The sequence below is a fragment of the Mandrillus leucophaeus genome, unplaced genomic scaffold (genome assembly GCF_000951045.1).
Source record: "Mandrillus leucophaeus isolate KB7577 unplaced genomic scaffold, Mleu.le_1.0 Scaffold133, whole genome shotgun sequence".
Taxonomy (NCBI): Eukaryota; Metazoa; Chordata; class Mammalia; order Primates; family Cercopithecidae; genus Mandrillus; species Mandrillus leucophaeus.
The window spans coordinates 5,771,255-5,839,226 of NW_012101288.1; the positions used below are offsets into that span (position 1 = coordinate 5,771,255).

At 44.6% G+C, this 67,972-nt stretch overlaps 1 protein-coding gene across 2 annotated transcripts; it reads right to left on the reverse strand.

Annotated features, from left to right (window-relative positions):
- Window positions 1-16,265: 16,265 nt before the first annotated feature.
- Window positions 16,266-59,426, reverse strand: FBXO32 (F-box protein 32). 2 transcript variants are annotated; one of them, XM_011973017.1, is made up of 9 exons: window positions 59,041-59,426; window positions 52,822-52,934; window positions 51,290-51,339; window positions 49,983-50,075; window positions 32,579-32,672; window positions 31,538-31,722; window positions 24,807-24,989; window positions 23,011-23,154; window positions 16,266-21,857 (listed from the first exon to the last, which is right to left on the reverse strand). In XM_011973017.1, the coding sequence occupies exons 1-9, from the start codon at window positions 59,154-59,156 to the stop codon at window positions 21,768-21,770; spliced, it is 1,068 nt and encodes a 355-aa protein (XP_011828407.1). In that variant the 5' UTR covers window positions 59,157-59,426; the 3' UTR covers window positions 16,266-21,767. The 2 variants fall into 2 exon arrangements, with proteins under 2 accessions (XP_011828407.1, XP_011828409.1); XM_011973019.1 differs by lacking the exons at window positions 31,538-31,722; window positions 32,579-32,672 and having other exon boundaries at window positions 59,041-59,411.
- Window positions 59,427-67,972: the final 8,546 nt, after the last annotated feature.

A 67,972-nucleotide genomic window follows, 5' to 3' on the forward strand; every position in this document is an offset into this window, starting at 1 on the left:
TTTTCTCAAATAGAAGAAAATAGCTTATTTATTTATTTATGACAGAGCCTTGCTCTGTCACCCACGCTAGAGTGCAATGGTGTGAACTCGGCTCACTGCAACCTCTGCCTCCCGGGTTCAGGCGATTCTCCTGCCTTAGCCTCCCAAGTATCTGGGATTACAGGCATGCACCACCATGCCCAGCTAATTTTTGTATTTTTAGTAGAGATGGGATTTCACCATGTTGGCCAGGATGGTCTTGATCTCTTGATCTCACGATCTGCCCGCCTCGGCCTCCCAAAGTGCTAGGATTACAGGTGTGAGCCATGGTTTTTTTTTTTTTTTAACAATTATTTTTTAACATATCATTCATTTATAACATATCAAGATCTAAAATTACAAAAGGGGCCGGGTGCAGTGGCTCACACCTGTAATCCCAGCACTTTGGGAGACTGAGGTGGGTGGATCACCTGAGGTCAGGAGTTTGAGACCAGCCTGACCAACACGGTGAAACCCCATCTCTACTAAAAATGCAAAAATTAGCTGGGCATGGTGGTGGGTGCCTGTAATCCCAGCTACTCAGGAGGCTGAGGCAGGAGAATTGGTTGAACCCGGAAGGCAGAGGTTGCAGTGAGGTGACATCATGCCATTGCACTGCAGCCTGGGTGACAGAGCGAGGCTCCATCTCAAAAATAAAATAAATAAATAAATAAATAAAATAAAATTGCAAAAGGGTATGCAGTGACTCCTTCCTACTTCTGTGCCCATCAACCAGTAACCCTCCTGTATGCAACACAAGGTGTGTGGGACCTTGGAAGCTGGTGGAAGAGGGCATCTTGGGGAAGAAGGAGTGGTACAGGTGGTCAAGTATTTCCAGGAGGGAAAATTAACGTACATACTTAGAGAAGCTATGATCATGAAAGGCCGCCATAAATTCAAGAATAAATTCATACCAAAGGAACCTCATTGCTTTTTAAATTTATTGTGTTACTGTGTAAGACTACTTAGAAAGGAGAGTGCCCATCGCTTCTCGGCCTTTTGGCTAAGATCAAGTGTAGAAAGAATGCCCTGAATTAAGTGTGTCTTGATTTCATTACAGCAGCTGGCACAGGCCCTCATGATTAGATGTGGACACAGTGGAGAAATGTGGCCACTAAACTCACAGCCTGATGGTTTGAAGGCTGGTGGAGCCATGGCACACTGATGGGCCGAGTCACAGGTTCAGAAACTTGTGGGTGGAGTTTATCCCTTTGTCTCATCCTCTTCAATATATTCTGTTGCCAACTTGAATAAAGGTACAGAAAGTATGAGATAAAAGACAGGTGACAGAAGTGTGACCTCTAAAAATCTTTGTAGACTTGAGATAGAAATCAGGATATCACGTAATAGTAATGAAAATGAGAAGTCTTATAGGTAGGTTGAAAAAGAAAGGTTCACCATGATGGACAGCCAGAAGTCCCAGGCCTTTTAGTTCACAGAAAACATAATGTGGGTCAACAGTAGGTCATTGTCGCTTCCCACAATTAATTCCAACTTAATATATATGTTAAAATATGATATACTAACATACATGGGGTATACAGAGTGGGGAGGGATGAGTTACACTGTTTGGGTCTGGGTCCCATGTCTTGAAGTTCTGGATTGCTTTCAGAGGCAGGGAACTGGATGGTGAAGAGCTTAGAAATAATTGCAGAAGTCTCAGAGTTCCACCCTGACTGAGTGTGGTTTGTGTGAAAAGACAGGGCAGATGACACAAGGGCTGTCTTCCATATCTGAAGGGCTGAAGTGCGGACATGAATTAGACTTACATTGGTGGTGTCTGGGGTCAGAAGTGGACCAATGAGCAAATGACAGGGAGGTTTGTGCACAGCCCAGAGAAGAGCTTCCTTCCAGAGCTGTTGTAGTGTTGTCGTAGCCACCTCCTTGCCACTGGAAATCAGTGTTGCTGGAATCAAAGTGGAGCCTGGATGACCAACTATTAGACACGGTGGGGACCAAAGAACTTTCCCTCAGTGAGGAAGGAGGCATTTCCACCATACCCTGGTGCCAAGTGTACATATCATGTACACTCTGTTCAGGTGGTCTCACACTGTCCTCTAACACAACTCTTGCACCCTGCGTCATAACTGCACATACAATAGCGTCACCTGGATGTGACCTGAGGCTTCCCTTCCCCGTAGAGATCTCACTACGCTTGACCTGAATCCCCAGTTGCGTGATAGCCTTGAGCCCTCCCATGGTTCCTGTGATTCTGGGGCTTCCTGTCTTGGTGTCTGTGTCCCTCCTCCTTCCTGGTTAATCTGGATATGAAACCCATGAGAAAGGCCTGTGGTTGTTCAGAGGAGAATTACAACCTCAGAGGGTTTGTGTGGGACCAAAGGACAGCTGAGGCTGGCAATGCAGAATAGAGTCCTATCTTGGATGGTTCCATTGTCAGAGTCCTGGCAAGAAACAGAAGTAATACTTCATCTGGATCATTTGGAGTATAACATCTCCCTTAACATATAAATGGAGTGTTTACAAAGCCATGGGCAGGGTTAGGAGAAGCAACCAAGGACGATGCAGTGGCCAAGGTAATGAATAATAGGGAGCTGTGGGCCGGGCCTGTTGGCTCATGGTTGTAATCACAGCATGTTGGGAGGTTGAGGCAGGAGAGGATTGTGTGAACCCAGGAGTTTGGGACCAGCCTCTGCAACATAGTGAGACCTCGACCTCATCTTTATAAAAAATAAACAAAATTAGCCATGCATGATGGCGTGTGCCTGTAGTCCCAGCTACTTGGGAGGCTGAGGTGAGAGGATCATTTGAGTCCAGGAGGTCGAGGCTGCAGTGAGCTGTGATTGCACCACTGCAGTCCAGCCTGGGCAACAAAGGGAGACTGTCTCAAATAAGATAAAACAAAAATAATGATGGAGAGCCATGGCAGGTAATGCAATGGGCTCCCAGAGTCCCCAGGTTCAAATCGCCTGTTCTTGTGAATATGCTAATTTACATGATAAAAGAGACTTTGCAGATGTGGTTAAGTTAGGGATCTTCATGGAAGGAGATTATCCTGGATTATCCAGGTGGCTCAATGCAATCACAGGTCCTTGTAACTGGGAGGCTGTAAGGTCAGAGATGGAAAAGGGATGTGACCATAGAAGCTGAGGCCAGAGTGATGCGAGGACACAAACCAAGGAATGAAAACAGCTTCTAGAAACTGAAAAAGACAAAAAATGAATTCTTCCCTAGAACCTCCAGAAGCAATGGAACCTTGCCAACCCATTTTAGACTTTTTTTTTTTTTTTGGAGACAGAATCTCTCTCTGTCTCCCAGGCTGGAGTGCAGTGGTGAGATATTGGCTCACTGCAACCTCCACCTCCCGGTGGGCACCACTAAGCCTGTCTAATTTTTGTATTTTTAGTAGAGATGGGGTTTCACCATGTTGGCCAGGCTGGTCTCGAACTCCTGACCTCAGGTGATCCGCCCGCCTTAGCCTCCCAAAGGGATTACAGGTGTGAGCCACTGCGCCCAACCCCATTTTAAACTTCTGACCGATAGAACTATAAAACAACACATTTGTCTTGTTTTAAGGCCACAGATATGAGGTAATTTTTTATAGCAGCAATAGGAAGTGGATGCAGGGGCTTCACACCCTTACGCATAAAGCAGCAGCAAGGGTGTGGGTGTGACCAGATCCCAGGGAGGCTGTACGGACAGTCAATCGACACCCAGCTCTCTTGCGGGCTGGCAAGGAGGCGTCATTTGGAATAAACACTCCACCCTCACCCTGCCTCATGCTCCAATCTTCCTGTCTTCCTTCTATAGGCCAGGCCTGGCCAGAAGCTACAGCCAAGGAACCCACAGATGCCGTTCAGCAGGTCCACCTCCCAGGCCACAAAGAAGACAAAGAAGGGTGGAAAATGAATGAGAAGTGAAGAAAGGGTTGACTTGGAGGGGGTGATGCTTAGAGAAGCCTTTAATTGAGCTAGGCTTTGGAGGGAGAGAGTTTACCAGGCAGACGAGTCAGGGAAGGGCATTCTAGACAATGAGACCAACACGTGCAACAGAGGCATGAAGTAGGCGATCCGTTCAGGGAGCTGCACCGATTTGGTGTGGCTGGAACAGAGGATGCATGTGGCTTTCGATGAGGCTTTGAGAGTACTGGCCTGTTGCCATGGCAGTGAGCTGGGGTGTTAGACCAGAGTTAATGGGAAGATTCAAAATGATTCTAACATTTATTACAAAAATGAAAAAAGTAACTCTTGGCAAACTTCCAAATTGCGCAGTTTTTTTTGTTTGTTGTTTTGGATGCCCTCTGTGTGTCCATCCGAATCCCTCCTCCCATCCAAAATGAGGTAGATAGATATAAGGGAGGAGACTACCCCTCATATTGTCTTATGCCCAATTTCTGCCTCCAAAGAAAGAAGAAGTAAAAACTGAATGGCTGAAATGAAATCCACAGGCAGACAGCCCGGCGCCGTACCCTGGGCCTGGTAGTTAAAGATCGACCCCTGACCTAATCAGTTATGTTATCTGTAGATTAAAGACATTGTATGGAACAACACTGTGAAAATCCCTGTCCTGTTCTGTTCCGTTCTAATTACCGGTGTATGCAGCCCCCAGTCACGTACCCCCTGCTGGCTCAATCGATCACGACCCTCTCACGCGGACCCCCTTAGAGTTGTAAGCCCTTAAGAGGGAAAGAAATTACTGACTCGGGGAGCTCGGTTTTTGAGACATGAGTCTTGCCGGTGCTCCTGGAGGAATGAAGCCCTTCCTTCTTTAACTTGGCGTCTGAGGGGTTTTGCTTGCAACTTTTCCTGCTACAGACATTGTTAATGGTCTGGTGCCATCTTCATTGACAAATTACCTGTTTTGTGATGTAACATTTCAAATCTATCAAATTTAGAGAAAATAGTAAAAGGAATTATTTGCCCATTACCCAGATTCAACAGTGATCTATTGAGTAATTATAAACAGGGGAGTGATACGATTAGGAATGTGTTCTAGAAAGACCTGTGGGAAAGCTAAGTGGGTGGATTGGAGGGCTTCAGCCTAGAGGAGGGGAGATAGGTTAAGCACTTCTTGCAAAATTCCAGGCAAGCAATGCTGAGGGCTTGTGTCAGAGGGCAGGCGGTGGAGGAGAGGAGGCGGCTGACCCGGGAAAGGTGTTTGGAATTGACGGGCTCTGTGTGTCTCAGTCACGAGTCTGTTTCACTGGATCTAAGACGCTATGCAGGATTTGGGCATCTGGAATCCTGCTCCACAGTATGGATTAATGAACATGTCTTATGCTTATGAAGTGGAACTCACTATTCTTGATTAAAGAATATGTTTTGGGGGATTTGTATGGTTGGGAACCTCAGAGGAGCCTCTCAGTTTCACAAAATGCTACCCAGATGCAATGATGTCATTTATGAGGCCACGGTCCTCTTCAGGTAGGGGGCAACTATATTCTATTTATTGAATAAAAATAGATGTTTTGAATGATTTCAGAGAGAGCTTGGATTCCACAGGCAGATGGAGCTATTATCCTTGTTTTATTTTCCTCCCCAGTAACAGGCTGCAAGCCTGTAATTACAGTGACTAGCAGCCCTTGTTTGGGAGCTGGGATGGTTCCACAAACACCACTTCAGTCCCCACCTCCTTTACTGGCTGCTGAGGACGCTGAACTAGGGGACATCCCTTAATGAGAAGCAGCAAAGATGGCTCAAACCCAGCTACCTTCTTGGTATCCTCTCAATTTACGGAAAGCTCTCATACCCTTGTATGCTGCTGGGAGCAATGAAAGCTGCCTCACCACCCCTCCAGCTCCCAGGCCTCTGTCCTGTCCAAGTCTCTCTTCCCCAGCCCCAAGCAATATATGCAAGTCTGTTGACCCAGCAGCCATGCATAGGAGAATGATTGACCGGCTTGCATGTTGCTGGCACTTCTGATACAGAATATTATTTCATAATGTCTATCTCGGATCCATCTGCAGTTCTCCTTTTCTCCCTGACGGTGCAGGGCAAAGCTCCCAATGGCCACTGGGACCCTTGTAGCTGTCTCTGTTTCTGGAGCTTATATGGGTGTTGGGGGATAAGAGTGTGGTGGGTTGGTAGTTAGGAGTAGGCAGAGTTGCCTCTTGACTTGGCCGTTCAAGAAGAGGTTTCTGTGCTCTCCCTGTGGGTTGTTGCTGCTGGGTCTCCCCGGGGTAGGCATTCCAAGCTCGCTATCCCGTGGGGCATGGGAGCAAGTCCTTTGGGACTATTTCCCCACACACTTGCCCAACTGGAGCTTCTGGTACAGGAGACAGAAAGAAATTATTAAGGCATGCCGGGTACGGTGGCTCACACCTGTAATCCCAGCACTCTGGAAGGCCGAGAAAGGCAGATCACTTGAGATCAGGAGTTCAGTCTGGCCAACATGGTTAAACCCTGTTTCTACTAAAAATACAAAAATCGGCCGGGCGTGGTGATGGGCGCCTGTAATCTCAGCTACTCAGGAGACTTAGGCAGGAGAATTGCTTGAACCCGGAAGGCGGAGGTTGCAGTGAGCCGAGATCGTGCCACTACTGAACTCCAGCCTGGGTGACAGAGTGAGACTCTGTCTCAAAAAAAAAAAAAAAAAAAAAAAAGAAAAAGAATTATTTAGGCAGACATTGAGGGTAAAAGAGTCCTCTGCAAGGCTTCCCTTTTAACAAAAATCAGCCTAAGAAATTCTTTTTTCTAATAAAGAGCAGACTGAAAAAATCAAGCTGCAAACAGATAAGCAAGCTGGAAGCTTGAACAGGTGAATGCCGGCCTCTGTGCCAATAGAAAGGGCTACCTGGGGGCCAGGTATGTTCAACATGGAGGCTCCATCTTCCCCTTTATTTGTTACCACATGTACAATACAGAAAGAAGCAGCCTGGTGCCAGCCAGGTAGAGAACATCTGCATAATAAAAGATTAAGGTGGAGTGTCCAGAAATTCACACCCTATGGAAATGGCACACCTGATCTGACCAATCTTTTGTCCCTATGTAAATCAGACACCGCCCCAAACTCATCTGAAAAAAACCCCTGCATTTCACCACGGCACCGAAACCCATTGGGTACCCCTCTCTCTGCAGCAGAGAGAGCTATTCTCTTGCTTTTGCCTATTAAACTTCTGCTCTTAAACTCACTCTTTGTGTGTCTGTGTCCTAGTTTTCTGTGGCCATGAGACAACGAATCTCAGGTATCACCCCAGATGAACGATGCTGTTCCACTTCGGGGCTTTGTGAATGATTCCCCTGGAGTCCCCATTATGACTTACAGGATAAGATAGTCTCTTTCCATGAATACTATTCTCCTTTCCAGGGTGTCCTTTCTCCTCACCCCTTCTTTTATATTGATGCTGGGAATGAGTAGGATCAATTCTGGCCTCTTGATAAACCTTGTAGGGAGGTGGCTGGCTCCAACTATTGAAATTGGAAACTAGAATATCAGGAGGATACTCAATGCCATTTGTCCTCTGAACTGGGTTTTAAAAGAAATTCATTTATTTATTTTAGATACAGGGTCTTCCTCTGTCACACAGGCTGGAGTGCAGTGGTGTGATCATAGTTTACTACAGCCTCAAACTCTTGGGCTCAAATGGTCCTGCATGCTGAGTAGCTAGGACCACAGGTGCACATCACCGTCCCAGACTAATTTTTTTTTTTTTTACATTTTGTAGAGATGGGCGTCTCACTATGTTGGCCAGGCTTGTCTGGAACTTTTGGCCTCAAGTGATCCTCCTGCCTCAGCCTCCCAAAGTGCTGGGATTATAGGCATGAACCACCATGGCCGGCCAGCATTAACTTTTAACCAAAGTTCTGGGAAAATAAAGTAAACTCCATTCAACATCTATTACAGTAATTAGTTAATTACAGAGTATGATGCCCTATTACAGTTTTTTGGGGGCAGGTCATTAACATTTCTAGGTCTTGGTTGTCTCATCTGTGAAATGGGGGTGGTAGGTGTGCCTGTAGGAAGGTGGCAGAAGCTGGACCACGTCACCTCTTCAGATCTCTGTCAGGTATCACTTTGAGTCTATAGAGTTCATGGTTTTAGACTTGCTTGGTTTCAAGGTTTTTCTCTTCTCACCTTTGTTGCAAAAACTATATTCATATCAAAGCACTTCATAGTTGTGAAGTGCCAGACATAGAAAGAGGGACAAATCCTAGCTGGGGAAGGAGAGAACATTGTGTTCATCCACATGAGGGAAATGGAAGCCGAACAGTGCTCTGTGTCTAGTGTATTCCCACTTATCAGAGGCAGGGTCTTAGCACAAGTTGAGATATTTCAGTTATTTGTCAGCAAGTCTTCCTCCAATAGAAAGCTCATTTGGTTGGCAAGGCTAATGAAGGTTTATCCTAGAGACCTTGGGTATCAGGTGCAGGAAACATATTTCACAGACTCTTCCCAAAGTTTTACACTAGGTGCTGTGTGGGAGAGACAATGGTGGTGTCATAAAAGAACACTGGGTAGGCCAGGCGCGGTGGCTCATGCCGGTAATTGCAGCACTTTGGGAGGCTGAGGTGGGCGGATCACCTGAGGTCAGGAGTTCGAGATCAGCCTGGCCAACATATAGTGAAACCCCATCTCTACTAAAAAAATAGAGAAATTAGCTGGGCATGGTGGCTCATGCCTGTAATCCTAGCTACTTTGGAAGCTGAGGCAGGAGAATCACTTGAACCTGGGAGGCAGAGGTTGCAGTGAGCCGAGATCATGTCACTGCATTCCAGCCTGGGCGAAAGAGCGATACTCCGTCTCTGAAAAAACAACAATAACAAAAAACCCCAACACTGGGTATAAGGCTAGGCAGATTTGAGCATATGAGACAGAGACAAAAAATGGAAAGTGGACTTAGTGAATATGAATAATAAATGTTTATGTAAAGCTTACTATGTGCCAAGCACTGCTCTAACCACATAACGTATCAAATCACGCAAAATGCACTAACTCAATGACTCCTCATGGCAAATCTATGATGCAGATGCTGTCATCGTGCCTATTTGACAGATGGAGGGACTGAGGTGTTTTTGTATTTTTTGTAGAGGCAAGTTTCACTTTGTTGGCCAGACAAGGTTTAACACACTGTCCAACACAGCTGGGAAGTGGTGGGCTGGCTTCAGATCCTGGGCCCCTCACCACTGTGCTATGCTCTGCCTCTCTGAAGGAAGTAGGGGCTTTTCGGGACACTTTTGACATTAAGAAAGGATTAAATCGTACAATGTAATGAAAACGTTTGAATAGGCGTTTTAAAAGTACAGAGAAGAGGGAGCCACACAGGCACTTTTATGTGGGTCAGGAGTGACTGTTTTGTTGCGCTCTTTGGCATCTGCCAAGCATGATTTCTCAGGATGTGGTGGTTGGCCGACTGCCCTTGCGGCCACTGGATTCCGTTCTCTCTCTGGTTTTTCTCCCTTTCCCCCTGCCTTCTGAAACCTTCCTCTAGACTTTCCTTGCCCTTTTTCTCTTTCTAGGAGCTTGTATTAGTCTTCAGAGAAACGGAACCAGTAGGAGGTGCATGTCTTTCTCTCTATTTATAAATGTGTGTGTATATATATATGATCTCTCTGTCTCTAAATCTCTTTCTGTCTAGTATCTCTAGCTGTCTATCTATCATCTATCTATATTTATCTCTCTACCGTCTATCATCTCCATATATGCTTATATAGGTAGTTTGTTTTTGTTTTTGTTTTTGACAGAGTTTTGCTCCATCGCCCAGGCTAGTGTGCAGCAGCATGATCTCGGCTCACTACAACCTCCGTCTCCCAGGTTCAAGTGATTCTTGTGCCTCAACCTCCTGAGTAGCTGGGGTTTCGGGTACGTGCCACAACCCCAGGCTAATTTTTGTATTTTTTGTAGAGGCAGGTTTCACTATGTTGGCCAGTCTGGTCTTGACTTCCTGGCCTCAAGTGATCTGCCCGCCTTGGCCTCCCAAAGCGATGACAGGTGTAAGCCGCTGCGCCTGGCTGATATATTTTATTCTTTTAACTACTTTATTAGGTAAAGTGAAATGTTTTATTCCTTAAAATTGGCCTATATTTGGCTAGGCACAATGGCTCATGCCTGTAATCCTAGCACTTTGGGAGGCCAAGGTAGGAGATTGCTTGAGGCTAGTAGTTTGAGACCAGCCTGGGCAACATAGCAAGACCCCATCTCTACAAAAAATAAGAATAGCCCAGTGTGTGGTGTGTGCCTGTAGTCCCAGATACACAGGAGGCTGAGGCAGGAAGATCACTTGAGGCCAGGAGTTCAAAGTTGCAGTGAGCTATGATTGCACTACTGCACTGCAGCCTGGACAACAGAGTGAGATCCTGTCTCAAAAAAAAATTTTTTTTTTTTAATCTCTCTCTGTACCTTTATCTCTATTTATCTCTATCATCTATGTATGTATGTGATATGGTTTGGCTGTGTCCCCACCCAAATCTCAACTTGCGTTGTATCTCCCAGAATTCCCATGTGTTGTGGGAGGGACTTAGGGAGAGGTAATTGAACAATGGGGGCTGGTCTTTCCTGTGCTATCCTTGTGTAGTAAGTCTCAAGAGATCTAATGGCTTTATTGGGGGTTTCTGCTTTTGCTTCTTCCTCATTTTTCTGTTGCTGCTGGGATGTAAGAAGTGCCTTTCACCTCCTGCCGTGATTCTGAGGCCTCCCCAGCCATGTGGAACTGTAAGTCCAATTAAACCTGTTTTTCTCCCAGTCTTGGGTATCTCTTTATCAGCAGCATGGTCTTCTCAGTCTCGATTATGTCTTTATCAGCAGCATGGAAACAGACTAACACAGTATGTATGTAGATTTATTTTAAGAAATTGGCTTGCTGGGTGCCATGGCTCACGCCTGTAATCCCAGCACTTTGGGAGGCCGAGGCGGGTGAATCACGAGGTCAGGAGATGGAGACCATCCTGGCTAACACCGTGAAACCTCGTCTCTACTAAAAAATACAAAAAATTAGCAGGGCATGGTTGCAGGCACCTGTAGTCCCAGCTATTTGGGAGGCTGAGGCAAGAGAATTGCTTGAATCTGGGAGGCGGAGGTTGCAGTGAGCCGAGATTGTGCCACTGCACTTCAGTCTGGGCGACAGAGTGAGACTCCACCTCAAAAAAAAAAAAAAAAAAAAAAAAAAAAAAGAAAAGAAATTGGCTTATGCAATTGTGAGAGTAGCAGGTCCAAAATCTCCAGGGTAGGCTGGCAGCCTGGAGAGCCAAGGAAGAGTTGATGTTGCCATCTTGAGTTCAAAGGCAGTCTAAAGGCAGAATTCCTTCTTCAGGAGATGTCACTCTGTTCTCTCAAGGCCTTCAGCTGATTGGATGAGGTGTACCCACATTATGGAAGGCCTTACCCATGGTCTGCTGATGTAAATGTTAATCACACCTAAAAAATACCTTCACAGCAACAACTAGACCGATGCTTGACCAAACAATGGGGTACCATGGCCTAGCCAAGTTGGCACATAAAATTAACCATCACAGAACCATTTGAAGGTTCATTTGATTCATTTGGTTCAGAACCAAATCAACCTCAGCTCATTTGAGCTTCTGTCAGTTTTCTAGATCACTGGGAAAGCTCTGGTACTGAGATCCCAGGGACACAGCTTTAATTCTCTCTAAAAGGGAACTCTGTCCAAACCTTAGAGTACTTTTTTTTTCCCCTCCCAAAAAATCTATCAATGCACAGAATGGACTTTGGTTGGGAAGTGTTAAGTATTGGTCTCTGGCCTTTGATCCCTAGTCCCATTTCTGGCTTCCAATGAAGGAGCTCATGTTTCATCCCACATTGTTCTCCTTCTCAAAAACGTGAACTCAGTTCTTCTTCCTATCTGAACTCCTCTAGTGCATCGTAACTGACTCTGGGCATTTACAACTTTGGCTCCTGTATTGTAATTGATACGCATTTTCCAGCCCCTCTGACTCCTGCACCAGCGGGGTAAGTTCCCTGAGGGCAAGGGCTAAGCTCACTCTTCTTCCTGGCTGCTCCAGTGCCCAGGACACTGCTGCTTCATAAACATTGCTCAGTGGAGATAATTTGCAACACCGATTCTCTGTGATGTTTCTTGGGCAGAAACGTGATTGGTGTCATCCTCAATTTAAGCCTATGTGAAACAGGAAGGAGAAAACTTCACACCTACCATGGACAGAGGCTGACACCCCCTGTCTAGCTTTTGCACTTCCACATATCTGGTGGTCAAAATAAGTCTTGCTGCTGAATTAGGCAGTGAAGATGGTTGTGCCTTTTATTTTCAGACAGATCCTTGCCCAGCTTGGGTTGAGGGCTATGCAGCAGTAGGGACAGTGGGAGTTTGTCTGGGGTGGGGGCAGAACTGGCAGGGAAAAGCTGTTGTAGGGGTGGGCTACTAGACATACTAGAGAAGCTGCCAGCTTAACTGTATTTGTTTCCTATTACTACTGCAACAAATCACACTTTCAATGGCTTAAAACAACACAAATTTGTTATTTTTATAGTTCAGCAGGTCAGATCTGACATAGGTTTTGGTAGACTGACGTCAAGATGTTGGTAGGGCTCTGTTCCCTTCTGGGAGCTCTAGGGGAGAATCCCTTTCCTTGCCTTTTCCGGATTATAGGTGCTGCTCTCATTCCTTGGCTGGTAGCCTCCCCCTCCACCTTCAAAGTCAGCAAGGGCCAGTGGAGTCCTTGTGTTGCATCAGTCTGACCTCTGCTGCATTCCTTTTGTACTTTTAAAGACCCTGCCAAAAATGTTACATTGGGACTGGGGGCGCTGGCTCATGCCTGTAATCCCAGCACTTTGGGAGGCCGAGGTGGGTGGATCACCTGAGGTCAGGAGTTCGACACCAGCCTGGCCAACATGACAAAACCCCGTTCTCTACTAAAAATACAAAAATTAGCCAGGTGTGGTGGCGGGCATCTGTAATCCCAGCTACTCGGGAGGCTGAGGCAGGGGAATTGCTTGAACCTGGGAGGTGGAGATTGTAGTGAGCTGCGATCGCACCACTGCACTCCAGCCTGAGCGACAAGAGTAAAACTCCATCTCAAAAAAAAAAAAAAAAAAAAGGCCGGGCGTGATGGCTCACTCCTGTAATCCCAACACTTTAGAAGGCCTAGGAGGGATCATGAGGTCAGGAGATCAAGACCATCTTGGCCAACATGGTGAAACTCCGTCTCCACTAAAAATACAAAAATTAGCTGGGCGTGGTGGCATGTGCTTGTAGTCCAGAGTGAGACTCGGTCTCAAAAAAAAAAAAGAAAAAAAGAAGTTACATTGGGCCCACCCAAGTGGTCCAGGATAACCCCGACATCTAAAGGTACTTAATTTAATCACATTTGCATTTTTCTCTTTACCACATAGCAACATAGTCATAGGTTCCAGGAATTATGATGTGGACATCCTTAGGGAGCTATTATTTTGCCTACCGTGGTAGCCTTATGATTTCCATTTAAAATAAGTAATTAGTGTAAGATATGATTTTAAATGGAAAGGTATGATAATTTTACTTACCAGTGTTAGAGTTTCTAAGAGAGTTTGAGATAAAATATATTCATGCTTAATTTGTTAAATTTGTAACTTACTTGAGAATGTTTTGCTTATTAAGGCTGTAAGCTTATCTGAGCAGGTATTTGCAGTGTTTTGTTTGTTTGTTTATTTGGGACAAGTCTCACTCTGTCCCCAGGTTGGAGTGCAGTGGTGCGATCTCAGCTCACTGCAACCTCTGCTTCCCAGGTTCAAGTGATTCTCCTGCCTCAGCTTCCTGAGTAGCTGGGACTACAGGCTTGTACCACCACACCCAGCTAATTTTTGTATTTTTAGTAGAGATGGGGTTTCATCATGTTGGCCAGGTTGGAGCTCGATCTCTTGACCTCGTGATCCACCCGCCTCGGCCTCCCAAAGTGCTGGGATTGTAAGCATGAGCCACTGCGCCCAGCCTGCAGTGCTTTTTAAAAAAGCAAATGCATTCAATTTATAATTGAAGTGCTTACAAATCAAAAGTAACAGATTTATAATTGCAGCTTTAAAATGTTTAAAGGATTTTTTTTTATTAAGTTTGTAAAAGAGAATTACTTTTTAGAGGGAATGTGATCTATTAAATTTGAGTTTATTAAGAGGAATAAAAGGTCCTACTATTTTGTATTAAAATTTACTAGGCTTGTAAATATCAAGATTTGTTAGTGGAATTTAAAGGAAACTTTAATGAAAACTGGGTCTCTGTATTTGTTACTTTATCAACAAACAGTAATTTTAAACCAAAAAGCTGTAAGTAATTCTATCTATGCACATAAACTCATGCCAATTTTTGTTCTAGTTAAGGGTAAGTATATGGTCCTAAGACTTTCAAAAGCATTTTTTGAGTGTATATATCAGTGGTCCCCAACATTTTTGGTACCAGAGACTGGATTCTGTGGACCAGGGGGTGCGGGGGGGATGGTTCTGGAATGGAACTGTTCTACATCAGATCATCAGGCGTTAGATTTTCATATGGAGCACACAGCCTAGATGCCTCGCATGCGCAGTTCACAACAGGGTTCATGTTCCTATGAGACTGTAATGCCACCGCTGATTGACAGGAGGTGGAGCTCAGGTGGTGACGCTCACTTGGCTGCTGCTCACCTCCTGCTGCATGGCCCAGTTCCTAACAGGCCATGGGCCAGTGCTGGTCCACGGTCTGGGGGTTGGGGACCCCTGGTATATATGGTCCTATTAATTCATTCAGTCCTGGCACAGTGCTAGGTACCATGCAATTGCCACAAGTAAGACTACAATGTAACAAAGTCCCTAGGCAAAGAAGTGTGATGGGAAATGAGATTTACTCAGCTGGGGGAGACTTTAGTGAGGAAGTGGCCCAAAGGTGCTAATCAGATAGATGGTAGAACATTCTAAGGAGGCACACTACCTGAGCAAAGAAGACTTGTCATATTTAGGGAATGGTGAGATTTTGTGATCCTGGTGGAGGTTTAAAAAAATGGTCTCTAATTACTCTCATGTACCTTTTGTCATTTTCTGATTGACAGTTAGTGGTCAGAGCGGAGGGTGTACCAGAGTGAAAGTATCAAGTAAGCCAATCTCCCGCAAGTCAGTCACCTGAATAAATCATACCCTCCTGGAAACACAGTGCAATTCTGAACCCAATTCTTAGACTCTTGTTGCTCAGGGAATAACAATAATCATTAACACTGGCTGTACTCATATTTTGTGCCTATCTCCAAGCACTTCATATGTGTTAGTTCACTTAACCCTCTGAGCCATAAGATATAGGTATTCTTAGCGTCGAGGAAATTGAGACACAGAGGGGTGAAGTGAGGTGACAAAGGCCACTCTGCAGGTAAGTGGCAGGACCATGATTTGAACCTTGTACAAGCTGTCTCTCTTTCCGGAATGCTCTTGCCCTCGTTCCTCTGGGGCTGGCTCCTTCAGCATCACTTCTTCAGAGAGGCCCCCGCTGCTTTGGTTCTCAGTGTCTTAACTGGGTCCCACTTGTCATTCTATATCTCAACCCTTTGTTTATTCCCTTCGTATTGGTTATTACAAATAATTTTTTTTTACTTGCTTTCTCCTCCACTCTCTCCCCCTGCCTTTTTTTTTTTTTTTTTTTGAGACAGAGTCTTCCTCTGTCACCCAGGCTGGAATGCATGGCGCTATCTCGGCTCATTGCAACCTCTGCCTCCCAGGTTCAAGAGATTCTCCTGCCTCAGCCTCCTGATTAGCTGAGCCTACAGGCATGTGCCACCATGCCCAGGTAATTTTTGTATTTTTAGTAGAGACGGTGCTTCATCATGTTGACCAGGCTTGTCTTGAGCTTCTGACCTCAAGTGAGCCACCCGCCTCGGCCTCCCAAAATGTTGGGATTACAGGCGTGAGCCACTGCACCCGGGCCCCCTTTCTTACTAAAATCTAAATTTCATTAAGGTAAGGACGATCCCATCCTTGTCACCACAAAACAAAACAAAACGAAACAAAACAAAACCACACACAAAAGGCAAAGACAATTTCTATCTTGTTCACCACCCTATTCCCAGTGCCTTGCACAGGTCTAGCATATAGCAACTGTTCCATAAATGCCTGTTGATGAATAAACTGATGTTGACTTCAAAATTCATTATTCCCTAATCATTCTGCTGTGCAAATAGTATATGAAAACCTTTAGTTTAAGCATAACGCTGTATTATGGACTCAGGTTGGTATTCAGCAACAAGCTTGTTTTTCTATGGATTCCTAGAAATTTTACAAAAATGGTGACAAGTTTCTGGGAGAAGGAATATAAGTCTCAATAGGCAAAAGATAAACATATTTAGTATGATAAAAAGCCAACTTGAATTGGGACATACTAAAAATGCACCAGTGTGTGTTGTTGGAAAAACATTTATTGCAATTCAGTGTCAAAAGTTTTTTACAAAAATATGCCACCGTCTGGTACAAACAACTATAAAAAAATCAGTTCATCATGCAAGAAAAGTGTGCAAATAATTTATACAGAAGGACTCAGCTCACACAATATTAAATAAACATCTCTGCATGTAATTGGTCTAGCTTTATGCTTTAGTTACAATGTTCAACCCCTTCTAATATTTTTCATTTAAAAAAGTACATTAAAGCGTCTAAGCTTAGGACACAGGCTGTAATATACACCCACTTTAGCCATGGTGATTGGCACTTGGTAAAATAAAGATGGCACCAAGGGTTCCCAAGTATAGAATACAGCTTGGAGCCTTCTGCTTAACAGATTTGTGCTTCGTTAATTAAACAAACACATCTATACTCAAAGACAGAAAAAGTCGTGTTTAAACTCCAGAAATAATGTAGCAGATGGAGTTTCAAGAAGTTCGGAGTTTTGGAGCAGCCATCGTTTTTGGCCAAATGGAGCAGGGCCTGTTTTGAGAGATTCTCCAGAAAGCTTTGTTTGCTGAGTGAATTCAAGGACACTTTGAAAAATGCCTAGCAGACAAAGTCATGAATATCATGGCCCCTTGCTCCTGGCTGCCTCATGGAATAATCCCCCTTTGCTTAGTAAAAGATGAAGTTTAGCGGAGAATGAACATCCGCTGGGACAGAAATGCACTGAATCTCATAGCTGGTCCTGAAGGAGGAAATGGAGAAGATGGATTAAATGTACCTCTGAGTCTAGCGGAGAGGAAACACCTGCTTTGGAATCTCTGTTTCTAGGAAGTAAGTCACTGCCCAGCCCTTTTTTTTTATAAGGGCCGTTTTTGTAATAAAAATGTAAGTACCCAAGGAAAAAATAAAGTTGTCAAAATATGCTGCTTTCCTTATAGCAAGCAGGTTGTACTCACTGGAATGCCACATTCACAACAGAATCAGAGGTCTGTAAAAACATTAAGTGGCTCCTTAACTTCTCTAGTAAGAATCAGGGACTTGAAATGGAAACGTTAACAGCCAGATGCCCAGTGCTGGGCAGTCTCCCATGCCTTCCACAGTGAAGGGCTTGAGAAAAATCACATCCAACGTCATGTGTCTCCAGCCACACCGAAAGGTGCTTGGGGTGGAGGGCTGGGGGCACACAAGGTCAGGCCTCAGGAGGCCTCAAGTTGGCATTCAGCTCTGCCACTGAGTACCAGGTGGGCTGACGCACGTCCCCTAAACATTCTGGATCTCTTCCTCATCGTGATCGTGAAAGGCAGAAGCTCTAAGTCTGAAGTCTGGGGTAGGAGTTTCCATTCTTTGGAAAACCAAAGATGGTTACTCTCCTTAATGAAACTGAGAAGAAAGTATCTACAGAAAACACTGAATTTAAACAAATTATGACCTTGTTTGTTGAAGCCATCAAGGACCCAAGATATATCAAATAACAACATCTCTGTATTGGCCTAGAGGATCAGAGTGTTTCGAGGTCTGTTTAAGCACTAATAGGATTTTAGGCCAGCATCCAGTCAGAAGAGACAGTTCACAGACTCAGAGTTGGAAACAGATTAAAAAAAAAAAAAAAGATGTCAACATAGAAAATGATGATAGAGTTTAGTTAAAAAAAATTCACACATAAAATTGCAGTTAAAAAATCCACACATAAAATAGTGTTTGCATAGCAAGACATTATTGCCTTTCAGCCTGGCAGAAAAACATAAACTCAGGTGTATATTTTATCATAAACATTGTATTGAATGCTAAGAATGATATACTGTTGAACATCTCTTGAATAGTTTGCTTCCTAGTAAATCATACCACTTGTTTAGACAATTGAAATTCCAAGGTCTTTCTCTTCTCCCGTATAAAAACAACAGAAGCAAGGAGCCTCTGTTAGTAGCAAGCTCTTCATGGGAAAGGGTATGTGAATCCACAAAGATGAGAACTGTGGCAACAGCATTATACACACACCCACTACCTTACTGCCCAAGTGCTAGTAGAACCTGCTCTAGTGTTCAGATTTGCAGTGCAAACCCAGTCCCTCTGAAATACATCTTCCAAGCCACTTCAATGTAAACCTGATCATCATTAAACAAAAATCATCTCACAACTGATACATTGGGGATGCTTTCACCTAACAGCTTTTGTTCATTTCTGCCATTTGCCCTCCCATTCAACTGATTTGTCTGCTCAAAGTAACAGCATTGAGTGATAATGCAATCTAGTTTAAAATGCCATTGGATTGTTTTTTTTCCGGATCTTGCTCTAGTGTGGGCACTCCTGAGCTTCACGTATTCTCCTTGTCCCAAATGCAAGGGCTTACTCTCAAGAGACTCTAGGCTCACTGCCCATAAACCTTTGAGTTGGACCAAATCTTAACATCCCTGTGGATTTGCTCATACTGCCCTGGGCAGAACTCCTTCCTTCTTTGGAAGTCTGAGTTACTTCATATTTGACATCTATTTTGAAATTCTGTTTTACAGGGTTTAGGATGGGGGTAGGTAGGCCCAGGAAAGAGAGTAGAGCATTCTCTCTTTTCTAGCAATTTCCATCATCGTGCCCCTTCTGGCTTTTAGACCAGCAGTTCTGAGACAGGGATTATTTGCTTTTGTTTGATAGGTCAGATTGTCTGGGACAGTTTGCCAATAGAAATTCTATAGACTATTATTGTTCAAAGAGCAAGAATTGTCTTAACTCTCTTCACTTATATGTGAGGCTCTGGCCATACTTAACAGATACCACGTGGCACTAGCACAGATACGCTGTGCCTGCTGTGCTCTTCCCATCATCCCCGCACAAGCCACAGCATCAAAGACACGCCATTTCTATTCCTTTCCCCCTCCCTCTCTACCTGCCATTTCCTTCTTTATTCTCCTCTTCCAATGAAAGAGAACCATAAAGGTTGATTTATTCTTCAGTTTCCTTAAAACATTTCCTTGACTCTGTCATACACCAACTCCAATAACACCAAAGGACATGGGGAGAGCCCACCAGCACCATCTTGGTAAACATTTAAGAAGACTGTAACCCTTCTCTTGGGGCAGGGGTCATCTTGCCAGATGCACGTGGTTGCCTGGGGTCTATCGTACAATCACGTGCACTGCTGACAGTCTAAATGAGACCAGTTCCCAGTTTTGTGCTGACAGTCCACAGCAGGCAATGTTTCTGGGATTGCAAACCTGAAGGCGACAAGGAGTTTCTATTTTCTTGATCAGCATGAAGGGGCAGAGATCGCAAGTTGGTGGCAACATGTGGAAGGCCACGAACCCCTAAATCTAAAAATGTCACCGAGAGTCAGAGGTTCCAGAGCTCTCTCAGTGGTGGCACACCCAACTCCACCCCACGTCTTTGAGGAGGCTGAGAAATTGGAGAGAACCTGATAATTATGGAAGAAGTAGCTTTTTATTCAACAGTCTAGGTTCCACATTCCCAATGTGAAATTGATTCAGGGGGAGAGGGACTGCAAAAAAAAAAAAAAAAAAAGAGAAAAAACACACCTTAGATAGTATAATGGTTTGTGACCTTCCAAAGCTCAATCTTACCCAACAAAATCCTACTCTTTTATATTTAATTTTCCTTATTAGGGAAAATCTAAATTCAATGTAATTTTTTTCTCCTTGGGGGGATGATAATGAAAAAAAATTGAAGAAATCCTGGCATAGCAGAAACATTGCAAAGTGAGGAGCACTGAATAGTAGGTTCCTTCTCTTCAGAAAGCTGATACATGGGTTGTGTACTATTGAGGGCAGGGGCTGAAGAGGTGTTGTATCATAGCTTGTCTCTTGCCTCATTTCTCTCCGTGCTTAGCCATCTTTCCCCCTTTCCAGGTCACCCCAAAGGTCAGTTCTTAAAGATAAACTGTTCCTCAACTTGCATGTGGATCATATTCCTATTTCTGCTTCACTTATTTGCCAAGGGCATGCAGGGTGACAACTTTATTTGGGGGAAAAAAAAAAAAGAAAAGCATATACAACTGCAAATATATGTACATTGTTGTAGGAAAGCAACAACAGTCTGTGGAAAGTAAAAAACTGGGAGTAGATCCCCCATCTACTCCCAAGAATATTTTACAATGAACTCATTAGGTCCTGAGATTTCCTTTCTTCCACAGTTACCTGCTGATATTTGCCTTGCAAAATCCCCTTGGGATCTTCCTGTTTTAACTATCCAGCCTGGAACCAAGTTTAAGATGAACTTGTGGTACCTCTCCTCCCTATTTGGCTGGAACTCCAGCCTTGATTTTTAATCACCTTTGCAAAAAGCCTTAGCTCAGATGGACTCATTTTGATGTTGGACCTAAAGAAAAGAAGCTCCTCAGCTCATCCCCCTGGCAAGGGGAACAGCAACTGGTAAGATGTTTAACTGGCTGATTGTAAAACCTGTCTTCCGAGCCTCAGCACTTGGGCCCCACTCTGTCCACAGACACAGGCTTCTTCATGAAGATATCCAAGGAAGAAAGTTAAGCAGGAATAAGAAAGTCTTCACAGCTATCAGTTGGGTGACTAATTCTATCATCTTTTCTGCAGCAGGACTTCCTCTGGGATGGCTTTTGTTTTGTTTTGTTTTGGAGACAGGCTGGAGTGCAGTGGCACGATCAGAGCTCACTGCAAACGTCGAACTCCTGGGCTCAAGCAATCCTCCCCTGGGACTGTTTTAAGTTGGCCTTCTCGGCCTTCTCTTCCCCCAAATGAGCTACAACATGACAGGAAAAAAGGAACGTGTGCTTTTGGGTTGTTCTGGTAAACAGATAACTCCAAGGAGGGCCCTGTTTGCCTGAAAAGGAAGTGTGGAACCAGATGAGGGTTGCCTCCAATATCCCTTTCCATTTTAAATCACTTTTTATAGTGATGAGAACACTTACAAGAAAAACAGACACTGCCTACTGGATCACATGCGTCGTCAGAGAGGGCACTCTACACTTTGAGAGGTAGACCATTGTGTGGTATCTCTGTAGGGTAAGGCTCTGTGCCCATGCAGGTTTAGGATGGGTGGCGCTTCCTTCGCCTTCTCAAAACAAACACCAGATCAAACCCCAAAGCCCAGGGATTTCTCCTATGTAGCTTTCCTTCTTCTTTTTTCTTTTCTAAACACATTTTCACATTGTAAACAAAGCGTCCTATTTTGTATTTGAGTTTTGCCTTTTTCTTCCTAGGGAACTCTAAGGGAGTTTCTGTGACCATTAAGAGGATTCCATTTTCACCGCTGAAACAGAATTATTGCCCTTATAGTCTCGCTGGCAAATTGTTAGAAAAAAAGTTTATTTACAGTATTTTGCTTTTCCATACCAATTCTAGTGAGAAGTTCACATTCTTAAATTCCCAGTCAGCAACTGCATTTCTCCCCTCCAAGTCCTCCTCCGTGACTTATCTCTGAAGTTCCAGGCCAATGTTTAAAATGTACACTATTTACAAATGAAGTGTCCAAATGCCATATTCCCAGCTCTCCAGTCAGCAGGGGGACCCTTCTGAAGTGTTGGCATGTGCTGGGATTCAGAACTTGAACAAGTTGATAAAGTCCTGGGGTGAAAGTGAAACGGAGCAGCTCTCTGGGTTATTGGCAGTGCACGGATGGTCAGTGCCCTGGAAAGGAACACACGGTTAGCTTCAAGTTCTCAGAGGCCTCTCATTGGCTTTTGGCACCAAAAGGCATTTTCCAAATTCAAAGCAACGATTCTCTGTCAATAATGCTGCCCCAGGCCTAAATGTTGCATGTTCTCACTTGTATGTGGGAGCTATAAAAGTAGATTTCATGAAGACAGAGAGTAGACTGGTGGTTACCAGTGCAGAGAAAGGGAAAAGGAAGGGGATGCAGAGAAGTGGATCAATGGGTACAAATACATGGTATGATAGAAGGAGTAAGACCTGCTGTTAGATCAGTAAGTGAACGTAATTTACAATAATCTATTGATTATTTCAGGCTGGGCGCGATGGCTCATGCCTGTAATCCCAGCACTTTGGGAGGCCTAGGCAGGTGGATCACTTGAGGTCAAAAGTTCAAGACCAGCCTGGCCAACATGGCGAAACCCCATCTCTACTAAAAATTACAAAAATTAGCCTGGGTGTGGTGGCGTGTGCCTGTAGTCCCAGACACTCAGGGAGGCTGATGCAAGAGAATCGCTTGAACCTGGGAGGTGGAGGTTGCAATGAGCCGAGATCCCACCACTGCACTCCAATCTGGGTGACAGAGTGAGTGAGACTCCGCCTCAAAAAAAAAAAAAAAAAATCTATTGAACATTTCAAAATAGCCAGAAGAGAAGAATTGGAATGGTTCTAGCATAAATAAGTGACAAATATTTAAGGCTATGAATGTGTCAAGTACATTGATTTAATTTTGACAAATTACATGAATTACATTATCACATGGATCCTGAAACTATGTATTACGCATCAATGAAAAAATTTTACAAGTCTGGAAAAACTCAAAGCCATGTGTTTCTGTGTGTAAGTGTGTGTACCGGTACACACACAGAGAGGAGGATTTAAGGGTGGGTGGGTGGGTGGAATGCAGAAAAATGTAAACATAAGAAAAGTGAAGAAAATGGAGGTCTATGAAAGTCTGTGAGACAAAGGGAACCCCCACCCTCCCAGGCACTGAATCAGTTTACCCTGACTTTCAGCTGGGGGCTATGATGGGGAAGAGGCGGAAAGGCGCTGGCCTCACCATGCTGGCTGGCACTCTTGGCTCTTAGGGACTGGGCTGGGGGTCTGTGGCAGCCACCTCTGAGACACATACCTTCCAGGAAAGGATGTGACAGTGTTTGCAGAGCTGAAGGGTATCTCCATACTGCTCTTTCCTTGGGTAACATCGGACAAGTTTGAAATACATCTTCTTCCAATCCAGCTGCCCTTTGTCCGACAGAATTAATCGTTTGCGGATCTAGAAAATCAAATGAATAAAAGAAATTCCAAGAGAGTTTGTCAAGAAGATGGCTTGTGGTTTTCTGGTTCTGAAAAGGTTGACTCTCACCCTTTCCCCCTCTTTTCAGCTCTACAATAGCGAGGGGAGAACTGTCACTATATAAACAAGTACCTTCTTAGCTCTCCTCAGTTAAACAGTAGCTTTTCACCAAGCTTAAAACAAAACAAAACAAAACAAAACAAAACAAAAACACAGGTGGCTGGTGACATGTTGCTAGTGACCTTTACTAAACTGCGGCTGGATGGTCCTTTAAAGTTTAGGGGATCTCAATAAACAACTTCAATCTTTTCTTTGCTATAGACTTGAGTGATCATTTCCAGGGAGATGCAATAACTGCTTGGCACCAGGGCTCTAGTTTATATCTAAATATTAGTGGCTTCATGAACAGAACTTGTTGAACTCACACATCCATATAAAGAAACTGGAAAAAGACCAACAAACTTGAGGCAGCATGATGAAGGGAAACAGGCTTGGAGTTGGTGTCTGAAGGTCCAAATTCAAGGTCAGGGCCAGTTTCCTCACCCAAAGAGCTACTTCATTAATTTGGATATGTCACTTAGCCATTTGTGGCTTTAGTCCCTTCATCTGTTTAAAGTAGGCACAACAATACCTATCCTTCCCTGGGCCATTAGAATAAAATGAAATAATATCTATGAAAGTACTTTAAGACTGGGCGTGGTGGCTCACGCCTGTAATCCCAGTACTTTGGGAGGCTGAGGCAAACGGATCACCTGAGGTCAGGAGTTCGAGACCAGCCTGGCCAACATGGTGAAACCCTGTCTCTACTAAAAATACAAAAATTAGCCGGGCATGGTGGGAGGCTGAGGCAGGAGAATCATTTGAACCAGGGAGGCAGAGGTTGCAGTGAGCCGAGACTGCACCATTTTACTCCAGCCTGGGTGACAGAGTGAGATTCCGTCTCAAAAAAAAAAAAAAAAAAGAAAGAAACAACAAAAAAAGTACTTTAAAGCACTCAGAAAATGTAAGTTATGGGGTTATAGAAAAAAAGGATGGGTGCCAATTTATGATTTTTTTGAGTGAGCTGTAAAATAAGAATAGGTTAAGAATGTAAGTTCAATTTTTTTCATAAAAACTACCTGAAAAAAAAATACAGACAACATCTCTATTTAAAAACTCAAGACTGGGTGGGCACGGGGGCTCATGCCTGTAATCCCAGTGCTTTGGGGAGGCCGAGGCAGGAGGACTGCTTGAGGCCAGGAGTTTGAGGCCAGCCTGGGCAACATAGAGAGACCCTATTTCTACAAAAACAATAATAAAAAAATTATCCGGGTGCTGTGGCATGAGCCTGTAGTCCCAGCTACTCGGGAGGCTGAGCTGGGAGGGTCGCTTGAGCCCACGTGGCTGAGGTTGCAGTGAGCTATGATTGCATCACTGCACTCCAGCCTGGGCCACAGAGCAAGACCCTGTCTCAAAAAACAAAAAACAAAATCACAAAACTCCTTCAACTGTCATTTTTCAGTCAAAGCAGGGAAGGTTCAGTCAAACCTGGAGTAGGGCGAACCCAGACCTCAGGCTTGAGCAGGGCACCAAGGAAGCTTGGGGTGGGGGCCAGAGGAGGGTGGGAGGAAAGCCCGCTGGGCCTTGCCGACCTGCCGCTCGGAGAAGTGGTACTGGCAGAGTTTCTTCCACAGCAGCCGGTCTTCGCTGAGCACGTGCAGGTCGGGGGCCGCCTGGCCCAGGCTGACCAGGTCCCGCCCGTCGCTCAGCCTCTGCATGATGTTCAGTTGTAGGCACAAAGGCAGGTCCGTGAAGGTGAGGCCTTTGAAGGCAGGCTGCAGAGAGAAGGGTGACAATAGGTGGGGTGCCAGAGAGCAGCAGTTCACCAGGCCTTCTAGGCATGCAGCTGTCCCCCGTCCTCCACCCTCGAGGCAGTTTATTGATAAGAGCTCGAAAGCAGAGTAAATCTCCCCATCCTAAATGCAGACACGAGGCCATGGCCATGAGCCACAAAGAACTGTGTGGAGTGGGCTGAGCTGAGTGGTGCCAGAGGGATCTCCCTACATTTCCAAAGCTTGAAACTTTCACTCTTAAAGACTCTCCAAATGGTGCATGTGCTTTACTCAGTTCACAGAGTTACAAGATTTGCTGCTTTCCTGAAGGCCTCACTGCCCTGGATGGAGTGGCCCAGCCAGCCACCCCAGGACCCATTTCTCTGGCCGCCCTCCAGACCTCAGGTCCCTCCAAGTAGGTTTACTCACTGGCATCTAAACACACCTGACTCAGCCTGACCTCAATGCCCTTGCCTCCCCAGTCCTCTCTGCTTGGCCACGTGGTCGTCCTGCTCAGATCCAGTTCAAACCTACTTCCTCTGAAAGGCCTTTTCTGTTTTTGTGACTCCCTTACCCACTGTACCTTCCTAGAATTCCTAGGATCTCTTTGAGACACTTCTTGCAATAGCCTTCTTTTTGTCATGCAACATGAGCTTTCTTTCTAAAAGAAGCTTTGAAAGGAACATTCTTGCTGGAACTTAAGCTCTATGAAGGCAGGAATTTTAATCTTTTTTCACTACTGTGTCCTGGGTGTCTACAGGAGTGCCCAGCACATAGAAGGCACTCAACAAATACCTGTGGAATGAATGAAGCCCAAATAATTAAATAGGTAGAAAACAACACAAAGACTCTGTGCTGAGGTGTGTGTGTGTGCGCGTGCATGCACGCACATTGGGAATGGCAGGTCCAGAAGCCCTTGGCCCAAGCTCCACCATCCCTTGAGACATCTCTATTCTAACCGAGGCCTCCGTGGAACATTGTGAAAACTGTTGGTCTGTGGATAATACCTTGGCAATTAATTGTGAGCTTCTCCAAGAGCTTCTGGTACATCCCTGAACTTACTAATATATTTAAGCCTTTATTGTTTTAAATTTTGATGAGCTTATGATACCCTGCCCAGATCTACATCCTTGAAGGCAGGGTCTAATTTTATGTCCCTTGTAGACCAGTCCAGCACAAGCCACCTCTCCTGAATGTCTACTATGGCCTGGTGCTGAAGTTGTTGCAATGAGCTCTTTAGGCTGGTGAGAGACCCAGAGGCAGAAACAAATAATCATAAAATAATATAAAATAAGACAGTAAATGCTGTCATGGAGGGAAGCACAAAGCTCCGTGGGAAGAATCTGCACCTGGGAATCCGCGCATGTATTTGCTGATGTGTCTTGAACGGCAACAGGATGCTGCCATCCAGATAGGTCAATAGACCACCTGGGACTGCGGCTCCTTGTCCTGCCCCTGCTGGTTCTGGGTGAGCTCTTGATTTTGGACTACTCAGATTTTTAGATCAATGTTCTGTGACCTCTGAGAGGTCACAGGTGAAAAACAATACAGGATGAAGAAACCCTCCCTTAGCTCGGGGGAAAATATCCTGAGAATGGGTATCAATTTCCCTGCCCAAATTTTTACAGGAGCCAAACTCTGTATGAAGCACATCAAAGCCCAAACACATGGAGGATTCCAGGAGACACTAAGTCTGGGCAGTTCTCTCCTGTGTCCCAGCAAGGCTGGGTAGGCACGAGGTGGGGAGGGAGCAGTGGCAAGGGGTCTTGGGAAGGCTGAGCTACGGAGAAGAATGGGAGGTGCAGGGGAGGGACACCGATGCACAGGCAGCACATCTGGATCCCAGCTCCCCTGGGAAGTCTCCCCATGTCCAAAATGAATGGCTTAGAAGACTCTGAGGATCCCTCCCAGCTCCAACAATCTCAGATGTAGAAGGACTTCAGCCTCCTGTTTCATTCAAAGTATCCATGACTTGACAATTTATAGGGCTCAGTTCTACCCCAGGCTGCTGGGCAGAACTCTCAATTGTTTGCAAACTTCAGGTCTTTGCCAGCCGCAGAAGGCCCTAGACCTATTTATCGTTTTTCATCTGCTGCTGATCATATGAGCTCATAAAACTGCCATGAGATTTTCTTTTCGTTTCCAACACTTCAAAGCCTCTACTTTTTTGGTTAAAACTCCCAGGCCAATTATTACATTAACTCCTACTAAAGGCAAGTCCACTTGGCAGAGTTCACTCTGTCAAATTTTCAAACCTGAACTTTTCCAAAATCCTTGCCCAGACCCCATGCTGAGCCCTTCCTCCTGATAAGTGGTTAACTGCTTACATGCCTCCTCCTTTCGAACATAAACGTATAAAAGAAAAATTAGTCACTCTCGTTCCTCTAGTCCAGCATTTGGCTAACATCCATTCGGGTCTATGTCACTCCTCACATGCTTCAAAACAGTGCCCTGCCCACCGCATACTGTCACTGTCTTTGATTTTTTCCCCCTAAGACCCAGTTCTCTTAATTTCTTTTCTTCATTCTTTATTATATTATTTTGCCAATAAAAATTGGCTCCATAGAATTAGATATGAAAATTTTGCAGGAAAATAAGGTTTTATGCTGGGAGGAGAATGATAGAATTTTGGCAAAAGAGAAAGCATTTACTCTGAAAGTCAACTTCATATTTGCATGTAATAATGTACTTCTCTCTGGGTCAAACTGTTAAAAAAAAGTAAGTTTTAAAATACAGTCCAGACTGAAGTAATTAAGTCTTTTCTCTTTCTCTCAATTTCTCCTTCCCCTGGAGAGTTGAGCTTCTGTGTGGAGGCTGGGCGCAGTGGCTCGCGCCTGTAATCCTAGTACTTTGGGAAGCTGAAGCGGGAGGATTGCTTGAGCCCAAAAGTTCGAGACCAGCCTGGGCAAGATGGTGAAACGCCCTCCCTACTAAAAATAGCTGGGTGTGGTGGCGAGTGCCTGTAGTCCCAGCTACTTGGGAGGCTGAGGTGGGAGAATCACGTGAACCTGGGAGGCCAAGGCTGCAGTGAGCTAGGACCGTGCCACTGCATTCTAGCCTGGGCAATGGGAATAAGACCCTGTCTCAAAAAAAAAAAAAAAAAAACCAAAACAAAAACAAAAAAAGAAAGCCCTTTAAGGCTCTGTGGGTTCCAGTACAGCTCTCAACATAAGAAAGCTCAGAGCCAAGGAGGGTTGGGACAGAGGACAGCGGGAGGAAGGCACAGTGATTGAAAGCACAGCCTCTGTGGACAGGCCTGGGTTCAGTTCTTGTGCTACATCCTACTAAGCATGAGGCCTCAGCCAAATGATTCTTAACTACTCGTTCTAATTGTTCTCATTTATAACATGAGAAAAAGCTTATCCTCCAATGTTGCTGGGTGGGGCGGATGAGATAATGCATAGAAGCATTCAGTGTAGTGCCCAGTAAATGCTAGCCACTGTGATGACTCCTACTTAACAATTCTTCACTAGGTGAGTTAATCAATACATGTAAAGGACTTAGAAGAGGGCCTGCACAGAGCCAGCCCTTAATAATAACAGCTGACATGTTTACAATATTTACTGTACATTAGGCACTGTGCCATTTGCTTTCTATATATTAACTTATTAAATCTCACACCGTGGCTCTGAGTTGACACTACTGCAACTATTTTCCAAATGAGAAAAGTGAGGCATGGAGAGACTGAATAACTTGCCTCAAATCCTGCAGTTGGGGCCGGGCGTGGTGGTTCATGCCTGTAATCCCAGCACTTTGGGAGGCTGAGGTGGGTGGATCACTTGAGGTCAGGAGTTCGAGACCAGCCTGGCCAACATGGTGAAACCCTGTCTCTACCAAAAAATACAAAAATTAGCCGGGCATGGTGGTGCACGCCTGTAATCCTAGCTACTGGGGAGTCTAAGGTGGGAGAATCGCCTGAACCCAGGAGGTGGAGGGTGCAGTGAGCTGAGATCGTGCCACTGTACTCCAGCGTGGGCGACAGAGACCCTGTCTCAAAAAAAGAAATCCTGCAGCTGGTAAATGATCATCATCATTCATAATACAGGGCCATGTTTTCCAACTGTGTTCTTTTGAACACTGAACGAGTACTCAGGCAGGCAATGGGAGGAGACTCCCTTTCAATCACTCATTCATTCAACTCAGAGTTACTGACTGTCTCCTGCTCTATGCCAGGAACAGGGAATAGATGGGTAATGTCCTTTCTTTGTGGAGTTTATAACCCAGTGGACAGAGACAGAAAAGTACACATTATAGACAATTTCAGATCATAACTGCTCAGAGGAAGGTGATATGATGGTGACGTCCATAGATTGGATGGTCAAAGAAGGCAGCAAGCTTCAAAACCCTGAGGCAGGGCCAAGCCTGGAGAGTGCAGAGAATGACTTGGCTTGGCTGGACCTCCTCATGCAGAAGAGATAGTGAGTGAACTTCAGTGTTTGATCTCTTCTTTGTGGGATCTCATTGGATCAAAGAGAGTTTTTTAAACAGCTGGATCATTGGATAAATAGTTGGAAGAAAGCTGGATTGAAAAAGTTTGGAAACTCAAGCAAGCTTTGACATTTTAGGAATATGGAATCCAGGGTTCTGGCCTCAGCTCTGGCCCTAACTGCTGTATATCGCTTGGAAAGTCACTGGGCATCTCTGGGCCCCACTCCACCTCCACTCCAAGAGGGGTAACAACAGCTACAACAGCTAGCTCCGAAGAGCGTTGGTGGATCAGCTAAGAAGGGTTCTGAGCATGTAAGCCTATGGCAGTGCAGGGTATGCGGGCAGATGTGGCCAGGAGGGCGCCTTGGAGGTGGACAGAGGGAACAGAGGCAAGCTCCAGGCCAGTGTGACCATCTATAGTTTTTCTTTTTTTTTTTTTTTCCTTGAGATGCAGTCTCAGTGTGTCACCCAGGCTGGTAAGTAGTGGCGTGATCTCGGCTTACTGCAACCTTCAACTCCCGGGTTCAAGTGATTCTCCTGCCTCAGCCTCCCGAGTAGCTGGGACTACAGGTGTGTACCACCACGCCTGGCTAATTTTTGTATGTTTAGTAGAGATGGGCTTTCACCATGTTGACCGGGGTGGTCTCGATCTCCTGACCTCAAGTGATCTGCCTGCCTCAGTCTCCCAAAGTGCTAGGATTACAGACATGAGCCACCGCACCTGGCCAACTGTGACCATCTAAATGGGTGTTCTGCAGTTGCTGAAGGGAAGTGCCCTTGGGACACATGGGACCCGCTTGTTTATATCACTGGCTTGGCAGTTCTCTCCTGGTCTTAGAAAAATCCTAGTCAGTCAGTCCAGGCCATAGAGAACGCCAGAAACCAGGTAGAACGTGTATGTGGGTTTTCTGTGAGAGAGAAGCTGGGAACTTGGGTCTCACATTCACATGGTCAGACTATGTGCCTACACTTGAGATGTAGGAATGGGGTAAATTATTAGAATCAATCAGGTAAATGTTCATAATAAATATGTACGTTCTCTTAAATCAAATACGCGAGATGATTTCTGAAAGATGACTTGCATCTGTGCCCTGCTCTGCGTGTGTGTCTGTGGGAACAGCGTGTAGGTGTTGTAACCTACGTGACTCTAAGGAAGTCACGTAACTCTGAGCCTTCGACTGATTCTGTTTCACAGCTTAAAAAGCGAAGGGACAGAGAGGTAATTACCAGTAAAGTCATGAACATGCATTCTAAAAACTTCATCTAGTAAAAGAGTTATTTAAAAGCAGTCAAAGGATTTCTTCCTGCTACCTTCTCCTGATACGAGGCAACCTCAAACTTTATCAGTGTGGGGCCCGGAAACCACTTAAGCCAGTTACAGTCTGTGATGAGATAAGTAAGCAAAGTGCTACATGAGCCGCCTGAGTGTGTCTGTCCATTAGTGAGTCCTAAGAGATTGCACCAGCATCTTCCTTTTTTTTTTTTGTGCCTTGGTCCTCCTGCTCACTATTAGGAGGACAAGAGCTGAGGGCCAAGCTAGGTTGTGAAAGCCAAAAGGAACAACTGCTGTAGATCGCCAAACCTCACTGGTAATATAGGGCTTTTCCTTTGTGCTTGGAGAATTGCTCATCATTTTCCCACATGTAAGCTCGCAGACTTTAATCAAAGGCTTCCTTTGTCATAACTACCAATAATCAGAACTAGGATTTTAAAAGGCTGGTACCAGTTCTCCAAGCCTTCCCAGCTCTGTTATATTCAAGACAGCAACCTAAAGCGGCAAACAACTCATCCTTTATGAGGAAATGAGCAAAGAGACATCTCTGAACCCCGCTAAAGATTTCAGCAGCGGGGCTGCTTCTCCCCAAAAGCCCAGTTTCCAGCTTTCCCACAGTAGTTCACCAGGCTGCCATCTTTCATGTACTTTGATCCCATTTTGCCAAGTTTTTCTTCCCACCTCCCTTTATCAGGAGGTCCCCCAGCCCGCCCTCAGCACCAGGACAAAGCAGCCATCAGAAAAGACCAGACTCTTCTGTCCCGGGAGTGAATTCAAAGTCTTGGCGAGGCTGTTCAGTGTCTCCGTGGAGGAACCCACTGCTGGGAGGAGGCTAGGCCTGCCCGCTTACCCTGGTGATCTGAATGTTGTTCAGCTGCTGCTGCCAGTGGAGAATCGTCTCCATCCGATACACCCACATGTTAATGTTGCCGACCAGCACGGACTTGCCGACTCTTTGGACCAGTGTACATAAGGACGTGTAGAGGGTCTGGAGTAGTTCCCTTATTAGTCTAATGTTTTGCTGGTCTTCAAGGACTTGAGTGGGGAAGAAAAAAAGAATCAAAGTTATGATACCGGAACACCCTGTATTTTACACATGAGCTTTTCTCTGTCTCTATTCCAGTCATGTTACCCAGGCACTGCCTCTGGGGATACGGTTTTCTTCCTCACGCGTGTTTACTGTACGGTTGGCCAAACTTCTGCACTTGAGGTCAAAAGGTAGAGTTTCCATTATCTAGGTCCCTCTTTGTTCTCTTCTCTCTCATTTTCTATAAAGCCTCTTTCTCTTCATTGTTCTCCCAGCAGCCATGGCTCACCTGATCAGAGAGCCACTCCTTTTGCCCAGAAGTGACCCCCCGCTTTAGGACAGTCCGTGGAAGGAGCATGGTTTCAGGGGTTTGGAGCCTGGGCTCTAATCCTGTCTGGCTGACTCTGTGTGATTGTGGACAAATCACTTCTCCTCATGGGCCTCAGTTTCTCCATGTGTATAATGAGTCAGGTGAACCCGAGACCTAAGGTTCCTTCTAGCTCGAATAGTCTACGAATCTATTTCCGACTTTGTACACGTGTCGATTTTCTAGGAATTTGGGACCTGGCGGCTCGGGAGCCAGTGTTGGGACCTGTGTCTACACTGACAAGCCTACGAGGCTTTTAGTAGGGCAGGTAGATGGTCCCAAAGGAAGGACAGGAGGGCGACGGTCTCACCCTTTGCCATGAGGATGCACTGCACCCCCTTCTGAACTGGAATTTAGTGCCTCTGAAATGTAGCTGGAGTTGTTCATTTCATCCATTCACACATCTTTAAATCTAATGACATGTCCACTCTATTGGAAAATCCATCTGCCCACCTCCATGCCTATTAAAAGGGGCGAGAGAGTGACAGAAGGCTCACCTTTCAGTACCACTTTTTCCAAAATATTCATGAAGTTCTTCTGGGCGATGCCACTCAGGGATGTGAGCTGTGACTTTGCTATCAGCTCCAACAGCTGAGGATAAAAATAGAAGTTGCCAGGCTTAGAATACAGAGATATTTTTCTCCTCTAATCTTCACTTTTGAGTCCCATGACACGTGGATACAGACTGACAGGGAGAGATAAATGGCAGGCAGGGCCACAATGCAATAAAAAGCAGATGCTCAGAGTGAAAGATAAATGGGGTAATTCAAAACCCAGGATTGGGCTGAGTATTTAATTGCTTTTCTTCTTTTAAATATAAAGAATTTTGGCTTCAGCCAGGGCTAATTCATTCTATTTGTCCTACTTCAGCAAGTGAAGCTGACGTATCCTGAAGGGAACAAAATCTCCCATGACCTGTGAATGGCTGAGTTCTGCAGAATCACCTCCCCAGGGGAATTCTTCTGCCCCCGCTTGAACTTCTTCCTTAATGGCACTGACTGCTCACAAGGCACCTAAAGCCCATGTTCAGCAGCCACGTGCACTTTCCATGGAAGTGGAGAGTCTTATCCTGATACCTCCTGCTTCTGCAGTGTTCAATAAACATGTCTATTAATTAGACTCTTTCATCGCACTTAAATTTCTGCAGAAAGATGCCTATCACAGAAAGAGAGAGAAATGCAGGGATGTATTTTATATGATGTCACTGTGGTTAAAAACTTGGATCCTTGTAGCTCTTGGCCTTAGATTCAAGTCTTGATTTGACCATGTATTAGCTCCATGATGATGGGCAAGTTACTATATTTCTTGGTGCCCCACCCAGTTTGTTCACCTATACTAGTAATACTTAGAGTCTTTAATACAAGGTTGAGTATTTAATACCTTTAATACAAGGTAGAGTCAATAATACAAGGTTGTTGTGAGTGATAATAGGAGAATGCACATAAAGCCCTCAGCAAGTGCCTGGCACTAATTCGGTGCTAAACAGAGTGGTTTTTTTTTTTTTTTTTGAGATGGAGTCTTGCTTTGTTGCCCAGGCTGGAGTGAAATGGTGCAATCTCAGCTTACTGCAACCTCCGCCTCCCAGGTTCAAGTGATTCTCCTGCCTCAGCCTCCCAAGTCGCTGGGATTACAGATGCCCGCCACCATGCCTGGCTAATTTTCTTTTTTTTTTTTTTTTTTATATTTTTAGTGGAGACAGGGTTTTGCTATGTTAGACAGGCTGCTCTCAAACTCCTGACCTCAGGTGATCCGACCACCTTGGCCTCCCCAAATGCTGGGATTACAGGCATGAGCCACCAAGCCCAGCCAGTTTGTTTGTTGAAAAAGTATGTCCCATTCCTACCACCCCATAATCGCCAGACAAAAATAAATGAAGATAATAACTGAGGTTAGTGCATACTTAGTCCAATCTTTTTTTCCTTCTATAGCAAAATTCTTTACCGATGTGGCAAGATTAAAAAACAAATACAGACAGGGTGCAGTGGCTCATGCCTGTAATCCCAGCACTTTGGGAGGCCAAAGCGGGAGAATCACTTGAGGTCAGGAGTTCAGGACCAGCCTGGCTAACATGGTGAAACCCCATCTCTACTAAAAATACAAAAAATTAGCTGGGCATGCTGGCACATGCCTGTACTCCCAGCTACTCAGGAGGCTGAGGCAGGAGAATTGCTTGAAGCCAGGAGGCAGAGGTTGCAGTGAGCCGAGATTGTGCCATTGCACTCCCACCTGGGCAACAGAGCAAGACTCCATCTTAAAAAATAAAAATAAAAAACAAAGATCCTATTGTTGAAAAATGAAACTTTAGACCGGAAGGAATCTTAAGAGACCACCTAGTTCAATCCACTTAACAGATGAGCAAAGTGAGGCTCAAGAGACCCACCTTATGAGCCACTCCACAACCAGTGAGGACTCAGCAGAGTCCTTCTCAACACAGCAAAATAAAAGAACACACTTCATGCATTCACAGGGTTAACAAACAAAAGAGGATGATATAAAGTGAAAGTAATTAACTTCATGAGAACCCACCAGGCCCCCAGAGAAAACTATTAGGCTGGTGCAAAAGTAATTGGGGTAATAAGTAGCCTGAGACTCAGTAGACTAGACATAGAGAACCGAGAACCCTCCTTTACATTGAAGCTAGAATCTTCGCTGTTAGGAAACTCTCTAAGAGAATTTCATCTCCTGGCTAGGTTTCAGCCCGACTTCATTTCAGGTCAATAAACACTGAGCATGACACTCTGGTGGGCGCTGGAATCAAGGCCAAGGGAAGAAGCAAAATGAAATTTTAAAGATTGGGTGGCAGAGGAGAATGGAAACTTTTGGATCAACAGCCTAGGCAATTCAGAGCACCTCTGCTTCCATGGCATTTGTGTAAAATTTTTGTCCCTCTGGAGTCCTTTAGGAGCCTGTTAAACCACACACAAGACTTTTAATTTCCTGAATGTAATTTTACTTTGCATATAAAAAAACCCACCCCCATCCAAACTCCTTTTTCTCCCTGCTTCTGTATCTTTTCCACATGCAGGGAGAGATGAGGCCAGCTGACTGGAGGAGGAGGTGGTTTGTTACAATCAGTACTGGTGATCTAGTCTGAGTCAGGAGCTCACCGAGTGTCTGCTAAAACACCAGTGTTTTGCACTGAGTGTACTGCTCAAAACACCAGTAGAGACCATGGCCATGGGCGGTGACCACACTGAATTCTGTGGTTTAGCTTTGCCACCAACCAGCATGTGACAGTCAAGAGAGGAGTGAAAATGGCACAAAGGGACTGACTAAACCTTTCATGTATCTCCCTGACCAACAGCAAGATTTGGAAGCCCAAGATGATGGTCTAATAATACCCTGATCCTCACATGACCAGCATGAAGCAGATGAAAGAAAACAAAAGCCTTGGGTCAGCTCTTGAAGGGCAATCGGCTGTGCACTGTGACTCATCACTGGGTAGGAGGTGGGGCAAGGGGTTGGGAGGAAGGCAGCCAGAGCACTGCCTGAAATCCATCCAAAACCCAGATTCCATGTGACTACCATCTCATGAGGGTGTCAGTTTTAATCTTGTCAAAATATGCACCAATCACAAGGACAAGTAAACTCTCAACACCATGACTGTGCATTGGAGGAGAAACGAACCGCCTTCTGGTCTGATTATCTTCTCTGACTAAAGAGAAGGAGGAACATAGCAGCAAAAACTTGTCAATTGACAGCATAATGACATGTTAACCACTCTGGGCTTCATCCTATCTCAAGGGAAAGTCCCCCCGCCGACCTTTTTTTAACTGTCAGACAGTTGTGGAGTCAGGAGAAAGAACCCTGGAATAGGAGAAGACCTGGATTCTCTAGCTGGGTGACCTTTGTAACTGTCATTCATTTAGCAAGTATTTTCTGAGTGTCTACCCTGTGCCAGCATCGTGGTAGGTGACAGGGACATGACGATGAAGACACATGATCCCTAGACTCATGGAGTTTGCTCTCCAGCCTACAGTGTAAATCATTTAATCCCTCTGAACTCCTGATTCTTCATTTCTAAAATGGAAATAAAAAGACTACTTACTTCACAGGATTGCTATGAGAATTAAGTGAGATAAATATGTACAAATCCACAGTAAATACCAAACATAAGCATTTTTATTACAAGGTATTCTTTCTTTCCTTTCTGAACTCCAGTCTTTTTGTGAAGTTTAAAGTTGACATCAGGGGTTGGCAAACTTTTTCCATAAAGTGCTAAACAGTAGGTGTTTTAAGGTTTGTGGGCCACATGGTCTCTGGAGCAACTACTCCACCCTGAAGCTATAGTACAGAAATGGCTATGGACAATGAGTCAATGAGTGGGCGTGGGTGTGTTCCAATAAAGCTTTATTTACAAATCAGGTGGAGGGCCAGATTTGACACCTGGGCTGTATCATAGAGTTTCTGGTATATATCATAGAGTTTAAGAGTGAGGGCTCCAGAGGCAAACTGTCCACCTCAGTTTTCCCACCTGCAAAATATGCATAGTAATAGTACCTACTTCCGAGTTGCAGTGAAGATTAAATGTGTTCACATAGCATTCATAACTCTGCCTGGTACAAAGAATATACTCGATAAATTATTATCGTTAGCTTTTACCATAATACAGAGCATTACCAAGTAAAATTATTGCCAGTCAGGAAATACTGAGTTAACAGGGCAAATACAACCCATTTAAAGACCTTTGGAATTGCTTCAATTGTACCTGTTGTCAAACAAATGCATAAATGCTTTCATGCTGTAATATTCCTTTCTATCATTTTACTATGTTGGTGATATATTTAATAGCACCCTATCTGTTGATAAAAGTTAATGCTGATACATTTTATGACTTGCATAGTTTTTCTACCATGGAGTCTTATTTTGCTAACAATAACAATAACAATGGGGTGCTTACTATGTGTCAGCAACTGCGCTAAGCACTATACATGTGTAATCTTGTTTATCTTTAACAACAACCCAATGAGGTAGGTTCTCCATTTAACCAATGAGGATACTGAGGCTCAGAGAAGCACTCACCTAAAGCCATACCAGCAGTAGCAAATGGTGGAGCCAGGACTTGAGCCCAGATATGTCTAACAGAGAACACATTTTCTTTTTTTTTATTGAGACAGTCTCACTCTATCACCTAGGCTGGAGTGCAGTGGCACAGTCATGGCTCACTGTAGCCTTGACCTCCGAGGCTCAAGTTATCTTCCCACCTCAGCCTCCCAAGTAGCTGGGACCACAGGGGCACACCACTATGCCTGGCTCAGTTTTTTATTTCTATTTGTAGAGACAGAGTCTTCCTATGTTACGCAGGCTGGCCTTGAACTTGTGGGATCAAGTGATCCTCCTGTTTCAGCCTCGCAAAGTGCTGGGATTGCAGGCATGAGCCACTGTGCCTGGCAGAACATATATTCTGACAGTTTCAGGACTTCAGTTTGTCAAGGCCAATCAATTTGCATGGAGGGCCAAATTTTACTCCAAAAATGGGAGCAATACCATTTACTGTTGTGTTCTGGGGAAACAGAGTCTAGAAATTTTATATAATATTATGCTGTGACTGGTAATCAACTTTTAATATCAAGGGCGCTATAATGCCCAGAAAGTGCTAACAGCACATTTAGGATGAAGCAACTGCTTTAGGTAAACCACAGGTTCTACTTCCCACATCAGCATCACTCTATAGGCCTAGAACCACTAGGTAGTGATGTATGGAACTAGTGGTGAAGAGAGCAGAATTTACCAACTTTTAAATTATTTTTTTATTTTTGAGACAGAGTCTTGCTCTGTTGCCCAGGCTGGAGTGTAATGGTGCGATCTCAGCTCACTGCAACCTCCACCTCCCGGGTTCAAATGATTCTCCTGCCTCAGCCTTCTGAGTAGCTGGGATTACAGGTGCTCGCCACCACACCTGGATACTTTTTGTATTTTTAGTAGAGATTGAGTTTCGCCATGTTGGCCAGGCTGGTCCTGAACTCCTGACCTCAGGTGATCCACCTACTTTGGCCTCCCAAAGTGTTGGGACTACATGCGTGAGCCATCGCGCACAGCCCAAATTTATCGATTTTATTTGTGTTAAGAGAGCTGTGTGCCTAGGAAAGTAGGTTTGTATCTAGCAATCTGTGTACCAAGATGACTTAGCCAATTGGATTCTTTGCCCCTAGCCACAAGAGAAAAAGAGAACAGAGGAAAATGTCTTGTTTGGAAGCGGCTGCTTGTTTTTGACTGGGCAAATTTTAGCCCAGGTGCCAGTAATTTGTGGCTATGTTTAAAGAGAGGCAGGGGGAGGGAAGGGGAAGGAGGAGGAGGCTTCTCGGCTCCTCTGGAATTCCATGGTGTCATTATCGTGTGGGCACTCTGGGCATCCGGCATGATCTGCAGTGACGAGCTGTGCAGTACCAGGAACGGCTCTGAGCTACTGGAGGGAGGGATGGTGGTCACCGCATGCTGAAACCACATCCTGCCCTTCAGCTTTGGCTCATGCTAGTTCTGGAGGCAACGAACAGGAGGCAAATCTAGTTGCAAGCAATATCGTCTAGCAAATCTCAGAGCGGATATGAACCAGAGTTTGAAGTGGTGTGTGCAAGATGAATGGGCAGAAGAGAGATTTCCCTCTTATCTCACTACACTTGTGTCAAGAGCAGGCTTCTTACATCTTCTTCCCTACAATTTATTTTAGTATAGCATTCATAGTTTAAAAAATCCATCAGTTCACATTACTTCTTTGCTTAAAATCCTCAAATGGCTTCTCCTTGCACTTAGGAAAAAACTCAAGCTCCTTACCATGACTGGCAAGGTTCTCCCTGATCTGGTTTCTACTCCTTTTCCAGCCTAGTTTTGCACAATTTCATTCTGCTCTGGCTACACAGGTTATTTGTCTCTTGAATAGGTCAAGCTTATTCTCACCTCTGGGCCTTTGCCTCTGCCACATCTTTACATGCTCAGCTCCATCCCATCCCTCAGGTCTCAGTTCAAATGTGGCCTGCCCCGGGCTCAGAGGACCCTTTCCTGGCCATCTTATGTGAAAGCCTCCCTGGTGCCATCTTCACCTTACTATGGTTTCATTGTTCTTCATTGTTCCATTTATGCATATCTGAACTGGTGTTGCTCACTTACTTGCTGATGGACTAATTAGGATGGAACCCTCAAGACAGCAAGTGTTGTCCTGTTTCCCACTCTACCCCCAGCCTGGCACTCAACAAATAGTGTTTTTTTTAAACATACATTTGTCTTTTTGAATCAAAGAGTGTTGTAGCTGGAAGGGACTCAGGAAACAGTTTACCCAAATTTCCTCCTGCTACAGGTGAGGCGGCTCATGATGGCCAAATGACATATCAAGGTCAATAGCAGACCATCTGGCTGGTCAGGCTGATATCTGTATGGGGACTGGTTCCAGACTGATGCCCCAGGAGTGGGATGGGCCTAGGAGTAAATTACTTATAATGCAAACATATCTCAACCACTTTCCAGAAGGGCAAGCAGCCTGAGATCTGGAGGGACAGTAAACACTTGGGCTTTCAGAAGCATCAACAAAAATAGCAGCTTCTTCTACCTGTTAGTTTAAAAGGACAAAACCACAAGGCTCTTGCCTAAGTATACTCTATCATTCTCATACAGAATTGTTAAGAATAAGAACACAATTTATCCCCAAATTCCTTATCTTGTATACAAGTGGGGTGCTACAGTATGAAGTATATGTCTGATTGGAAAATCTGCCAGAGTTATCAAAGGCAGAAACGAGGCCCAGCCTCAAGCAGCCTTGCCATGCCTCACATGCTCAATACCCAAGTTGGGTGTCCATCTATAGGAAGGTGGCGTCTTCTATAATAAACCTTCAGTTAGACTAGGCAGTGCCTCTCCCTGCTCTGAGTGCTGGGTACTTCCAAGACCCTTATTTACTCAGCGAATAACACAGATAAAAAACCTGGAAAGTTTTGTTCTGACTTTGAGCTTGAACACTGACAGGTTGAAAGAGAAAAAAATTTCAGCGACATTAATAATCTGCAGGCATGTCAAGATTGGATAAATATTATTTGCAAGTGAAACAGCTCTCTTTTAACAGAGGGAGTTAAAATAATAAGGAGAGCCAAGTTTACATGCATTAATTGTATTCTCAGCAGAGAGAGACTTGCCTCTTCATCTTTCACCCATCCCGGTTACTTTTCTTTCTTTTTTTTTTTTTTTTTTTTGAGACGGAGTCTCACTCTGCTGCCCAGGCTGGAGTGCAGTGGTGTGAACTGGCTCACTGCAACCTCCCCCTTTCAGGTTCAAATAATTCTCCTGCCTCAGCCTCCCAAGTAGCTGGGACTACAGGTACCTGCCACCATGTCCGGCTGATTTTTGTATTTTTAATAGAGATGGTGTTTCACCATGTTGGCTAGGCTGGTCTCAAACTCCTCGCCTCAAGTGATCCGCCCGCCTCAGTCTCCCAAAGTGTCAGGATTACAGGTGTGAGCCACCACACCTGGCCCTGGTTACTTTTGAATTGACAATGGCCGTTGATTCCCCATTGCATCCATCTGAACAGTGACGTTTGGCTTGGTGATCTTCCTTAAACTGAGCTCCCATCTATTCCAGCAACGCTCACCTCTGCCCTACAGTTCTATAAGCTGAATGTCACATTGCTATTGGCCCCGACCCAAAATCATTCCCCTTCACGTTCGTTCCTTCCCATTTCTAGGTTCTGCTTACGTCGCTTGTCTCTGCAAAGCCTTCCACTTGCCTTTCCATCTGGCCAAATCCTGGCCATCCCTCAAGGAAGGAGAATTTCAGGTTCTACCTCTTTCAAGAAGCCGTCTCCAAGGCTCCCAGACTGTGCTAATTCAATTCGCCATTTGAATAGTAATACTTTGTCCCTCCCCCAGAGTAGCCCAGAAGCACCTGACAAGCAGGGGCCAGGTCTGACATGATTCTCAAGCGGCTATGGCAACACTAGGTGTTTGGGCCCCAATGTAGAAATACCTGTTCAGGGATTCAAAAGCATTCATTTGAAGCAATTTGCTGCATATGGAGACCTAGCAGGAGGATGCTGTCAATTCCCACTTCTTGCCGTCGGAGACCTCTTCCCTTACTGGACTCATGAGGCCTTCAGATTCTGGGTCCCAGATACTTAGAGCACAGTGTAAATGCTCTCAGGAGCATCCCTCCTTGGATGAGAAAAGGTCTGTGGGACTGGCACTGAAAACCCAGCTCACCTGAACAATTTGGCATCTCAAGGTGTGATAAGCCCCCGACAGGGCCAAGATGCTTAGCTAGAATTTTAATAGAAAACATTGGCCGGGCACGGTGGCTCACGCCTATAATCCCAGCACTTTTGGAGGCTGAGACAGGTGGATCGCAAGGTCAAGAGATAGAGACCATCCTGGCCAACATGGTGAAACCCTGTCTCTACTAAAAATACAAAAATTAGCCGGGTGTGGTGGCTGGCATCTGTAATCTCAGCTACTCAGGAGGCTGAGGCAGGAGAATCGCTTGAACCCGGGAGGCAGAGGTGGCAGTGAGCTGAGATCGCGCCACTGCACTCCAGCCTGGTGACAGAGCGAGACTCTGTCTCAAAACAAAACAAAACAAAACAAAAACAAAGAGAAAACAAACAAACAAAAACAAAAAACAAAAACAAAAAAAAAAGAAAAAACACTGCTGGGATGCTAGTGCTATAGGTTTAGATCCTGAGTCATCAAGAAAAAAAATTATACAAAATGGGCACACTTTCAATCCAGCAGTCTCGGAAGTAGTACTGGAAAGAAAATCAGGTAGAAAACTAATAAAACAGAAATCTCAGTATTTTAAATGATCTTTAATCTCTGATTTTGTGTATTTTCTAATGCCCACAATAAGGTCCCTAAAGTTGATGATGACAGTAACAGCAACAACTACTACACTCCTTGAATGTTACCACATCCCAGGTGTGGTTCTACAGCATTTACCAGGTTGACATTCAGTTTCAGCAACACTGCAGGGTAGACATCATTACTGGCATCTTTTAGAGGTGTATGAGTTCTAAGTAAATTTATGAATATGCATAAATTGAGAGCGCATGCTTAAATTTTATACTATTAGGAGTCTATGCTCTAGTCTCTTAATCTTCCCCCATTTCCACGGGAGCCCTCATTTCTGTGGGTACCCTCCTACTTCTGCAAATACCCTACTACACCTAGGGTGGTGCAGGCATCTCCCACCTCTTCAGGTGGCCTCCTTTTTCCGCACAGCCCCCTCTAATGCTGTGGCCATGTCCCCGTGTCTGTGAGCCTCCTCCACTTCTGTGGGCACCTAGACACCGCAGGATCTGCCTGCCTGAATGCTAATAAAAATGACTAACAAGGCCAGAAATTCCAGGAGATACAGATTTCCTTCCATGAAATCACTAGCAGTTTAACCAGCAGTCACTGAGGGACCCACCCTGTGCCCTCAACCTCCGCCTTTCAGGTTCAAATGATTCTCCTGCCTCAGCCTTCTGAGTAACTGGGACTAAGTGAATGCCCCCAGTACCAAGATGTGGTAGAGGCAGATAGGCTTGGAAGTTTCAGAAGGGTGGGATCACAATCATTTCTGTGCATCATTTCTTTTCTTTTTTCTTGTTTTGAGACAGAGTCTGCCTCTGTTACCCAGGCTGGAGTGCGGTGGCAAGATCTTGGCTCCCGGGTTCAAGTGATTCTCATGCCTCAGCCTTCAGAGTAGCTGGGATTACAGCAGTGTGCCATCAGCCCAGCTAATTTTTGTATTTTTAGTAGAGATGGAGTTTCACCATGTTGGCCAGGCTGGTCTCGAACTCCTGACCTCAGGTGATCTGCCTGCCGTGACCTCCCAGAGTGCTGGGATTACAGGTGTGAGCCACCATGCCTGGCTCTGTGCATCATTTTCAAACAGGCCCATGATTCTGCTCTTTTGCCTTTATTGCTGCTGCAGTGGTTGGCCTTTCCTTCATCCCAGAGAGCACCAGTTTAAAGCCCAGGTGGCCGAGGCCACCCTCCATCAGAGGAAGGCCTCTGCATGTACAGCCTCCAGTGAATCCAAGGTCACTGCGGCAGAGGAACCTGTGTGAAGGGGCCAGGATGCTGATGCATATCAAGGCCCACCAGGGGCTTGGCAACAGCATGCCTTTAATTTAAGGCATTGGGTTTAAATTTGAGTCATTGTGCCATATTCCAGCCTTTTGTTTGCCAAACCGCCAGTCAACTTAAACTAAAACATGTTTTTGGAAAATGCTTTCAGGGGTGGTAGGAATGCAGTAACTTGCTGGAAACATTCAAATGCACTTAGGGTGGTAACGCAGAAAAAAATAGGAAAGTGCATCGGTTTAGGTTGTGATGCTCTGCTGCAGAGGGACAAAGAAACTGGAGTTGCAAGCTTTTATTTGTCCTTCTTCATCCACTAGCATGTATGGGTCAGTTTACTCCAGTGAGAAAACTGGTACTCAAGTTCTCCCTGACCTTCCCGGGCTGTTAATGGCAGCTACAGTTACTATAGAGTTGGGCTCATTCTCATCCCATAGAGAGAGCTAGGAGTAATCAGATCAAAGGTCATTCTGGCATTAAGACCCTCTCCTGTGATAGCGTGTGTGCATGTGTGCAAATATGTTAGTGGTGATAAAAGGCAGGCTCCATTGTGCATTTTGCCTTCTAAGCAATGCGGTTGAAAGGAGAGAGCACTGGAGCAGGAGTTGGAGAACCAGGCTTAGGTCCTGCCTCTATTCCACGTCCCTTCCTGGGCAGGCAACCTTGTGCAAATCACCCAGTTCCCTGGCCTCTGCTTCCTCACCTCTAAAATGGGTTAACAACATCTGCCTACTGTACAGCCTGACTGTGCTTATCAAAGACGTAGATACACAAAGATGGAATTTGTAAACCACAAAGTAACAGATTTATAATTTGCTGGTTGATGGCATCTGGGGATGCCAGAGCCTGTTAGAAGTCATGACCTTCTGAAACACTGCTTGGCCAAGGTGCTGTTTCTTGTTTTTTTCCAGTGGCTTCCTCCTGCGTACTAGATAATGTAGCCTCACACTCGAAGCCTCTTCTCAAGTCTGTCCAATCTCCTTTTCTAGCCATATTTAAATGAACAATCATCAGTAGTGTTTATAAACTTCTTACTATACATGACTAACACTCATAAACTGCTTATCTCATTTAGTCCTCATCATATCTAGGAGCAGCGTGCTATTGTCATCATTTCCATCTTACAGATGGGCAACAGAGGCCTGCCCAAGATCATAATAACCAGCTCGTGGCAACACCCTTCGATGATCTTATATTATTTTTTTTTTTGAGACAGAGTTTCTAAAACAACAGCCTCTGTCACCCAGGCTAGAGGGCAGTGGCACGATCTTGGCTCACTGTAACCTCTGCCTCCCAGGTTCAAGTGATTCTCCTGCCTCAGCCTCCCAAGTAGCTGGGATTAACAGGTGTGTGCCACCACACCTGGCTAATTTTTGTATTTTTAGTAGAGACAGGGTTTCACCATGTTGGCCAGGCTGGTCTTGAACTCCTGACCTCAATGATCCTCCTGCCTCAGCCTCCCAAAGTGCTGGGATTACAGGTATGAGCCACTGCACCCAGCCCATGATCTATATTCTAAAGCACACTGTGCTACTTCTGTCCATACTTGAATATTCTGCTCACTGATCTCTCAACAGACCTTATACCTGCCTGCCTGCCTCAAACCAGTTCCCCTGAGTTCTACCCTTACTCAAGACCAGTTTAAATCCCACTTTCTCCTTGAAGTTTTTCTTGAATATCCTGCCCACAGTGATGCTACCCTTCCGAAACTTCATAGCCTATCTGCCTCTAGCACATCTTGGTTCTTTTCAAATTCATTCTCATGGTGTCAGAGTAGGTAACTTCTTCTAATGCACACTTCTCAGGCTATCAGTTACACTGTATGGCAGGGGGCAATACTTTTTTTTCTTTCTGTAGAAATCCAGATAGTAAATATTTTAGGCTTGCAGGCTATAAGCTCGCTGTTGCTCAACTCTGAACCCAACTCTGCCATTTTGCACAAAAACAGCCACAGGCAGTATCTAATGAATGAGCATAGCTGTTCCAATAAAACTTTATTTATGGATACTGAAATTTGAGCTGCACATAATTTCCATGTGTTATGAAATATTATACTTTTAATTTTTTAAAACATTGAAAAATGTACAAATCATTCTTATCTCATGGGCCATATAAAAACAGACGGTAGGCTATTGACCTGAGGGCTAGGAGTTGGCTGACCCCTGCTGCAGACCTTCAAGGTAGAGTCAGGTCTATTTCATCTATTTCCCTCACTGGCTATAGTGGCAGGGCCTGGAGAAAATAATACAGGTTTTAGAGGAGTATAAGTTTGAATTCAAGTTTAAGCTCTGTATTACATTGTACTCAGCAATAACAGACACCAAATAACAGTTGCTTTCATGACCTTTTAAAGTCATATTTTTTATTGGTACTGCTCAGTTTTTATCTTAATTCCATCTTATCCCAATAATGCAGTTTCTCAAGGGACTCACTAGGGACCAAGGGAACAGGGGCAGTTGTTTGGATAAATGTTGGTGTTTTCTGTCATTGAGCCTCTCTGGCGAGAATATAAAGATTTTAAAAATGTACAACCATTCTAAGGACCTCAGAAGTCCCACTGCAAATAGGCAAATCTCTGTCCCCAGCTGTATCTGGCCTATGAATTGAGTCTTCAGGTTTAGTCACCCTAGAAAGATGGTTGCATATGCTAAAATCCTACTTAACTTTCTGAAAAGTAAGTTACATTGCATTTTGAAATGTATATAACACTTTCACACCCACTGCCTTTATTTTTACATTTTATTTGTTCATTCTCATAAAAATGCTTCAGTATAGGTATGGTATGGTTATCCCAGTTTTATAGTTCAGAGAAGTAAAGTGATTGATGCGCAGAAGGTACCACAAAAAAACAAGCTTCGAACTTTGAGCTGGAATATAGGAGGGGCTGTCCTCTTTCCATCACTAAATTCCTGAAGGACCAGAGTACACGCCCCAGAAATCATATCTAGAGTTTAATGTCTCCATGCACTTTGTTTAAAAATTCTCATTAATATGCAAAATGTAATATCTGGGCTCCAAAGTAGTTTCTGAGCTGGTCTGTAAACTTGAAAACTCATTGAGATCACCAGGCAGACGTTTTAAAAGTAGCAATGCCTGGGTACCACCTTCAACTAATTAAATTGGAAGCTCCAGAGGTGGGCTTCTGTAGTCTAACAAGCTTCGAAGGTGATTTCAATGTGCAGCCAGGGCTAAGAACCACTGGGATCACAGCAGGCTCACTGCAGAGCCATTACGTGGGTGATGGTCTCTGAAACCTTCTCCTGGTTGACTTGATGCTCAGGACTCACTCAATCCTCTGACCTCTCTGTGACCTGGTTAGTCAGCACTCACCTACTCATGTTTACAAACTTCCAGTCCGACTGGCTCAGCCTCTGGAATCCTCTCCAGCTCCCCGAGGGAATTTCCAAAATGTGTTGGTCTTGAGCTATAGGGTAAACTATGTTTTAAATGTCCTTCCACGAGTAGGTAAGCTGCTGCTTCTAGAGATGTGAAATCTTTAAAACACATAGCTAGAACTGTCTTTATGTCACTGGGGCTGTGTAGGGGAGGGAGCAGGGCCAATACATGTAGCTTGTAGCCAGTGAAATTGATGTAGAAATGTTATATAAACATCTTTCCAAGTTATAGTAAAAAATTTTCCAACTCTAAACATTCCATGAAATTTTCATGCTGAGTGATAACACTTTGAGATAGCAGTGTTAGCCGTCTCTTTTATTACCTCCGCATGGCTCTTTTTTGGAAGATGACAACCAGCATGAACATAACAGATTTTCAGAAAATGTATTTGGCTCTCAAGGCTTTGAACTTTTTTTTTTTTCCAAATGGCCCTTAAAATCAGTTTAGCTCCTTAGCGAAACCAGTAATCATTGTAGCATTTAAACACCATTAGGTCAAAGTAGTATGATGGGGATAATATATTGGCAAGCTACTTTGCAGAGTTGGTTTAAGGATAAGAATGTATGAGAAGTATACTGAGTTCCTAAGAAGGAAAACCTCAAAACACGGTGGCTATCATTAAAAAGTTTTAAGTTCTTTATAAAAATAACATATTATTCCTCAAATTACAGAGGTCTCTAATAGTGATGGGGAAAAATTGTTCTTTGCAAAATAGACATATTTTTCCACTATTTCTGAGCCTAACAACTTTGAAAGCATTCAGCAGTTTCTCTAAGATTATTTAAAGCAAAATGCTTATGATGTATTTTACAATTAGATACTCTTGGATACGTGTTCTCTGTGCTGCATCTCACGCAAGTGCCAGATTCACCAATTATTTTTTTAAAAGTAGAAAACATTTTAATCAACTCAACTGAAAAGGCATCTTAGGGGGAAATCAATAATTTTGGTAAGTGGGTAATAGTAAACATTAGCGGCTGACTTTGCACAGTAGATAGATTCTACTGTGCAAAGTGCTTCTGTTTATATCACTAAGTTTCCCCAGTTACCTTGGAAAGTTGAGGTAAGTCATTGTTACAGAGGAGGAAACCACGTCTCTAGGGAGGCTGAGACAGTTTGAAATCAGTGGAGCTGGGACCTGCCCTCAGGCTATTTTACTTCAGATCCTCTGCTCACAGAGAACTCATGGTAGCAGTTAAAAGTGTAGACTCTAAGACTGCCCAGATTTCAGATCTTGATTTCATCCCTTTGTGATCGTGGAAAAGTCATTTTATCTTACTGTACTAGCATTTGTTTAAAGAGAGATAATCAAAGCACCCATATTTTATAGGGTTACTAAAAAGATAAAAGGTGAAAATGAACATATTGGATGAAATAGATTTTCACTATCATGATGCTTGTTCCTTTGCTTTATTTCTTGTAAAAGGAAAAGCAGGTAGAAAGGAAGGCCATCTAAAAACTGACCATTTTGAAGATCAGTTTGTAATAAGACATCAGATCTAAGCGTCTTCCTCTAATACCCAGAAGATGGAAACTATTCGTATTCTTAGCAGTGGAAGCTTCCAGATCATCCTGGGCCCATTTCCAACCAGCCTAGACTAGTCTGTGGGCCCTAGGAGGACTAGGTGACCTCCGTGAACTTGCAGAGTCACACTGAATGGCGTGAACATTTCACCCAAGAAGGTCTCTTATTTTTATCCCTTTTGGATTGGAAGAAGAGCTTAGCTGAAGAGCGAATATATCTGCTCTGTTGGTCACAAGCTCAGCTCACAGCTCCTAACCTGCTTCTTGCAGGCCTAGGTTTTTATCAGGTCACTTTGGACAGCCAAGCCTGCATCTGCCCAGATGACAGGTGAAGGATCCAGGTCTCAAGGGGCCTTGAATGTCATCACCCTGGCTGAGCCTCTGCAATCATCTGACTCAGTGGCACAGCACCGAGAAGCACAACAATCCAGGAAAAAGAAAATAAAAACCAAACCAACCACACCCACAGGGGAAAATTCCCTCCTACTTCTGAGCCTAAAACCCAAACAGCTGCTACCTCCCAGGTTGACTGCTGACAAAAATACACAAGGGAGCTTTGGAGGGTAGGCAGAGACAACAAAATAATAAACCAATTAAAAATAATAACATGACAGTCATGGTTAAGCTGATCTGCTTTACCATATTCATCATTAATATTTTGCTCATTAACTTTTCCTTTTTTGAGATGGAGTCTCGCACTGTCGCCCAGGATGGAGTGCAGTGGCGCCATCTCAGCTCACTGCAACCTCTGTCTCCCAGGTTCAAGTGATTCTCCAGCCTCAGCCTCCTGAGTAGCTGGGATTACAGGCACCTGCCACCACACCTGGATAATTTTTTTTTGTATTTTTAGTAGAGACAGGGTTTCACTATGTTGGCCAGGCTGGTCTTGAACTCCTGACCTCGTGATTCGCCTGCCTCAGTCTCTCAAAGTGCTGGGATTACAGGCATGAGTCACCGCAATCAGTCTTTTTTTTTTCAAAATGGGTTTAAAATGGAAAATGGCAGATCCAAACAGTCAGAATTGTATTTTTTTCTTTTTTTAAGATGGAGTCTCACTCCTGTTGCCTGGGCTAGAATACAATGGCGTGATCTCAGCTCACTGCAATGTCTACCTCCCGGGTTCAAGCAATTCTCCTGCCTCAGTCTCCCGAGTAGCTGGGATTACAGGTATGTGCCACCACGCCTGGCTAATTTTCTTGAATTTAGTAGAGATGAGGTTTCACCACGTTGTCCAGGCTGGTCTCAAACTCCTGACCTCAGGTGATCCACCCACTTCGGCCTCCCAAAGTGCTGGGATTACAGGTGTGAGCCACTGCACTTGGCCAAAACAGGCAGTTTTAAGCTTTCGGTGGACATGGGATTGAATACTGTTATCACACGGGGGTGGAAGGGAACCACAGGCACAAAACACGGAGGTGCTTTAACTCATCCAGTTTTGTGGCCTCTTCTGAGAATGCCTTGGGGTCCCCCAGAGTCAGCTGAAGTAGGACAAGTGGGAGACAGTGAGAACAGTCAGAGGTGCAGGGTTTTGAAACAGGCCAAAGTGCTCTAGGGTTTGCTTCCTGCTGAATTCTCTCTTGCTAAGGCTGTTGCCAGGGCTGGTGCTGCCTGTGACATGTTCCCATGTATCCACAGGGCGGGCTTGGAAGGGGCTTGGCGTGAAATTTCACCTGAAGAGGCTGGCTCTTCAACCCACTCACTGGGGTAATATGGCGGCCCCTGCCCGTCCTGGCCAATCTCAGGGACATCCTAGTGCGACCCACTTAAGAACTTGAAGTATGTTGGGGAAGAAGGAGATTGAGGGGTTTGTTTTCTGCTTGCCTCAAAATTCTTAAGGTCCTAAAAAGTTATTTTTTGGGGAAACCACTTCAAGACAACCCAAAGAGATGATTCAACTCGGGAAAGGGCCTGGATGAGCCTTTAGGCATTTGAGACTTACCCGGACCACGTAGTTAAATCTTCTGGAATCCAAAATGGCAGTTGAGAAGTCCAGTCTGTTGAAAGCTTCCCCCAGAGTGCAATATCCATGGCGCTGAACGCGAAAACAAAGGCACAGAAGTTACTGCTGCATGCAGAGGTCATCCGTGTCAGAATGAGCCAGTTACAACAACCCAACTGGATTTTGCCAAATGAGCTTGATGCCTGTCTTAGGTGACCTGGGGCACTGGCTTCTTTCCTGTACCCACAAGCCCTTGAGAGGCACCAAGGTGGGTAACACAGCCAGCAGCTGCCTCAGTCAGCCCCTCACATGTTAAACACGCCCTTTTCTTGACTTGTACCATTTGGGACCTTGCTTATGATTTTTCCACATATTAGTCTAGAAAAATCATAAGTAATTGCGTATTAAGGGAAGACAGGGAGCAAGGTATGGGATACGGGAGGTCATGATGGTTGGTGACTGTAACGTACTCCTAGGAGGAGAATTAGACCTACCTGCGCCAACTGTGTCACCAGCTTGCCTTATACCAATAGTGCTTTTCTCACTGTGATCATCAAAAGTGTTTTTAAGGTTTTGGGAGAAAGCAAAGAAGTTTTGATCTTTTAACCTATGAACACAGAGGGAATTGGGAGTATAAAGTCCTGGCTCATAGTCCCGGTATCTGGGTATCTGGGTGGTTTTGGGACTATCAGTGACCCCTCTGGACCTCAAATTACAGAGGGAACTAGATGTTCACTGAGGTCCCTGACAATCAGAGAAATTCTTCATATGCTTGTATCCTAGTTATTTTAGCAAATGCCTGTGCAGAGAGAAAATATACATAAAAGGGCTTTATAAAGTACCATACAAATGTAGTTATTATAATGTCTGGTCCCCTCCCACATCACATTGAGCACGCATTGAAAACTTCTACTATATTTAGTGATTATTCCTTCCAGGACTGAAATTTAACTGAGTTGAAGTCCAAAGAGATCTTAGAACAAAAGGGAGACATTGCCCTGAGGCAAAACCCAGGACGATATAATAATATGGTTGAGATGGGCATGTCAGTCTTTATAAAGCACTTTTACATACATAATTTCATTGAACGACTAGAGGGTCCACCTAGTGACTTTTTTGCTTCTTTCTCTCTCTGTTGTTCCAAACTCTGATGGTTGGCTAGATAATAGACTAATAGCTGCCGTCTCCCACATCCAAGAAGACAGTCATGATTTGAAGTAATTTCCCTCCCTACCATACCCCTCCCTCCCTACGCTATCAGGAAGGGATAAGGTTTAGCATAACTTAGTAAATGAATGGATGCTCACCTCTTTAGTACTTCCTTTGTGAACATAGATCCATTTTTCTTGGTGGAAATCTATAGAGACAAAAAGAATACACAGCTTTAACATCTGCAACATGCTCAAGATTTAAAACATTTCATTTCATGTATTCCAAAGTTTAAAAAGTTTTGACAAAAAAGATAAGGACTCTACTGACAACCTAAGGAGTTTCAAGTGCTTAAAATCTACAGTGTAGAAATACTGGGGCTATAAGTTGCTTTGTCTGAAGCACTCTAAATCTTTGATAGCCAGATTTCGTATACCAAAGCTCCAAATTATTATTATTTTTTTCTAAAACATTATGCCATAAGAAATTACAGTCCGGATGCAATGGCTCATGGCTGAAATCCCAGCACTGTGGGAGGTTGAGGCAGGCAGATCATTAGAGGTCAGGAGTTCGAGACCAGCCTGGCCAACATGGTGAAATCCCATCTCTTCTAAAGATATAAAAATTTGCCAGGCGTGGTGGCAGGCGCCTGTAATCCCAGTTACTTGGGAGGTTGAGGCAGGAAAATCACTTGAAACCGGGAGATGGAGGTTGCAGTGAGCCAAGATTGTGCCACTGCACTCTAGCCTGGGCGACAGAGCGAGACTCCGTCCCCACCAAAAAATGAAATTAGGCTTTGACAGACTGAGTCACATGCTATGAACAGAGGGGCATGGATAGCTTGAGCCCTGGAGTTTGAGACTAGCCTGGGCAACATGGCAATATGGCAAGACCCCATCTCTACTAAAAACACAAAAATTAGCAAGGTGTGATGGCAGGTGCTTGTAATCCCAGCTACTCAGGAGGCTGAGGCATGAGAATCACTTAAACCCGGGAGGTGGAGGTTGCAGTGAGCTGAGATCATGCCACTGACTCCAGCCTGGGTGACAGAGAGAGACTGTCTCAAAAAACAAAAACAAACAAACAAACACCAAAAAATAAAAAATAAAAAAATAAAAAAACCACACAAACCTAATACTCAAGTACAAGTTTATTTTCAATGCCAAACCTGAAACTTACATAAGCCCATGAAAAGTAGAAATCAAACAGATAACATGAGGAAAACATGCATTACAGATAAAGTAACCTGTAATTCCTGCTATTAATAAAACTTTATATTCTCTGCTGATACTTACATATAGTGTCTAGAAATGTTAATAGGATTTATAGAAGGAAAGAGGGAGAAAAATCTGTTTTCAAAGCCTCAAAACAGTTCAAAATAAAAATACATACTGGAACTCATTCAGCCGACCACATCACTGTAAAATAACCAAATACAAATGACTGGCAGGAAAAAAGGCCCTCAACTAGCAACTGACTTATAAACAAGACTATAAAGAATATGTTAATCTCGCTTGTAAAATGCACAGCCAGGTTTCTGAGTGCTAAGATCTCAGTAACCTCTGTCAGGGACACACAGTAAAACACTGAGGCAGACCTGTGACATGGGAGGTGTTTTTTTTTTCCCTCCAAGAACCAATCATAACTATCTCAAACAGATTTTTTCTGAAGTTCAAAACAAATGGCTTACACTGAGTTTTGGTTTTGCTATTCAGCATGTCCTTCTTTCTCTTCTTGGCTGCAACATCATAGTTCAGGCTGTTGAAAAGATTCTCCTTATTGTATACCTCCTTGTTGCAGTAACTATGAATAACAGAAGACAAAGAGGATGAGATGTAACAGCTATACATGAACCTGAGCTGTTTCTATAAATAACTCACTGAGTTATAAGACAAACAAACATACAGGCTTCTCAAACAAAATAAAACAATAAAATGATCACTCAAAAAAAAAAAAAAGTCTATACAGGCACAGACTTCTCCTTTAGGATGAAGCAAGTTCACATCTGTGTGGAAGGCAGGGATGGGAGCTTCTACTTCTTTTGAATTCCCTAACAGTGCCTTGCATTGTAATTTGGCACACAGCACTCTACTCTTCAACTAAGAGCAATGCAGAGTACTACAATATTACTTTAAACAAAAACGATGAATGGAGGGGAGGGGTGATTACTGGTATCGCTGTACTACACAATGCCTTCATTTTGCGAAAGCATCTACCCCAAGCTGCTGCTGCTGCTTAACAAAAAAAAAAAAAAAAAAAAAACCACAGCTTCGTTGAGATAAACTTCACATACCATACAATTCATCCATTTAAAGCATACTTAAGCTGCTTTTAAGTAGTATCCTTCCAACATGTCTTTAAAACACAATCACATTTACAAAAATCTGACTTATAAACTCCATTTCTAGGAGATGCTTTGTGTATAGTGCTAGTTGCTTAGGTTTTATGTAGTGCCTTGACTAACACACACTAGGCATCATGCTGCGAGGCGAAGACTTTGGGTCTTGACTGTACAAGGTAAACTTATAATTGATAAGTTTATAAGGGCTGAACAGACATTGGATGTACCTGCCTAATTCACAGGTCACTGAAGGATGGGCAGGCTCACCTCGGGCCTGGCGATTATTTCCCTCAGTGGGCTGAGCAATCATTTGAGGGGTAGTAAGCTATTCAACGATACAATGTTACTTCAAAGTAAATCTGAATAATTTCCACAGAAGGAATGCAGGAGAAATGTTGAAGTATGATAAGATAGGTTCCCTAACTCCCTCAACCCCCACGAAGTATATAAAACAGGATTTATAATGCCAACTGGTAAAACATAAATTCGTTTTTTTTTTTTTTGCTATACCACCGATATTTTATACTCCTTTAATGTTCTGAGTTTTTCTGCTGAATTTAAAATGCAATTTGATTTATATTTTTTTTGGATATACATCTGTTGGGTACAATTATGTACATCTGCACTTCTCTATTTCCTTGGCATTGTATAAATGGTAGAAGAGAAAAAAAGATTTGAAGCAACTTCCAGTATCTTTTTGTTATTAATACAATACTTTCTTAAGTAGCACTTCAGTTAGTACAAGTATCTTACTAATATGCTCACATATGACATCTCCAACAATATACTCAGTGTTGCCTTTCTGGACCCTTAAGGGCTAACATCATAAATAATCATTTGTTAATCTTCCTTCATAAGGCCATGCTTAATACCATTTACTGAGTTTCCTACTAAACTCGATAGCCTTCTCCTTTTCATTCAGGGAAACAGGATATTTTTAGGTTTCAGATACAGTCCTGCAGAAATGTCCTCTCAGAGGCACTTTCGAAAACAAGCCAAGGATGAGTGTTTTGGGCCAGGCTTTGTATAACACAGGAGTGTGTTTCTGTCTATTTGCATGACTATAGGGGTATAGAATCACTGACCAGTTGATTTTCTGCTCCAAGGTCAGAAGGAAAAGAGGGACAGAACAAAGAACAGAGCTGAATTCCTGAGGCTAACTTAAGACATTTCAATCAACGTTGAGAAAAACAGCAAAAGATGGAAGGTCATTTGAGTGGTCCGTGATGTACCACAGCTGAGATCAGCTTTAGAAAGCAAAGCTAGAACATTTTGTGTGCAAAAATACCACATGAAGGCTTCCTTAGAAAGAACACACACACCCCTCACAAATAACAAAAACCTACAGTATAAATTCCACATAGAGAGAATCATAAAATGAGGTTGTCTTATTCTCAACATTTAAGGTTCAGCAGCAGATTTTCCGAGCCTGGGCCATACACTGTGATCATTACTTAGCAAGGTCAAATATTTATATTTCATCTTTTTCTTTTCCAGTTGAAAACATTCTTTAAAGGAACTGGAGCACTCAGTTTCCTCAGAAACTACAATAACCTGCTTTAAGCCTGAGTGACTCATTTCAAAAGCTAGTTTAGAAAGAATTTTACATAATTGATGATGTTCTCTCACTGTCGAATGTAGAAAAGTTTTAACCAAAGAGAAACCCTATATTTTCACTTGGTATTAGGTTTTAGATTCCGGAGGTAGGGCCTGGAAAGAAGGCCTATGGGGTTTATTTGTGTTGCCTACTTATATGTTTTCTTTTAAGCAATAATATATTCAGTTAGAGGCTATTTTGAGAGTTCAATTGTGTCCTTTTCAAGAAAATGCAAAGCCAATGGAAAATTACAACCGAAATTTTTAACAAGAAAAACCACCACCATTTAGGAATTGGAGCACTGGATTTTTTTTTTTTTTTTTTTTAAATAAGCAAAACCATCTCAACGAGGCTGCTTTCTTCACTAAATTCAATAATAGCCAGCAAGTTGCTATTTTGTAGTCACTATTTACTAATCTTGATTTTTATAGGCACAGGCCTAGAATAAGAAAAAGACGCACTCCCCAACCCCACATTACCACATACCAAGACACTTTAAGGCAACTTTTTAAAAATGTAGAAAAAATTCAAAATAAGACCATAAATAAGACTGTTCTGGCAGCAGATAAAGAAGGGAATGAAAAAAAAATAAAGCCCTATTTCTCATTTCATTTGCAATAAAAACCATTTAAGAAAGCTGTGACGTGCCCCCAGAGGCTTAATTGTAGTTATATAGCCTTGATGAAAGCCAGTGAGATTTCTACGCCAATTTACTGACACATCTCTAGATCGCCAAACTCACAAGGCTAGTACCCAGAATGCTCTGGTGAAACCAACAGCCTAGTGTATAACGCTCATAGAACAGTGTCTTGCACACAGTAAGCACTCATAAAATCTGAACTATTATTTTTATCCAGGCACCAAGGTAAACTTCCTGCTTCCGGGTCCAGCCTTAGCTATACAGTAAAGCAACATTTGAGTCAGTTTTCAAAGACAGAAGTGTAGGCTTAGAAAAGAGTGGCAGAGGCTCAGACAGCTTAGGTTACTCATCCTGGGGGTGGGCGGTGAGGGGGTGGTTGCCGAGGAGGGCTGTGCAGGCGCCTGAACCACCACTTCCTTGAGGCATTCTTGGATCATCCCAATTCACGCCAAGCTCTTTCCTTGCATTTTAAATCTGCCCCATCATATTTAACACTTGCCATTCCCCTTCTATTTTATATAATTTCAACATTTTTGAGAAGGGGTCCTGCTTTAAGCTTATCTTAAATCCTCCCATGATCTCACTCCTGGACACAAGGCTGAGACTGGATTTGTAACATTTTACACCGGAGAAGGTTGGAGTCCCGGACCACAGAGAAGATGGCCAGCTGAGTCCAGAATAGGTGGGCTGTGTGGACAAGCCTTGGTCAACACAAAGTAATAACCCCAGGCTGAAAACCAACACATGCATCCTTTATTCTGGGCTCTTGTTTGGGCCGCTTGCCGAATGGTCTGTGGAATTAGAGAATTAGTCTACCATGTCTCTGTAGTTCTGTTTCATGATCCTTGCCCGCTTAAGGGCCTGCCTTTTGTTTTCTCAAAACAGGAGAAGCATTCAGCTTCACCTGTGTAGGCAGACACGCAGCCCAAACCTGACATCACGGGGAAACGTCACCAACACCAAAAACTGAGGATATTTGAGATGACAAACCCAGACCACAGAAGGCCAACTGCTTTTAAGAAGTTGGCAGGCTTCTCATGCTAAGTAGGGAAGGGATTGTTTACAGTTGCTGGAAAAAAAAATACCCTGCAAACAAACAGCCAGCTGCTTTGCTAGGAGGCTACCCAGTGATTCCTAAACGCTGACTCAAAGGAGACCACAGGTGGTCAGTATATCAATGACTATTTGCGGTAATGATGATGGATGTGACAGCTCCAGCTCAGGTGTGAAATGGGAAGAAAGAAAAGAGGTTTATGAAGGGGACAGGGACATGGGAGGGGGGCTGTGCAGGAAACCACCTGATCCCAGCCCAGTCTAAACTTTTGTGGTAAGTTAAGACCATCTTCGGGTCTTCCATACTGTGAAGACAGAGATGCCACTATTTATTTCTAAAGGAGAGTGACACCAGTTTCTCTCCTGATGCTGGTACAGGGTATTTTAAAGCACATTTTAATTTTTTATTTATTTTTAGAGACAGGGTCTTGGTCTGTGGCCCAGACTGGAGCGCAGTGGCACAGTCATAACTTGCTGCCACCTTGAACTTCTGGGCGATCCTCCTACCTCAGCCTCCCGAGTAGGGTGAGTATTAATACAACCCTACATTTTAAATCTTCTCCTGCTGAACGCAATCATGTGCTATCCACTGAGAAGCATCCTGAAATTATATTTGGGTGAGCGGCTCTAATATGACTCTTCAGACCCTTTCTGCACTTTTCTAGAAAGAACCTGAACTTGTAGACAGAAATAAGGTACCAAAATATTAGATCATTGTCCTTAGGAACAAGGAGGAAGGAAGTTTCCCATTTTGTTGAGGGAGAATAATTTAGGCATAATTGGTAACTCCAGTAGATAAAAGGCACAGTCTGTCAACAGCAGTTGGTCTTACTTTACTGTAAATAAATCACCTGATTTTATGTAAATAAGATTTCCTTATGCTGGTCCCTAAATTCCCCTGGGACTGCCTCCAAGTAACTCCAACATAAATGGTTATATGCTGGCAGTTAATATGCTTAAGTCTCTCCGGACAGACCACCAGGATTAAATAATGTCTTTCTTTACATTGTGAGACAATGGGAATTTGATGCATTACAAATCGCAAACAAATGGGAGGCACGGGAGGTCAAGCTGACAAAATAACCACATTTTCTTGATAGTCTTCTCAAAATTTATTGCCAATGCTTTATCCAAGCAACCACTGGTAAATCTCAGTAAGCGGGAACCTGGCCCAGAAACAGAATTCTCCATTGAAGCCAATTTAAGGGTGCAGGGGCCCATGGTTTTAACCAAAGGCGGCAGGAAAAGGCTCCCAAGGGTGACTCTGGCTGCACCAGTCCCTTCTGGAACCACTTTCATCGCCCCCCCGCCTCACGAGGCTAAATGCTAAGAGTCTCTGAAAGTCAACTGTTGAGGTCAGGGGCCGAGAAATTCCAGGCTACCTGACTTACTAGCCGGGCGCTAGCGTCGTTCGCCAAGCTGAGCGGGGAGCGCAGCGGACCTCAGGTTTCCCATCAGACCACAGGGCTCAGGTGAGACCTCGAATCCAGAGGTTCACCGGGGCAGGCAGGCTTTTCGCAGCTGACAGGCACCCCTGGAAACGGAGCGCACTCTCTATATAAAGCCGATCGACCGAGAGGGCCACCGAGGAAACAGGTGCAAGAGCCCTGTCCTCCCAGAAGCAGAGCTGTCGTGGGTTTCATCCCCTGCCCACTTCCCTCCTCTGCACCTCTGCAGCCCCGAGCCTCCACCGCTCCCAAGTCCGCCCAGTAAGCGGCTGCTCCAGGGACCATCTGGCTGTCCCTTCCTAGTTACTCATCCTCCCGGCCACTTGTGGTTGCCCGTGCCTGGGCAGGGCCTGGAAGCGCTCCAGGCGGGACCTGCGTTGGATCCCGTCACCCGTCGCGTCCACAGTGCTTGGGCGCTGGGAGCCGGGCCACCCTGCGGTGAAGCGGCTCAGCCCACCAGCTCGCGCCCTCACAAGGGCAAAGTGCGCGATTTCTGTGTCCTTAAAGCACGGACCACTAAAGCTGTGTCATTAAGTTTGAGCGAGCGTTTGGGGACACGATCCGCGAATGTCATCAGACTCTCAGAGGGACCAGGTGTTCTGTAAGGAGTCGGGTCCACTTGGAGACACTGACCTTGAACATTAAAAGAAACCGAATTTCCCGTCTCCGATGGTCCGGAGACCTCTACAGAAATCAGGCACTGCGGTCCCACCCTCCGGGCCAGGGTCTCCCTCCTCAGCCCGCTCCAGCCCTGCCTACCCCTCATTCGCCGTCCCTGCGCCCCCTAGACCAGCCCGGGTCAGTTTCAGGAGCTGGAAGGGTCCCCTCACCTGCTGAGGTCGCTCACGAAGCTGCCGCTCTTCTCATCCAGGAAGCGCTTCCAGCCGTCGGCCGTCTTCACCCAGCTCTGCCCGGGGGACCGCCAGTCCTGCCCAAGGAATGGCATGGCACCGCGAGCGGACGGGACGGATGGGGAGAAGAGGCCGGCCTGGTGGCCTCGGGGACGCGCCACCCGGGGCGGATGCTCGGGGTGCAGGGGCCCGCGACGGGGACGACGGCCGGGAACAGGCGTGGGGGCGGCGGGAACGGCGCGGGGCACCCTGCGGGGCGGCGGGCTCGGGGAGGGTCTCAGGCGCTGCAGGCTCCGGGAGTGCTGCGCGGCAGTAGCTGCCGCAGTATTTATGCCCGCTGCCGGCCGCTGCTCTTTGTTGCCGGAAGAGCCGCCTGCTCTTAGCCCGGCCCCCCGGCCGGGAGGCCACGTGGCTTTGTTTATGGGCTCGGCTTGTTTTCCGAGGCGCCTGCGGCTCACGCTCCTCTCCGGGTTGCACAACCGCGCCGGTGGAAACTTGAAGCGGTGCTGCCAGGCCGGGTCCCCCGCCGCCCCTGGCACCTCCGCGCGCCCTCCCCTCCCCCAGGACACCGTCGTCCCAGAGCGAGGCCCGGCGCTCGGAAAGCTGTCCCCGGGTCTCCTGCAGCTCCCGGGCTGACGAGGTGCAGGGAAGCGGCCAGAGCGGCGTCTGGGTCCCTGCGTGGTGGGCGTGGGGAGCAGGGCCAGCCGCCTTCCTGCCCTGTAGCTGTCAGGATGGACCTCCGCAGCCAGATCAGCCTCCGAGACCGTCCGCAGAGCTGTGGCCGGCACCGCGTAACCGGGCGGAGAGTAGGGGGCGCAGCCTACTGACCTCGCTCACAGCTCCAACCCCGCCCTAGCGCGCGGGGGTTGGAGCGGGGAGGAGGGACAGCCTCCCAGCCCTCCGGACCTCTTAGCTGTCACTAACCAGTCCTCCATCAGGCCTGCCTCTGGGGTAGCAAAGGAGGGGAAGGAGAGGAAGCCCCGGGAGGTATCTGGTTCCCGCAGGGTGGGAGTGGAGAAAAAGAACAGCGCCCCCACCCTACCCGAACACTCTAAGACAGGGGTTAAATGATGTACCCAGGGCCAATGCTACAGTACAATCGGAAACTACCCTGTTTGCTTTTACTTTATGTTATTGTTGTAACAATCTACCCCTGTCAGCAGTGGGAACTCCATGAGAGCTGGTCTGTCTTGTTCTGGAGGCATTTCAGCCCCTGCACCCTGCCAGGCCAGGTGCAGGCCTTCATCAGCTGTGTGAATAAGTGAATGGATATGGGAGGCTGCTGGCGTGAGGGTGGCTTCTTGCCCTTCATCACCTCTAGTTATGATGCTTTACAGCCTGGTCTATTTGGCAATTAGTTTGCACAGGACAGCAGCAGCAGAGTAAAAATCCCACGCTCAAGCATTAGCTTCAAACTTGATTCTTCCATACTCCTTTCTCTGCTGCCGTCAATATCATCTCGTCCAATGACTCGGTGTAATCTTTAAGGCTCAGGCAAAGAAACTGTGTGTGCCCTATGAGGCTACATGTTGGACTGGGAAGATGTTTTTAATAAAGTTTGTTTTCAAGTAGCCAGAGCTTTCTGATTTAGATTTCCCACCGTAAATAATTTATTGGTGTAATAATAGTAAAAAAAAAGCTTGTAAAAACATTACAGAAGTCCCAAACAAATGTTAAACACTGTGATGGTGCTAACAAATGAGGCAATGTTGTGTCTGGTCTCTGTTGGAGAGAATTGGTATCTGCATAATTAAGGGATGTGATTATGATTATTTTTGAGACAGGATCTCATTCTGTCACCCAGGCTAGAGTGAGTGATCATGGCTCACTGTAGCCTCAGCCTCCCCAGCTCAAGCGATCCTCCCACCTCAGCCCCAGTAGCTGGGACTACAGGCACTCACCACTGCACCAGGCTAATTTTTTATATTTGTTGTAGAGATGGGGTTTTGCCATCTTGCCCAGGCTAGTCTTGAACTCCTGGGCTCAACTGATCCTCCTTCCTTGGCCTCCCAAAGTGTTAGGATTACAGGCGTTGGCCACCATGCCCAGCTGGGATGTGATTATTAAAGATGTGTGTTAGTTATGTGTTAGTAAGCTAGCTACATACCTATCGAAACCATAAAGGGCCGGAAGGTAGAAGATTTGAATTCTAATTCTGCTGGAGCAGCATACTTACTACCTGTCCTCCCTCGGATGAATGACTTAAACTCTTAAGGCCCCATTTACTCAACTGTCATGAAAAAATGGAGCCAATAATGCCTACCTTTCAGGATGGTTTAAAAGCTGTGGTAGATTGAATTATTAGTAACCATTCTTCCCTCCTTTCCAGTAGCATCATGCGCCCACACTTTTTGGTGATGTGTATTTTTCTAATTCTTGACAGTGGGCTTGGCCATGTGACTGGCTTTAGCCAATGGGATGCTGATGGATGTGATGTGAGCAGAGGATCTGATGTATATACTTGCCTGGTTGGTCTTGATGTTTTGTGTGTTCACCTGCTCCATGAAAAGAGCATACCCTGAGTAGCCACTGCTCCTGGAGTGGCTTGTGTGATGTTCATGTGTCCCCAGGATGTGACACATGGAGCAGACACGCCAGCTGACCCCACAGATGTGTTAGCAAGAAATAAATGTGTCTTGTTGAATGCTACTGAGATTTTTGTGATTTATTGTTACACAGCATTATTGTGTCGATGACTGACTACTATAAAGGGTTGAGTGGCTCAAAGTTGGTGAAAGTTTCTTTAACTTCTAAAATTCAAGCACAAATAAGAGATTACAATTATTTTGCTTGTCTTTTTGTCTAATAACTAATCTTAGGAAGCCTCAGTGTTTGTCTCTAGTCCTTCAGCTTTCTGTTGCTCAAAAAACAAAACAAAACAAAACAAAAAAACCCAGAAGTGTTGCTACCATATCTTAATGCAGGCTTCTTCTGAGGTATGATTGACTGTTTTAGATTTTTCCCACCATAAAAAATCTAAATTGACGCATCTTTTTTTTTTTTTTTTGAACCAGGATCTTTCTCTATCACCCAGGCTGGAGTGTACTGGTGCAATTCATGGCTCACTGCAGCCTTGAACTCTTAAGCTAAAGTGATTCTCCTGCCTCAACCTCCTGAGCAGCTAGGACAAGAGGCGTGCAACACCATGCCTGGTTGATTAAGAAAATTTTTTTTTGAGAGATGTGGTCTTGCTATGTTGCTCAGGCTCATTTCAAACTTCTGGCCTCAAGTGATCCTCCTGCCTTGGCCTCCCAAAGCATTAGGAGTACAGGCAGCTGACACTTACTTAAACACATGGTTTCTACTGGGAAGTTTTGTGATGCTGGACCCCTCAAGATGAAGAACTTGCTAGGCTATGTCCAGAACAGTTACCTTCACATCAGATGCTGGCTTGACTTTGTGAAGGCTCTGTGATTGTAAACCCTATCATAGCTGAGAATTTGAGAATCACCAAAGGCAAAATATCAGTGTTACAGCTTCAGGTTGAAGACATAGAGACAGGTGGATACTCAGAGAATTTCACAAGGCACAGCACAGACTGGTTAGGACCCCATGCAGCATAATGGTTTGGCAGTGTACACAACGTGTGTACCATGGCTGTCTGTTTCATTGCTTAGACACTTAGTTACTGCCTCTCCTGCGTAGTTTTGTATAACACATTACCCAAATTACATGCTGGGTATTTCATTTTTTGTGTTTTCTTCTCCCCTCTAGGAGTGTGAGCTCCTTGATGGCAGGACTGTGTCTTAGGAGTTTAGTGCCACAGTGTCTAACAAGGTTCTTGGTACATGGTACATTTACATCAATAAATCAACAAATGGGCCTGACGTAGTGGCTCACACCTGTAATTCCAGCACTTTGGGAGGCCAAGGAGGGCGCATCACCTCGATCAGGAGTTCGAGACCAGCCTGGCCAACGTGGTGAAACCCCATCTCTACTAAAAATATAAAAATTAGCCAGGCGTGTTGGTGTGTGCCTGTAATCCCAGCTACTCAGGAGGCTGAGGCAGGAGAATCGCTTGAACCCAGGAGGTGGATGTTGCAGTTAGCCAGGATTGTACCATTGCACAGCCTGGGTGACAAAAGTGAGACTCCTTCTCAAAAAAAAAAATAAAAAATAAAAAATAAAATCAACAAATGTTGTTGAGCTGACCTGGAAGGCACTAACACTAACTCCCATGTCTTTACCTATTGACATTTTATTACTTCTAGGGACATAGCAGGGTGGGGCAAAGGGAGGGTTGGCAGTCCCCAGTCCTGCCTCGTATAGCTGCATTCTCCAATAGTGATGCTTTACGGGTTAGTGAGGCAGATGGGGAATGTAGTCAAAAGGTGACTACATTCATGTAGTCAAAAGGTGAAAAAAAAAATTAATGTCCTATTCCACTGATGATAGATGTCTGCCATGCTGAGGACAGTGTGCCAGTCACTTTGCAAACACACTCCTGTTTCATACTCCTCATAAACCTGTGAGCCAGAAATTGCTAGTCCAATTTTCTTTTCTTTTTTTTTTTTTGAGATGGAGTCTTGCTCTGTCGCCCAGGCTGGAGAGCAGTGGCTGGATCTCAGCTCACTGCAAGCTCCGCCTCCCGGGTTTACGCCATTCTCCTGCCTCAGCCTCCCGAGTAGCTGGGACTACAGGCGCCCGCCACCGCACCTGGGTTTTTTTTTTTTTTTTTTTTTGTATTTTTTAGTAGAGACGGGGTTTCACCATGTTAGCCAGGATGGTCTCGATCTCCTGGCTAGTCCAATTTTATAGATGAGGAAACTTCAGCTCAGAAAAGTTAAATAGCCTGCATGAGATCACCTAGCAGATGTGGTGGGACTCCAGCGGGTACCCAGGCTTACCTCTAACCCTGACTAGAGCCAGACTCACTGGGTCCAAATCATAGTCCCCACTTAAAAAGCTGTGTGATCTTGGGCAAGTTACTTAACATCTCTGTACCATACTTCCTTCCTTTGTAAAATGGGAATAATGATAGTACCTACCTCAAAAGGTGTTTTGAGGATTTATTGAGGTAATATGTATGAAGAACTTCTAACAGTGCCAATGCTAATGGCTCTTTATTGTCATTATCTTTATGCAAAGTTTGCACCTCCATCTTTTACTCAATTAAGTCATGTCCACCTTCCCCATCAAACTGTAAGGTTTTAAGGGCATGGAGCATAGCTCACTCAGCAAATTTCCAGATGTGGGACAAATGTGTCTAATGGAGTACAAGTATAATGAAATAATTCCTTGCATCTTATTAGTTACTATTTATTACACTTGAACTATGGAAATGGGCCTTATTCAGTAGAAAATGTGGAAGACTATATTTTCTTTTTCTTTTCTTTTCTTTTTTTTTTTTTGAGATAGAGTCTTGCTCTGTCACCCAGGCTGGAGTGCAGCGGCGCGATCTCGGCTCACTGCAACCTCCGCCTCCCAGGTTCAAGCAATTATCCGCCTCAGCTTCCTGAGCAGCTGGGATTACAGGTGCACGCCACCACGTCCGTCTAATTTTTTTTTTTTTGAGACGAAGTCTCGTTCCTGTCGCCTAGGCTGGAGTTCGATGGCGTGATCTCGGCTAACTGCAACATCTGCCTCCTGGGTTCAAGAGATTCTCCTGCTGCAGCCTCTTGAGTAACTGGGATTACAGGCACCTGCCACCATGCCCTGCTAATTTTTGTAATTTTTTAGTGGAGACAGGGTTTCACCATGTTGGCCAGGCTGGTCTCGAACTTCTGACCTCCGGTGATCTGCCCGCCTTGGCCTCCCAAAGTGCTGAGATTACAGGTGTGAGCCACCGTGCCTGGCCATTTTTTGTATTTTTAGTAGAGACTGGATTTCACCATCTTGGCCAGGCTGGTCTTGAACTCCTGACCTCAGGTGATCCACCCGCCTCGGCCTCCCAAAGTGCTGGGATTATAGGAGTGAGCCACCATACCCGGCTGGAAGACTATATTTTCAAAGGTACACACAACACAAATTTACCTGTCCACTTCCTCATAAGACTGTTTACAGAAATTGTAGAAAGGACTGTGAAAAAAATCATAAACATAAAGTATTTTGTTGCTTCTAAACCAAAATGACTTTGGTTTATAGCTTTGGCTGAGGGGCTGACTACTTCTCACTGAAGTGCAATGATACTTTGTTTTTTCATGGTGTCTCTTTCTGAAAGGGTTTTTTTTTTTTTTTTTTTGGTGAAAAGTACTTATCAGTAGTAGTTGTAAGTTAAAAATAACTTTAGCTTGTTGAGTAGGGCAGGAGCAGAAAGCAACTAAATCTGTTCAAGTTAGAGGGAATTTTATAAAGGAGGAACTAGGGGAATTCAATGTATTAAATTCAACCTGTTAGTGTGGTCACAAGGAATGTATGTTTAATGTCACAACAATTTGCATATGACCTTACACCCCATCTGTCTAGGGTGGGGCATCTCTGAAACAGTGTGAAATGCGTCTGTTAGGTGTGTGAGCAGGAATTGCCAGCTGGGTGTTATTTTTGGGTTTCTGGCTGCCACAAGTCCTGCCAACTAAATTAAAGGCGGTCAGACACATGTCACTGAAAATATGCTCATTACTTTAATGAGAATCATTTGGCATTCCTCATATGTGGGCCTGGTTCTGTTTCTGAGAGAGAGTCAAGGGGATTTTGTAATCCTCCTCCCCCCTTTGTAGGCCAATTGCTCAGTTTTAATGAAAATTCTTTTTTTTTCTCTCTCTCTTAATAAGTAACAAAAAGGATTTGAAGACAAGCCTGCTAAATTTTGTGTAATATAAGGAAGTGAATGAAACCACAACATTTACATCAATAGGTCACATTTCTAGTGTATCTTTAAAAAAAGATTTTAAAGTGAGGATGTTAAATTTGTGACCGTCAATTTTGTATGTTAAATTTGTTATGGATGCAGAGCTTTCAATACAATATTAGTGCCTGAAGTTGGTTAAAACCAGCCTATCAATAATCCTTCAAATGGTATCTTGGATGAGTGAGTGTCATATTTTAGTTCTGAGATTTCTCATGTGCAAAAATAGCTTGGACTGAAATTTGTCTAGATATGTGTCTGGTGGTTTACTTATATCAACAATGTTATGTAACTTTGCAAGGTAGACCTTTTTATTCCCATTTTACAGATGAAGAGACTGAGGCTCAGATGTGTTAACTTACTCATAGGTCTGCTTAAAAATCATAACAGGAGCTGGGTGTGGTGGCTCATGCCTGTAATCTCAGCGACTTGAGAGGCTGAGGCAGGAAGACTGCTTGACCAGCCAGGAGTTTGGGACCAACCTGGGTCACATGAGCGAGACTCTGTCTCAAAAACAAAAACAAAATTAAAAAACCCAGAATAGATGTTAGAGGTGACCTAGTCCAGTCCTCCTTTACCCATGAGAAAGCTAAGGCTCACAGAAGAGAGACTCACTGAAGTACACAGAGCTAGCTGGTAGTAGCAGAATTGGACACCATGAGACCAAACCAACAGGGACAGAATATTCCATTACACTTACTGTTCTGACCAATGTCCCTGAGAAATATAATGTTGAAGTAAAATTCAAATCATCTGATTTACACATCCCAGTAACTGAATTTTTTCAGGACTTCTCATCTAATGAGTTTTGTCCAAAGAATACAAGAAAAACGATAACAGGTACTTAAGCCCCGAAAGCGATTACTCTTCAAAGTCAACCAGAATCCTAGAGAAACAACAGATTTGAAAATCAGGCACCCTGGAAGCCCTTCCCTGACCACCAGAATAAATGCAGATCTGCTGCTGGTTATTCTTGCACACATTTTTGTCACCACTGCATGTTTTGACTGGTCGACTCTAGTGATTGGAGAAGCGTTTTCTGAGTCATTTAAGTGTGTTTCCTTGTGTGAGTCAGCTCTTGATCTGTTGGATTCTGGAGAAGTCATGTAACCTGTTTGGTGTTCTGTTTTCACGTTTATACACACACACATTATAAAGATGGTTGTGGTTGTATGGTTCTTTTTTTTTTTTGAGACAGTCTTGCTCTGTCACCCATGCTGGAGTGCAGTGGTGTGATCTTGGCTCACTGCGACCTCTGCCTCCCAGGCTCAAGTGATCTTCCCACCTCAGTTTCCCAAGTAGCTGTGACTATAGGTGTGCACCACCATGTCCAGCTAATTTTTTTTTTTCCCGTAGAGACAGGGTTTTGCCATGTTTCCCAGGCTGGTCTCAAACTCTTCAGCTCAAGTGATCTGCCCACCTGTGCCTCCCAAAGTGCTGGGATTACAGGTGTGAGCCACCATGCATAGCCATGTTGTATGGATCTTTGACATTATTGATTGAAGGATGATCATTAACAGCGATGACAACTTTTCATTAGGAAATAGAAAAACACAATTCCTCCTGTCCTTTTTCTGGGGTAGTTTGTCTATTTTTGCCTGTTGTGTCTGTCATTTTTTCACAAAAAGCAAAAGTCTGCAGTTGTAGTCTGCAAACTTTTCACCTCTCCAGTTTTTTCCAAGTGATACTCCCAGTTCCAGAGCAACCTATAACTGTTTATATGAGGTGCCCAACACCCACTCGTCTCAAGTGCTTCAGTCTTTGGTTTATTTCATGCACTGTGCCTTGAAAATGATTTTTTTTTTTTTTTTTTTGAGACAGAGTCTTGTTCTGTTGCCCACGCTGTAGTGCAGTGATGCGGTCTTGGCTCACTGCAAACTCCACCTCCTGGGTCCAAGTGATTCTCCTGCCTCAGCCTCCTGAGTAGCTGGAATTACAGGCGTGCATCACCATGCCCAGCAAATTTTTGTTATTTTCAGTAGAGATGGGGTTTCACCACGTTGGCCAGGCTGGTTTTGAACTCCTGACCCCAAGTGATCCACCTGCCTCGGCCTTCCAGAGTGCTGGGATTACAGGCATGAGCCACTGTGCCTGGCCTCAAAATGACATTTTTTTTTTTTTTTTTTT

Excerpts from the sequence above, each read along its gene's own strand:
- FBXO32 (XM_011973017.1), bottom strand. The coding sequence starts at position 59,156 with ATGCCATTCCTTGGGCAGGACTGGCGGTCCCCCGGGCAGAGCTGGGTG. Across the intron at positions 52,935-59,040 it reads TTCGTGAGCGACCTCAGCAG|TTACTGCAACAAGGAGGTAT; the intron begins GTGAGGGGACCC and ends TGTTATTCATAG. Across the intron at positions 24,990-31,537 it reads ACAACATTCAGATCACCAGG|CCTGCCTTCAAAGGCCTCAC; the intron begins GTAAGCGGGCAG and ends TTCTCTCTGCAG.